The sequence below is a fragment of the Oncorhynchus tshawytscha genome, linkage group LG16 (assembly GCF_018296145.1).
Source record: "Oncorhynchus tshawytscha isolate Ot180627B linkage group LG16, Otsh_v2.0, whole genome shotgun sequence".
Taxonomy (NCBI): Eukaryota; Metazoa; Chordata; class Actinopteri; order Salmoniformes; family Salmonidae; genus Oncorhynchus; species Oncorhynchus tshawytscha.
This window is the reverse complement of record NC_056444.1, coordinates 82,127,022-82,198,825: the sequence shown is the minus strand read 5'-3', so window position 1 is coordinate 82,198,825 and position 71,804 is coordinate 82,127,022. Positions and strand designations below refer to the sequence as shown.

Here is a 71,804-nt window from a genome sequence, read left to right as displayed (position 1 = left end):
CTCTTCAGACACCCGTACATACCCCACAAGACATGCCACCAGGGGTCTCTCAGACACCCGTACATACCCCACAAGACATGCCACCAGGGGTCTCTTCAGACACCCGTACATACCCCACGAGACATGCCACCAGGGGTCTCTTCAGACACCCGTACATACCCCACGAGACATGCCACCAGGGGTCTCTTCAGACACCCGTACATACCCCACAAGACATGCCACCAGGGGTCTCTTCAGACACCCGTACATACCCCACAAGACATGCCACCAGGGGTCTCTTCAGACACCCGTACATACCCCACAAGACATGCCACCAGGGGTCTCTTCAGACACCCGTACATACCCCACAAGACATGCCACCGGGGTCTCTTCAGACACCCGTACATACCCCACAAGACATGCCACCGGGGGTCTCTTTAGACACCCGTACATACCCCACAAGACATGCCACCGGGGTCTCTTTAGACACCCGGACATACCCCACAAGACATGCCACCGGGGTCTCTTTAGACACCCAGACATACCCCACAAGACATGCCACCGGGGTCTCTTTAGACACCCAGACATACCCCACAAGACATGCCACCGGGGTCTCTTTAGACACCCAGACATACCCCACAAGACATGCCACCGGGGTCTCTTTAGACACCCAGACATACCCCACAAGACATGCCACCGGGGTCTCTTTAGACACCCAGACATACCCCACAAGACATGCCACCGGGGTCTCTTTAGACACCCAGACATACCCCACAAGACATGCCACCGGGGTCTCTTTAGACACCCAGACATACCCCACAAGACATGCCACCGGGGTCTCTTTAGACACCCAGACATACCCCACAAGACATGCCACCGGGGTCTCTTTAGACACCCAGACATACCCCACAAGACATGCCACCGGGGTCTCTTTAGACAACCAGACATACCCCACAAGACATGCCACCGGGGTCTCTTTAGACACCCAGACATACCCCACAAGACATGCCACCGGGGTCTCTTTAGACACCCAGACATACCCCACAAGACATGCCACCGGGGTCTCTTTAGACACCCAGACATACCCCACAAGACATGCCACCGGGGTCTCTTTAGACACCCAGACATACCCCACAAGACATGCCACCGGGGTCTCTTTAGACACCCAGACATACCCCACAAGACATGCCACCGGGGTCTCTTTAGACACCCAGACATACCCCACAAGACATGCCACCGGGGTCTCTTTAGACACCCAGACATACCCCACAAGACATGCCACCGGGGGTCTCTTTAGACACCCAGACATACCCCACAAGACATGCCACCAGGGGTCTCTTCAGACACCCAGACATACCCCACAAGACATGGCACCAGGGGTCTCTTCAGACACCTATACATACCCCACAAGACATGCCACCAGGGGTCTCTTCACAGTCAAAGTCCAGAATGAATTCACGGCAACGCATGGTATTATACAGAGCAGGGATCGCATCCCTTCCAATATCCAATTACTCAAACAAAACAGCAAAAATGACCTTATAAAAAAATGATGAAAACAACATCTCATGGAATGGTGAGGACTGTGAGGTGACACACAGATTGTTTGTTTACCGTTACATTAAAAAAAAGTGTGTGACTGTCCTTGAATATAAGTGTACCAGTGTTTTGTTACTTCCACAACATTGGAATAGCCTGCTGTCGTTTCACAACATAATCGTTCTGAAAAGCTTTCAAGCAGCTGTCCCCACAATCCATAACTATAATGCTTGTTATATCCAAAATAATGATTGTTGAAATAGCAGTATTCAGACAGAAACCAGGGGAGAATTCATAGATTCAAGCTGAAATAAACAGTTCAATCTCAAATATCTTTTTCACCGATAAACTTTGTTGTTGTTGTTGTTTACTATGTATACATTTCAGGGACTTTGGGACTTTAAATGGCTACTCTTTCTGTAGTGTTACTGACACGGTCATCCTCTTCCCCAAGAACCCTGATACTCTGACACGGACACCCCCTTCCCCAAGAACCCTGATACTCTGGGTCATCCTCTTCCCCAAGAACCCTGATACTCTGACACGGTCATCCTCTTCCCCAAGAACCCTGATACACACGGTCATCCTCTTCCCCAAGAACCCTGATACTCTGACACGGTCATCCTCTTCCCCAAGAACCCTGATACTCTGACACGGTCATCCTCTTCCCAAGAACCCTGATACTCTGACACGGTCATCCTCTTCCCCAAGAACCCTGATACTCTGACACGGTCATCCTCTTCCCCAAGAACCCTGATACTCTGACACGGTCATCCTCTTCCCCAAGAACCCTGATACTCTGACACGGTCATCCTCTTCCCCAAGAACCCTGATACTCTGACACGGTCATCCTCTTCCCCAAGAACCCTGATACTCTGACACAGTCAGTTTTAGAGGTGAGTGATTCCTCATAACACCAGGACAACAAAGAAATAAAATTCTCCATATATTTGACATCTGTATTTTATTTTTTTATTTGATTTTACCTTTATTTAACTAGGCAAGTCAGTTAAGAACAAATTCTTATTTTCAATGACGGCCTGGGAACAGTGGGTTAACTGCCTGTTCAGGGGTAGAACGACAGATTTGTACCTTGTCGGCTCGGGGGTTTGAACTTGCAACCTTCCGGTTACTAGTCCAACGCTCTAACCACTAGGCTACCCTGCCACTAGGCTACCCTGTATATTAAATTATTATTAACTGAACTCCATGGGTCTACCGGTGTACCGGCATATCGATGACCAGAACAAACCCATGGTGAATGCTGTGACAGCTCTGGGCTGTCACCACGTGTACCCGCCCACACGGAGAAAATGTCTGCATTGCTACAATACAAGACTAAAAGTCTCTCGACTCTGAGAAAAGTGCCTAACCTACTGAAATGTTCTGCAATAAAGAATATATGATGACAAATACTATTGTATTTTTTTCTTTCTTCCTCAGCTATAATTTTCTCCATTTCCATCTAAACACTATGAAAATGATGTAATACTAAGCGTAATATGTTAGTTCTGAGAGACAAATACTCAAGCATTTTCTGTGGTGCAACTACCAACATGCAGCCTGACAGCACAGTATGAATCTCATTTTAATCCTCCTCCCTGATGCCAATGTAGCCTATAGATCTCTAGCTCACCTAAGGAGACTGGGGGTCCACGGTCCTATTTGTAGATCACGGATTTTCCCTTTATAGAGCATTACTTTTGACCAGAGCCATATAGGTCCATAGGGCTCTGATCAAAAGTTGTGCAATATATAGGAACTAGGGTGCTATTTTGGGATGAACACTACATTGCTTCTGTTTCAGCAGCAATGCACCACTCAAGTCTACTCTGCAGGCAACTTGACAAATGAGTAGCAAAGGGATAGGAGCAGAGAAGAGGAGAGAATAGAGCAGGGGGAGAGGAGAGGAGAGAATAGAGGAGAGGATAGAGCAGGGGGAGAGGAGAGGAGAGAATAGAGGAGAGAATAGAGCAGGGGAGAGGAGAGGAGAGGAGGAGAGAATAGAGCAGGGGGAGAGGAGAGGAGAGAAATAGAGCAGGGGGAGAGGAGAGAATAGAGGAGAGAATAGAGCAGGGGAGAGGAGAGGAGAGAATAGAGAGAGGAGGAGGAGAGGAGGAGGAATAGAGCAGGGGAGAGGAGAGGAGAGAATAGAGGAGAGAATAGAGCAGGGGGAGGAGAGAGGAGAGAATAGAGCAGGGGGAGAGGAGAGGAGAGAATAGAGGAGAGAATAGAGCAGGGGGAGAGGAGAGAATAGAGGAGAGAATAGAGCAGGGGAGAGGAGAGAGGAGAGAATAGAGGAGAGGAGAGAGAGCAGGGTGAGAGGGAGAGGAGAGAGCAGGGTGAGAGGAGAGGAGAGAGAGCAGGGTGAGAGGGAGAGGAGAGAGCAGGGTGAGAGGAGAGGAGAGAGCAGGGTGAGAGGAGAGGAGGAGAGCAGGGTGAGAGGAGAGAGGAGAGAGAGGAGAGAGCAGGGTGAGAGGAGAGGAGAGAGCAGGGTGAGAGGAGAGGAGAGAGCAGGGTGAGAGGAGAGGAGAGAGCAGGGTGAGAGGAGAGGAGAGAGCAGGGTGAGAGGAGAGGAGAGAGCAGGGTGAGAGGAGAGGGTAGAGCAGGTGAGAGGAGAGGGTAGAGCAGGTGAGAGGAGAGGGTAGAGCAGGTGAGAGGAGAGGGTAGAGCAGGTGGAGAGGGAGAGGGTAGAGCAGGGGGAGAGGAGAGGGTAGGTAGAGCAGGGGAGAGGAGAGGGTAGAGCAGGGGGAGAGGAGAGGGGTAGAGCAGGGGTAGAGAGGAGAGGGGGTAGAGCAGGAGAGAGGAGAGGGTAGAGCAGGGGGGTAGAGGAGAGGGTAGAGCAGGGGGAGAGGAGAGAGAAAGCACAGGGTGAGAGGAGAGAATAGAGCAGGGTGAGAGGAGAGGGTAGAGCAGGGGAGAGGAGAGGGTAGAGCAGGAGAGAATAGAGCAGGGGAGAGGAGAGAATAGATCAGAGTGAGAGGAGAGGGTAGAGCAGGGGAGAGGAGAGGGTAGAGCAGGGGGAGGGAGAGGGTAGAGCAGGGGGAGAGAGAGGAGAGGGTAGAGCAGGGGGAGAGGAGAGGGTAGAGCAGGGGTAGAGGAGAGGGTAGAGCAGGGGTAGAGGAGAGGGTAGAGCAGGGGGAGGAGAGGAGAGGGTAGAGCAGGGGGAGAGGAGAGGGTAGAGCAGGGGGAGAGGAGAGGGTAGAGCAGGGGGAGAGGAGAGGGTAGAGCAGGGGGAGAGGAGAGGGTAGAGCAGGGGTAGAGGAGAGGGTAGAGCAGGGGTAGAGGAGAGGGTAGAGCAGGGGTAGAGGAGAGGGTAGAGCAGGGGAGGAGAGGAGAGGGTAGAGCAGGGGGAGAGAGGAGAGGGTAGAGCAGGGGGAGAGGAGAGGGTAGAGCAGGGGGAGAGGAGAGGGTAGAGCAGGGGGAGAGGAGAGAAAAGCACAGGGTGAGAGGAGAGAATAGAGCAGGGTGAGAGGAGAGGGTAGAGCAGGGGGAGAAGAGAGGGTAGAGCAGGAGAGAATAGAGCAGGGGAGAGGAGAGAATAGAGCAGGGGAGAGGAGAGGGTAGAGCAATGGGAGAGGAGAGAGTAGAGCAGGGTGAGAGGAGAGGGTAGAGCAGGGTAAGAGGAGAGGGTAGAGCAAGAGAGAATAGAGCTGGGGAGAGGAGAGAATAGAGCTGGGGAGAGGAGAGGGTAGAGCAATGGGAGGGAGAGAATAGAGCAGGGGAGATGAGAGAGTAGAGCAGGGGAGAGGAGAGAAAAGAACAGGGGAGAGGAGAGAAAAGAACAGGGGAGAGGAGAGGGTAGAGCAGGGGGAGAAGAGAGGGTAGAGCAATGGGAGGGAGAGAATAGAGCAGGGGAGATGAGAGGGTAGAGCAGGGGGAGAAGAGAGGGTAGAACAGGAGAGAATAGAGCAGGGGAGAGGAGAGAATAGATCAGAGTGAGAGGAGAGGGGAGAGCAGGGTGAGAGGAGAGGGGAGAGCAGGGGAGAGGAGAGGGTAGCGCAGGAGAGAATAGAGCAGGGGAGAGGAGAGAATAGATCAGAGTGAGAGGAGAGGGTAGAGCAGGGGTGGAGGAGAGGGTAGAGGGTAGAGCAATGGGAGGGAGAGAATAGAGCAGGGGAGAGGAGAGGGTAGAGCAATGGGAGAGGAGAGAGTAGAGCAGGGGAGAGGAGAGAGTAGAGCAGGGGGAGGAGAGGAGAGAGTAGAGCAGGGGAGAGGAGAGAGTAGAGCAGGGGAGAGGGGTAGAGAGTAGAGCAGGGGAGAGGAGAGAGAGAGTAGAGCAGGGGGAGAGGAGAGAGTAGAGCAGGGGAGAGAGGAGAGAGTAGAGCAGGGGAGAGGAGAGAGAGTAGAGCAGGGGAGAGGAGAGGGTAGAGCAATGGGAGAGGAGAGAGTAGAGCAGGGGAGAGGAGAGAGTAGAGCAGGGGAGAGGAGAGAGAGAATAGAGCAGGGGAGAGGAGAGAGAGCAGGGGAGAGCAGGGGGAGAGGAGAGAGAAAAGAGCAGGGGAGAGGAGAGAGTAGAGCAGGGGTGGAGAGGGTAGAGGGTAGAGCAATGGGAGGGAGAGAATAGAGCAGGGGAGAGGAGAGGGTAGAGCAATGGGAGAGGAGAGAGTAGAGCAGGGGAGAGGAGAGAGTAGAGCAGGGGGAGAGGAGAGAGTAGAGCAGGGGGAGAGGAGAGAGTAGAGCAGGGGAGAGGAGAGAATAGTAGAGCAGGGGGTGGAGAGGGTAGAGGGTAGAGCAATGGGAGGGAGAGAATAGAGCAGGGGAGAGGAGAGGGTAGAGCAATGGGAGAGGAGAGAGTAGAGCAGGGGAGAGGAGAGAGTAGAGCAGGGGAGAGGAGAGAGTAGAGCAGGGGGAGAGGAGAGAGTAGAGCAGGGGGAGAGGAGAGGGTAGAGCAATGGGAGAGGAGAGAGTAGAGCAGGGGAGAGGAGAGAGTAGAGCAGGGGAGAGGAGAGAGTAGCGCAGGAGAGAATAGAGCAGGGGAGAGGAGAGAATAGATCAGAGTGAGAGGAGAGGGTAGAGCAGGGGGTGGAGAGGGTAGAGGGTAGAGCAATGGGAGGGAGAGAATAGAGCAGGGGAGAGGAGAGGGTAGAGCAATGGGAGAGGAGAGAGTAGAGCAGGGGAGAGGAGAGAGTAGAGCAGGGGGAGAGGAGAGAGTAGAGCAGGGGGAGAGGAGTAGAGCAGAGCAGGGGGGGGAGAGGAGAGAGCAAAGCAGGGGGAGAGGAGAGAGGAGGGGAGAGGGGAGAGAATAGAGCAATGGGAGGGAGAGGATAGAGGAGGGGAGGGAGAGGATAGAGCAATGGGAGGGAGAGGATAGAGGAGGGGAGGGAGAGGATAGAGGAGGGGAGGGAGAGGATATAGAGGAGGGGAGGAGAGGATAGAGCAATGGGAGGGAGAGGATAGAGCAATGGGAGGGAGAGGATAGAGCAATGGGAGGGAGAGGATAGAGGAGGGGAGGGAGAGGATAGAGGAGGGGAGGGAGAGGATAGAGCAGGGGAGGGAGAGGATAGAGCAATGGGAGGGAGAGGATAGAGGAGGGGAGGGAGAGGATAGAGGAGGGGAGGGAGAGGATAGAGCAATGGGAGGGAGAGGATAGAGCAATGGGAGGGAGAGGATAGAGCAATGGGAGGGAGAGGATAGAGCAGGGGAGAGGATAGAGCAGGGGAGGGAGAGGGTAGAGGGGATAGAGCAATGGGAGGGAGAGGATAGAGCAGTGGAGAGGAGAGGGTAGAGCAGGGGAGAGGAGAGAATAGAGCAGGGGAGAGGAGAGGGTAGAGGGGATAGAGCAATGGGAGGGAGCAGGGATAGAGCAGGGGAGAGGAGAGGGTAGAGCAGGGGAGAGGAGAGGGTAGAGCAGGGAGGGAGAGGAGAGCAGGGGAGAGGAGAGGGTAGAGCAGGGGAGAGGAGAGGGTAGAGCAGGGGAGAGGAGAGGGTAGAGCAGGGGAGAGGGGAGAGGGTAGAGGGGATAGAGCAATGGGAGGGAGAGGATAGAGCAGGGGAGAGGAGAGGGTAGAGCAGGGGAGAGGAGAGGGTAGAGCAGGGGAGAGAATAGAGCAGGGGAGAGGAGAGAATAGAGCAGGGGAGAGGAGAGAATAGAGAATAGAGCAGGGGAGAGGATAGAGAAGGGGGAGAGGAGAGGGCAGGGGGAGAGGGGTGCTTGCACTATACCACTGTCCCATACCGCATTAGAACACCCAACTCAACTAATGTGTGATGTCCCCCACTTTTTAATTTATTTAACCAGGTAGGCCAGTTGAGAACAAGTTCTCATTTACATCTGCGACCTGGCCAAGATAAAGCAAAGCAGTGTGACACAAACAACAACACAGAGTTACACATGGAATAAACAAAGGTACAGTCAATAACACAAGAGAAAAGTCTATATACAGTGTGTGCAAATGAGGTAAGATTAGGGAGGTAGCAATAAATATGCTATAGTGGCAAAGTAATTACAATTTAGCAAATTAACACTGAAGTCATAGATGTGTAGAAGATGAATGTGCAAGTAGAGATACTGGGGTGCAAAGAAGCAAAAATAATAATAATAATAATAATAATAATAATAATAATAATAATAATAATAATATGGGGATGAGGTAGTTGGATGGGCTACGTACAGGTGCAATGATCTGGGAGCTGCTCTGATAGCTGATGCTTAAAGTTAGTGAGGGAGATATGAGTCTCCAGCTTCAGCAATTTTTGCAATTCGTTCCAGTCAGTGGCAGCAAGAATTGGAAGGAAAAGGAGGAATTGGCTTTGGGGGTGACCAGTGAAATATACTTGCTGGAGCATGCTACGGGTGGGTGCTGCTATGGTGACCAGTGAGCTGAGATAAGGCGGTGCTTTACCTAGCAAAGACTTATAGATGACCTGGAGCCAGTGGGTCTGGCGACGAATATAAAGCGAGGGCAAGCCAACGAGAGCATACAGGTCGCAGTAGTGGGTGGTAAACGGGGCTTTGGTGACAAAACGGATGGCACTGCGATAGACTACATCCAATTTGCTGAGTAGAGTGTTGGAGGCCATTTTGTAAATGACATCGCCGACCTCAAGGATCGGTAGGATAGTCAGTTTTACGAGGGTATGTTTGGCAGCATGAGTGAAGGATGCTTTGTTGCGAAATAGGAAGCCGATTCTAGATTTCATTTTGGATTGGAGATGCTTAATGTGATGCCTAGGTATTTGTAATTGTCCACATATATTCTAAGTCAGAACCGTCCAGAGTAGTGATGCTGGATGGATGGATGGGTGGGCAGGTGTGGGCAGCGATCGGTTGAAGAGCATGCATTTAGTTTTACTTGCATTTAAGAGCAGTTGGAGGCCACGGAAGGAGTGTTGTATGGCATTGTTAAGGGAATTTTTTATCAATGATGACTAATTATGTATACATTTCAATCAGGACTGACTAATCAGAATACTAGTGTGTTACTGTATATGTACTAATCTGAATACTATTATGTTACTGTATATGTACTAATCAGAATACTATTCTGTATGAGTTTTCTTTCTTTATCCCAGTACTGAAAATAATGTGTGTGTGAATGTGGTCAAGAGTTTAGAACAATGACGGTCTGTTCCTTGGTACAAATGAATGAACGAACTATATCTCCAGACTGACTAGAATGCTTATCTACACTAGCCGACCTTGGCTCTAGGCGAGGAGGGAAGGCTTGAGAGCTATAGAGCCTTTCTACCAGTGTCAAGAAGAGACGGAACATTTAGAAAACGCTGATGTCATTTTCAGTTTATAACCTGTGGTAAAATGTGTATGTACTCAGTACTCTCTTGAATAAAGGCTGCTATTTGACTTTAAGACCGGGCTCTGTCCATTCCTATAAAATAAGGGTCTTACAAATTCTTATGAAGTGACAGAGTGTTTCATTTGAATTGGGAATTAAAACAGAAGAATTAAATTCCTTCAATAGGCATTGAAGCTCATTTGGAGGTTAGTTAACACAGTGTCCAAAGAAGGGCCAGAAGTATGCAGAATGGTGTCATCTGCGTAGAGGTGGATCAGAGAATCACCAGCAGCAAGAGCGACGTCATTGATATATACAGAGAAAAGAGTCGGCCTGAGAATTGAACCCTGTGGCACCCCTATAGAGACAGCCAGAGGTCCGGACAACAGGCCCTCCGATTTGACACACTAAACTCTATCAGAGAAGTAGTTGGTGAATCAGGCGAAGCAGTCATTTGAGAACCAAGGCTGTTGAGTCTGCCGATAAGAATGTGGTGATTGACAGAGTCTAAAGCCTTGGCCAGGTCGATGAATACGGCTGCACAATATTGTTTCTTAATCGATGGTGGTTAAGATATTGTTTAGGAGCTTGAGCGTGGCTGAGGTGCACCCATGACCAGCTCTGAAGCCAGATTGCATAGCGGAGAAGGTACGGTGGGATTCGAAATGGTCGGTGATCTGTTTATTAACTTGGCTTTTGAAGACCTTAGAAAAGGCAGGGTAGGATAGATAGGTCTGTAACAGTTTGGGTCTAGAGTGTCTCCCCCTTTGAAGAGGGGGATGAACGTGGCAGCTTTCCAATCTTTGGGGATCTCAGATGATATGAAAGAGAAGTTGAACAGGCTAGTAATAGGGGTTGCAACAATATCTGCGGGTCCTTTTAGAAAGAGAGAGGGTCCAGATTGTCTAGGCCGGCTGATTTGTAGGGGTCCAGATTGTGCAGCTCTTTCAGAACATCAGCTATCTGGATTTGGGTGAAGGAGAAATGGAGGAGGCTTTGGAAAGTTGCTGTGGGGGGTGCAGGGCTGTTGACCGGGGTAAGGGTAGCCAGGTGGAAAGCATGGCCAGCCGTAGAAAAATGCTTATTGAAATTCGCAAATATCGTGGATTTATCGGTGGTGACAGTGTTTCCTAGCCTCAGTGCAGGGGTAGCTGGGAGGAGGTGCTCTTATTCTCCATGGACGGATTTGGGGTTGTACCTGGTAGGTTCATTGATAATTTGTGTAAGATTGAGGGCATCTACCTTAGATTGTAGGACGGCCGAGGTGTTAAGCAGTTCCTAGTTTTGGTCACCTAACAGTATGAGCTCTGAAGATAGATGGGAGGCAATCAATTCACAGATGGTGTCCAGGGCACAGCTGGAGGCAGAAGGTGGTCTATAACAAGCGGCAACGGTGAGAGACGAGTTTCTGGAAAGGTGGATTTTTAGAAGTAGAAGCTCGAATTGTTTGGGCACAGACCTGGATAGTATGACAGAACTCTGCAGGCTAACTCCACCCCCTTTGACAGTTCTGTCTTGTCAGAAAATGTTATAGTTAGGGATGGAAATTTCAGGCTTTTTGGTGGCCTTCCTGAGCCAGGATTCAGACATGGCTAGGACTTCCAGGTTGGCAGAGTGTGCTAAAGCAGTGAACAATACAAAAACTTAGGGAGGAGTTCTCTAATGTTAACATGCATGAAACCAAGGCTTTTACGGTTACAGAAGTCAACAAATGCGAGCGCCTGGGGAATGGGAGAAGAGCTAGGCACATCACCAGAGGAACAGAGGAGGAGTAGGATAAGGGTATGGCTAATGGCTATAAGAACTGGTCGTCTAGTGCATTCGGAACAGAGAGTAAAAGGAGCAGGTTTCTGGGCGCGGAAGAATAGATTCAAGGCATAATGTACAGACAAGGGTATGGTAGGATGTGAATACAGCGGAGGTAAACCTAGGCATTGAGTGACGATGGGAGAGGTTTTGTCTCTAGAGACATCATTTAGACCAGGTGAGGTCATCACATGTGTGGGAGGTGAAACAAAAGGGCTAGCTGAGGCATATTGAGCATGGCTGGAGGGTCTACAGTGAAAAATCACTAATCAAAACAGCAATGGACACGGCATATTGACATTAGGGAGAGGTATGCCTAGCCTAGTGATCATAGAGACCAGTGAGTAGCTAGGCGAGCTGGAGACACGGCGATTCAGACAGCTAGCGAGCCGGGGTTAGCAGAAGGGCCTTAGGGGAACGTTGCGATGGAAGAGTCCGTTGTAGCCTCCCTCGGATGGTTACGTCGGCAGACCAGTCGTGTTGGATCGGCAGGGCTCCGTGCAGTCAAAGGGTCCAGGCCAATTGGCAAAATAGGTATTGTAGCCCAAGAAATTGGCTGATGGTATTCTTCAGCAAACAGTCCGAGATCCTCTAGACAACTAGTGGGCTGCGGCTAGCAGATGGGCCTTCAGGGGATGTTGTGACGGAGGAGCCTGTTGAAACCCCTCAGGCGGATTACGTCAGTAGACCAGTCATGATGGATCGGCGGGGCTCCATATCGGCAGTAAAAGGGGTCCAGGCCAATTGGCAAAATAGGTATTGTAGCCCCAAGAGTGGCTGATGGACCTCTTCAGCTAGCCGGGAGATGGGCCTAGCACAAGGCTAGTTCCAGGCTCACTGGTGCTTGCTTCGGGACAGAGACGTTATCCAGGGAGTAGCCACTCAGATAGCAGCTAGCTAGCTACGATGATCCAGGTGAAAAGGTGCAGAGCTTGCGGTATGAAACCGGAGATGTGGAGAAAAAGCAGTCCGGTGAGTTCTAGGTTGAATCACGCTGTGCAGACTGGCAGGAGTTGACCAGGCTAAGGCTAGCTGATGACCGCTAGCAGTGGCTAACTGACTACTAGCTAGTAGCTAGTAAGCTGGCTAACTTCTGTTGGGGGTACCGGTTCTAAAGTATAGAAAATAGCAGATCCATACCACATTGGGTGAAAGCGGGTTGTAGGAGAGTATGTTGAAACTGAGGTTAAAAATATATACGAAGGGGAAAAAAAGATATATACACGGGACACGACAAGACAAAGACGTCTGAACTGCTACGCCATCTTGGAAATCTACCCCCTGCATCACACTGTTCCCCCTGCATAGTGAGGGATACAGAGTAATGCCCTCTATTATTCCCCCTGCATACTTATGGATACAGAATAACACACACACACACACACACACACACACACACACACACACCTAAAGACATAAATTGCAGACGCACAAGCACACAGACACGCATGTGGCACACACACATACACACACAACCTCAGCGGTCCAGTGTGCTCGGCCCTCACTGACCTGTTAAAGGTACCGGGTATCAGTTGACCCTTCACCCTTCACCCTGCAGACGAAAGCAGAGTCGTTTCTGTGTGGTTTTAAAGCAGTGTGGAATTGATTGATTTTGGCATCAAAATCGATTTAATTAAACACGTGGAATATAGTCTTGTAATGTTATTTATTTTACAGCCAACTGGAAACTATAGTCTTTATAGTCTCTATTTTTCCTCCACCTCTGCAGCAAAGGGGGGGGGGGGATGTGTCATCAGGTGTGTCATCAAATTCCATTCTCTCCTACTTGACGGTAGCTTAAACCCCACGAACATCATGGGTGTGTGGGTGCATCCAAGCTGCTCATATAAACCTAGACACTAACATTACACGTGTGCGTCGCGTGCACCACGTATGAGTCACTGATTTGTTTTTCTACATCAGTGGGAGTTTCGAAAACAGAGAAGTCTCATTTAGAACAAAAGGACGGGAACGCTGCCGCTACCTCGCTCTAAGGTGCTGGGAACACTGTCACTACCTCGCTCTCCAACCAAGGTACTGGGAACACTGTCACGACCTCGCTCTCCAACCAAGGTACTGGGAACACTGTCACTACCTCGCTCTCCAACCAAGGTGCTGGGAACACTGTCACTACCTCGCTCTCCAACCAAGGTGCTGGGAACACTGCCGCTACCTCGCTCTAAGGTGCTGGGAACACTGTCGCTACCTCGCTCTCCAACCAAGGTGCTGGGAACACTGCCGCTACCTCGCTCTAAGGTGCTGGGAACACTGTCACTACTTTGCTCTCTAACCAAGGTGCCGGGAACACTGTCGCTACCTCGCTTTCCAACCAAGGTGCCGGGAACACTGTCGCTACCTCGCTTTCCAACCAAGGTGCCGGGAAAACTACCACTACCTCGCTCTCTAACCAAGGTGCTGGGAACACTACCTCGCTCTCTAACCAAAGTGCTGGGAACACTACCTCGCTCTCTAACCAAGGTGCTGGGCACACTACCTCGCTCTCTAACCAAGGTGCTGGGAACACTACCTCACTCTCTAACCAAGGTGCTGGGAACACTACCTCACTCTCTAACCAAGGTGCTGGGAACACTACCTCTCTCTAACCAAGGTGCTGGGAACACCACTACCTCACTCTCTAACCAAGGAACACTACTTCACTCTCTAACCAAGGTACTGGGAACACTACCACTACCTCGCTCTCTAACCAAGGTACTGGGAACACTACCACTACCTCGCTCTCTAACCAAGGTGCTGGGAACCTTGCTGCTAGTACAGTCCTTGAGTTGATGTTACTCCAGTCTAGCCTTCCTCTTCCCACAGCCACTGTAAATTCGAGAAAATTAGTCTTACAATAACTAGCTACCTGTACAATTACTACTGTTTTGAGCTCTGGTCCAGGGTGTTAATGCAGCTTCCTCCAGGTTGAACAATGAGCACTAATGCCCTGGACCAGAGCTATCCTCTCCGTTGGTTGGGGGGGGGTGCTGTCCTGCAGCAAGTATAACCACAGCTTGCCTTGGGGCTGGTATCCACCCACTGGGTTTAACTTGAAACTGCACCTTGTAAAAGAGTCCTGTCCTATACAAGCTGTGAGCTGGCTCTCTGCCTGACGCAGCATGCCTTCATTCACCTTGGCAGTGTCCCAAATGGCACCCTATTTCCTATATAGTGCACTACCTTCGACCAGAGACCTATGGGCCATGGTCAAAAGGAGTGCACTACATAGGGAATATACGTGCCATTTGGGACGTAGATCTTCTTGGCTCTGTGGTCCTGACTGCGACTCTCTCGTCTCCTCTAGGTGATGCCATCATCATCATCCAGATATACATGCTCTCCTCTGAGTCAGGCCAATATAAAATCACTCGCTCCGTCTCTTTCAATTCAATAGGGCTTTATTGGCATGGGAAACATGTTTACATTGCCAAAGCAATTGAAATAGATAAACACAAGTGAAATAAATAAATCAGAAATTAACGGTATATATATATATATTACACTCACAAAAAGTTACTCTCTATCCGTCACTGCAATAGAATTCTCTCTCTCTCTCTCTCTCTCTCTCTCTCTCATCGCAATATGACACTACCTTTCACTCTCATCTCTCTCACTGCAATATAACACCCTCTACCTTTCAATTTAAGGGGCTTTATTGGCATGGGAAACATATGTTAACATTGCCAAAGCAAGAGAAGTAGATAATAAACAAAAGTGAAATTAACAACAAAAAAAAGGAACAGTTAACATTACACCCACAGAAGTTCCAAAATATGTTCTTATTCTGTTTTAACTAGGCAAGTCAATTAAGAACAAATTCTTATTTACAATGACGGCCTAGGAACAGTCTGTTCGGGGGCAGAACGGCAGAGTTTTATTTGACCTTGTTTGATCTACCAACCTTTTGGTTATTGGCCCAATGCTCTAACCACTAGGCTATCTGCCAACATTTCAAATGTCATATTATGGCTATACACAATGTGGCTATACACTGGTTGCCCTTTTTTTGTGGCTACAAGTCACAAATCTTGCTGCTGTGATGACACACTGGTATTTCACCCAGAAGATATGGGAGTTTATCAAAATTGGGTTTGTTTTCAATTTTTGGGGGGTCTGTGTAATCGGAGGGAAATATGTGTCTCTAATATGGTCATACATTTGGCAGGAGGTTAGGAAGGGCAGCTCAGTTTCCACCTCATTTTGTGGGCAGTGTGCACATAGGCAGACCTGGCTCTCAAGAGAAGACAGGCTAAGGCGTCCTTTCTCAATAGCAAGGCAATGCTCACTGGGTCTGTACATAGTCAAAGCTTTCCTTAAGTTTGGGTCAGTCACAGTGGTCAGGTATTCTGCCTCTGTGTACTCTCTGTGTAGGGCCAAATAGTATTCTAGTTTGCTCTGTTTTTTGTGAATTCTTTCTTATGTGTCAAGTAATTATATTTTTGTTTTCTCATGATTTGGTTGGGTCTAATTGTGCTGCTGTCCTGGGACTCTGTGGGGTGTGTTTGTGTTTGTGAACAGAGCCCCAGGACCAGCTTGCTTAGGGGACTCTTCTCCAGGTTCATCTCTCTGTAGGTGATGGCTTTGTTATGGAAGGTTTGAGCATCGCTTCCTTTTAGGTGGTTGTAGAATTTAACATCACCTTTCTGGATTTTGATAATTAGCAGGTATCGTCCTAATTCTACTCTGCATGCATTATTTGGCGTTTTATGTTGTACACGGAGGATATTTTTGCCGAATTCTGCATGCAGAGTCTCAATTTGGTGTTTGTCCCATTTTGTATAGTCTTGGTTGGTGAGCGGACACCAGACCTCACAACCATAAAGGGCAATGGGCTCTATAACTGATTCAAATATTTTTAGCCAGATCCTAATTGGTATGTCAAATTTGATGTTCCTTTTGATGGCATAGAAGGCCCTTCTTGCCTTGTCTCTCAGATCATTCACAGCTTTGTGGAAGTTACCTGTGGCGCTGATGTTTAGGCGAAGGTATGTATAGTTTTTTGTGTGCTCTACAGCAACGGTGTCTAGATGGAAATTGTATTTGTGGTCCTGGTGACTGGACCTTTTTTGGAACACCATTATTTTGGTCTTACCGAGATTTAGTGTCAGGGCCCAGGTCTGGCAGAATCTGAGCAGAAGATCTAGGTGCTGCTGTAGGCCCTCCTTGGTTTGTGACAGGAGCACCAGATCATCAGCAAAGAGTAGACATTTGACTTCAGATTCTAGTAGGGGGAGGCCAGGTGCTGCAGATTGTTATAGTGCCCTTGCCAATTTGTTGATATATATGTTGAAGAGGGTGGGGCTTAAGCTGCATCCTTGTCTCACCCCACGGCCCTGTGGAAATAAATGTGTGTTTCTCCCTCTCTATCGCTCTCTCCAATAGAAGCACAGTGTCTCTCTACCGCTCTCGCTCTCTCACACTGCAATATAACACTCTACCTTTCTCGCTCTCTCTTCCCCTCACTGCAATATAACACTTCCTCTCGGTCTCTCGCTCTCTTTCCAATAGAAACACAGTGTTTTTCTGTAAAACTGTAGAGCTGTAGACTGGGACGTTCTATCGATCCTGCTGCTGAAATGATGCTTTTTAAAAAGACAGACAGGCAGAAAATAAAAGAGGAGCACTGTAAGCACATCTCACACACACACACACACACACACACACACACATCTCAGCACACACACACACACACACACAGAGACACACAAACACAGAGACACACACACACACACACACACACACACACACACACACACACGAGACACACAAACACAGAGACACACACACACACACACAGACACACAAACACAGAGACACACACACAGATAGATACACACACACACACACACACACACACACACACACACACACACACACACACACACACACACACACAGACGATGAGTCCGGACTCGGTTTAGTGAGGCTATAGCCAGAGATATATCAGCATTCTCAGCATATTGCTCTATATCCAGCCACACCCACCCACACAGGGGGAAATAGGATTTGTGCTCCCGGACAGCTAAGTGGAGAGTAATTCTAGTCCGGAACATGGAACAAGAGCTGACAACACTTCATCACGTTGCACATTCATGGACAAATACAGTTATTTATTGACCTTGTCATAGGTCAAATTAAAATGCTATTATGATCAGGTGATAAGAATCAACATTAGCCGGATGAAAAGAAAGACGTAACTGAGTGAGCTATTGCAGAACAATAGGAGAACATTGGGATTTTATACTTTTATCAATCATGATCACATTAAGTGACTTTTCTGTGTCTGTCTCCTATTATTTGCACAGGATTCCAAGTCAGTCACTTTGAATAAAAAGTGTCTCTTAACACAAACTAAGGTATAATCTCAGAACTGTGTGCATTGAAGTCACTAGATGGCAGTAGAGTCCTTCTACCGGTGTATCATATCAACAAATACATACATTTTTACAGTGATGTCACCGGTGCAACACAGTACATCTGAATCAAATAGAAAGCTAGTATAATTTAAGTAGGAAGGAATACCTTGAAAGAAGGAATACCTTGAAACAGTTAGTGTGGTCTTTGTGAAGTGTCGTGTTCATATACCATATCAATAGGGTTATAACATGACTGGGACAGCACAGGACCCAGAATGACATGTAACAAGTCAGGGCTCCTTGCACATCTTATTTTCACAAACTAACACCACAGAGTTAATTACTCAGTCCAAACTAACACCGCAGGGAGTTAATTACTCAGTCCAAACTAACACCACAGGGAGTTAATTCCACAGTCCAAACTAACACCGCAGGGAGTTAATTACTCAGTCCAAACTAACACCACAGGGAGTTAATTACTCAGTCCAAACTAACACTACAGGGAGTTAATTACTCAGTCCAAACTAACACCACAGGGAGTTAATTACTCAGTCCAAACTAACACCGCAGGGCGTTAATTACTCAGTCCAAACTAACACTACAGGGAGTTAATTACTCAGTCCAAACTAACACCACAGGGAGTTAATTACTCAGTCCAAACTAACACCGCAGGGAGTTAATTCCACAGTGAGTTAATTACTCAGTCCAAACTAATTCCCCAGTGAGTTAATTCCACAGTCCAAACTAACTCAACTCCGATCCCTGCAGGCTCTGGGGCCTAAGAGGGAAGAGTATCTTTGGACAGTATTCCTTGCAATGTTTCGGGCCGTGAAGTCCTGGGGAGAATCTCTATTGCATCCTCACTCGCGTCCTTCTCAAAACACATTGGATGATAAAGTCAGATGTCCCTCCCCTCTGACCTTCTCTTCCAATGGGTTTTGAGTAGGAGGAGAGGGGAAGAGGACATGAGGAGTATACGATCGAGATTCTTTCCTGTAGACCCATGAACTTTTCAATGGCGAGTTGCTCAGTAGGGCGACTCAAGCAGCGGTGTCCAACTCCTTCTATAGAGGGCCAAGTGTCTGCTGGTTTTGTGTTGTTTTCCCTTTCAATTAAGACCTAGACAACCAGGTGAGGGTAGTTATTTACTAATTAGTGACCTTAACCCGTCAATCAAGTACAAGGGATGAGCGGAAGCCTGCAGACACTCAGTGCTCAGTGGAATGAGCTTGACGCTGGAGAATGATAGAGGCCTCTTGTTGGCCAATAGGCCATATTAGCATGGGTAGCACCATAGAGTACCGCTGTATGAGTCATGAGCAGCACCACTGTATGAGTCATAATGCCCCTAAAACCTAATGGTCAAACAGGGAAATGGTTATCGTTTTTCCACCATACATTTTTCCCATAGGGGATTTTAGAAACCCTTAAAATAAGGTCTGTGTTTTCGTGTAGGCTTTACCCTGACGTGACGTTTTGATAACGGCGTAACTCTCTCTCGGACAAGGTGACTTCTATCAATATAAATCGGCTCTATTTACTCTCAGATTCAAAATGGTTAATTAGCATCAAAGTAGACATCATGCAAGATTACAAATCCCTGCAATATCCTGCACCCAATCTCCAGCTGGCACCTCTGCTAAAGAAATGTTGTCAATTTATTAATTACTAGATTTAGCTAACATTAGATAGTTATTCCAGAGATTCTTACCTTTTCCTCGATTTGTCAGTCTTGTTCAGATCATCCTGGCATTTCTAGTTCTTTATGATAGCCACATTAGCAGCATATTAACATTTCATTTGTTGGGGGTAAATATAGGCAAATATATTGACAAGACACCTTGTCTGAGAGAGATTTACATGGTTATAAAAACGTCACGAAACACAGCCCTTATTTTAAGTGTTTCTAAAATCCCCCATGGGAAAAATGAATGGTGGAAAAACGATTGGAATCTCCCTGTTTGACCACTAGGTTTTATGGGTATTATGACACCTCCACTGTGGGGCTCTATTGAGGGCATCCACCATTTTAATGTCGTAAACTGGGTGGGATTTCCAATTTAATTGGCTGATTCCCTCCAAACCGTAAGAAAACGTTTTGCTGGGAAAGCGAGCGTTTGTTGTGAGACAAATCCGGGTAGTTCCTCCCCGTTTGGTTCCTAATGAATTTACCCCAGCAAGGCATCTGGGCGCTATTGGACCACGTGACCGGTTTAGGACAGCCATCGTTTTACCTAATTCATGTCCAACCCAAAATGGGAAAGGGGTGCGAGGACTGCAGAGGATAAAACGAACAGCAATGGTATCGTTTAGGAGTTTTGTTTCAATCTCAAAACCTCGTTTTTCAAATCCTCTGTAGGTTCTATTGGTTGAACAAAAAAAAAAGTAACCAAGCAAAGGTGAGTTTTATTTAGTTCGTTTTTTTTTTAGAGGTTTTGTTTTCGGTTTTACTTATGCAATGTTTTCATGTCTAGATCGCTAATTGACATTCAATGTTTTTAGTCGCAAACAACAAAACATGTCATGAGAGCAGTTGATAACTTAACAAGTATCAAATGCCATGAAGTCAATTGTATTAATTTATTTTCAACAATGAATCTACTCTCTCTTTTTTTGTTTGTTTGTTGTTGACACACTTCTTCCTCTGTTAGAGCTACAAAGTCACTGTGAAGTACCTTCACCTTGCTTGGTGTTAGAGAGACGTTCTTGCATGGAACTCAAGTGGCGCAGTGTCAAAGTTTACTTCCAGTTTTGAGTGAATGTTGCGGAATAACTACTAGCTAGGAGCAGACGGACATCACCGGAATCTCACTAGACGTTCATTATTCTCAAATCAGGACAGCGTTCTGCCGGTGTGAGATATGGCTTGGAAAACGTATCTCAATCCTGGGATGGCAGTATACTCTAATTATCCCAAATGACAAATTGAAAAGATTGAAATACTGCTAGTTTTGTCCTCTACATACTAGGTTAGCTAATGGTATAACAGCCCATTGAATTCCATGAAAATGTGACGCTTAGTGTTGAGGTGAGACGCTACCGGAAGTGTTGTCGAATCCCAATGGGCTGCAATAACATTAGATAGTTTGTCAGTATGCTAGGCTATCAGTCATTTGAAAACTAGGAGTATTTTAAATCTTCTCGATTTGCTAGTTGGGTTAATGGGATAATTCGGATTACACTGCCATACCCCATTCCTGGATTGAGGTACGTTTTCAGAGCCATATCTCTCGCCGGCTCAGAGCTCAGTGATTTATCCTTGTTCCAACTACAGAATGTGATGAACATCTAGTCGGATTCTGGCTACTGCCGCACTAAGAATTTAACTCGTGTTTGAATGTAATGAACTTCGATTTGTAAAACGTAATCTCTTTTTTTTTTAAATCATAGTTATAAACCACACTGTAAAACACATGTGTTTACGGTAATTTACAGGCAGCCAATTACCTGGAGATTACTGTAATAATTAGTACAGTATGTTACCAGGAATTCCAAAGAAACGTTGGTTTAACAGTACATTACTGTAAAGTTTATGGTATTGTTCTGTTAAATCAAAGTTTATTTAGAATTTATGGTAGCATGCTGAATTTTTTTTTTTTTACAGAAAATTACAATTTAAAACTTCTTTTTTTTTAACAGTGCATGTTTCCATCCAGTTCTTATGCGAGTAAAGTTATTTTGTACAAAATTAAAAAGCAACAATTTTATAAATGTTGACAATTTGTTTGACAGTGGCACCACCATTTTTGAGTTAAATTTGCAGTCATGCATTGCTATGTTGTGTGGTCCTCCCACTGTGAACTTGAAAAAGCATGCACAGTTTAGGCTACAGGGTGGTGAAAGTGCACAGTGATGAGCTTGATGCTCTTTTCCAATAAAGTCAAGGGTCTTCATTTGTATGCTAGTGACATGATTGGTGCTTAGCTGCCAATTAACACATAAACATGTTCTTGCTCTAATCCATCTCATCATGAAATGTAGACTGGACAGGTAGACTAGACTGGACAGGTAGACTAGACTGGACAGGTAGACTAGACTGGACAGGTAGACTAGACTGGACAGGTTGACTAGACTGGACAGGTAGACTGGACAGGTAGACTGGACAGGTTGACTAGACTGGACAGGTTGACTAGACAGGTAACTTTATCAGCAAACTATTGTCTAGAGTGCATGCGTGAACCAGATTGGGCAAGTTTTACTTTTATTGCCAAAAGTTGGTGTGACAAAACTATTGATAGATTGGAAAATGCATGAAACTCATGTTTTTATTTTATTTTAAATTTGGGACATAGCTTAAGTGTTTTGGTGTACAGTATGTCATCACACACAGTCTTTTACCTGCTTCAAAGCAATTCTGGTGTGGAAATGCACATATTTCTTCCAGATTATTTTATAATATTCATATAAAAATCTGTAGCAAAGATATTGCTCCACGTTGAATAAAGCTTTCTACACCCATGTATCTATCTATATCTGGGACTTTCCCAGCAGGTTCAACCTGCTTATTGGCGTTAATAGCAACCCAGGATTCAGAAATGGGATGATGGGAGCGTAAAAGTGCGACGACATCTACAGTGTCTTGGCCTAAATGTGGACTTGATCAACGCGAGAGATGAGATGTGGACTCGGTCAATGCGAGGGACTAGTGTTCCTTTGGGCTCAGCTAAATCCTTTGGTCCCCTCCACATCTCAATCGGCTCCTTACTAACCCAGGGGTCCACCAAGGCACTCACCCTCCACATCCCCTCACATTTATTTATGGATGGTATGAATAGGTACGAACACGTTGAATAAACAATCAAATGGGTCATTTTCAACATCCGTATTTATTCAATTTAAGACTAAAAATGGAGGAATTTACAAAAGTTTCTGCTATTGGTGGACCACCATCGAAGGGTCGTACAAAACCAACTGTCACTAATCCTCATTTAAAATGTGTGTTCTATAATGACAAAAAATATATATATTTTAGTTCAGTGTAGTTCTACTTTAATCCCACGAATTAAGCGTTTTGTTTTGAAATTCAGTACTTCAGCACAGTGGTGTTGGTTCATTCTGAGGAAGAAGAATGAATGGTTTAAGTTTGCATCCCAAATTTCCTATATCGTGCACTACTTTTTATAGGGCTCTGGTCAAAAGTAGTGCACTACGAAGGGGAGGGGGGTGTGTGTGACATTAAGTCTCCAGCACGGAGTCTGCAAATTTAACATGTTTCATACTCCCTATACTGAGGCCCTGAAGGCTGGACGGGCATTGAGGGACGATTGATTAAACCAGGCTGTGATGATTGTAAACGCCTCTCTATTTAGTGCCCTACTTTTGACCAGGACTTGTTAGAGTGCTCTATTGGTCTCTATGTAAGGAAAAGGCTACCGTTTGAGCCATGTGGCCACCCGCTGCAGGGCTATTCTCCCTCTGTTTTGGCCATCCACTGAGGAGACATGACCCACTTAAAATAGTTGTTTACTTGCATTAGAAAAAGAGCCAAAACACTTCTCAATGAACTCTTGTCTACAATTAAATTAGTCTGGCCTTTCCCTTCTCAGCAGCAGCTTGCACAGTTCAGTTTCTGATGCTCCCTGGTCGTCTGTAGCTCCCTGGCTATGTGGTGATGCCACAGCTCCCTGGCCGTCTATAGCTCCCTGGCTGTGTGGTGATGCCACAGCTTCCTGGCCGTCTATAGCTCCCTGGCCGTGTGGTGATGCCACAGCTCCCTGGCCGTCTATAGCTCCCTGGTCGTGTGGTGATGCCACAGCTCCCTGGCCGTCTATAGCTCCCTGGTCGTGTGGTGATGCCACAGCTCCCTGGCCGTCTATAGCTTCCTGGCTGTGTGGTGATGCCACAGCTCCCTGGCCGTCTATAGCTCCCTGGCTGTGTGGTGATGCCACAGCTCCCTGGCCGTCTATAGCTCCCTGGCTGTGTGGTGATGCCACAGCTCCCTGGCCGTCTATAGCTCCCCGGCTGTGTGGTGATGCCACAGCTCCCTGGCCGTCTATAGCTCCCCGGCTGTGTGGTGATGCCACAGCTCCCTGGCCGTCTATAGCTCCCCGGCTGTGTGGTGATGCCACAGCTCCCTGGCCGTCTATAGCTCCCTGGCTGTGTGGTGATGCCACAGCTCCCTGGCCGTGTGGTGATGCCACAGCTCCCTGGCCGTGTGGTGATGCCACAGCTCCCTGGCCGTGTGGTGATGCCACAGCTCCTGGCCGTGTGGTGATGCCACAGCTCCCTGGCCGTCTATAGCTCCCTGGCTGTGTGGTGATGCCACAGCTCCTGGCCGTCTATAGCTCCCTGGCTGTGTGGTGATGCCACAGCTCCTGGCCGTGTGGTGATGCCACAGCTCCCTGGCCGTGTGGTGATGCCACAGCTCCCTGGCCGTGTGGTGATGCCACAGCTCCCTGGCCGTGTGGTGATGCCACAGCTCCTGGCCGTGTGGTGATGCCACAGCTCCCTGGCCGTGTGGTGATGCCACAGCTCCCTGGCCGTGTGGTGATGCCACAGCTCCCTGGCCGTGTGGTGATGCCACAGCTCCTGGCCGTGTGGTGATGCCACAGCTCCCTGGCCGTCTATAGCTCCCTGGCCGTGTGGTGATGCCACAGCTCCCTGGCCGTGTGGTGATGCCACAGCTCCCTGGCCGTGTGGTGATGCCACAGCTCCCTGGCCGTGTGGTGATGCCACAGCTCCCTGGCCGTGTGGTGATGCCACAGCTCCCTGGCCGTGTGGTGATGCCACAGCTCCCTGGCCGTGTGGTGATGCCACAGCTCCCTGGCCGTGTGGTGATGCCACAGCTCCCTGGCCGTGTGGTGATGCCACAGCTCCCTGCATGAGCTGTTCTTGTCTAATGATCTGTATTATGTCATTCTGTTTTGTGTGGACCCCAGGAAGAGTAGCTGCTGCTTTTGCAACAGCTAATGGGGATCCTAATAAAATACAAAATGTCTATAGTTCCCTGGCTGTGTGATGATGCCACAGTTCCCTGGCTGTGTGATGATGCCACAGTTCCCTGGCTGTGTGATGATGCCACAGTTCCCTGGCTGTGTGATGATGCCACAGTTCCCTGGCTGTGTGATGATGCCACAGTTCCCTGGCTGTGTGATGATGCCACAGTTCCCTGTGTGTAATTAGTTTCCTGTGTGTCTTCATAACCTCCTAGCAACATGGACAGAAATAGATTAAATCAAACCTGTCGAGGGGGAAATGACATCTGAGGTGTTCCAGTAAAGTGAGTCATCAGGACTTCCTGTGAGATGTTCTGAACTCACGGGCAAACAAAACAGATGTTTGGTTGAAAATAAATGGATTTGAGTTGGCAGTTATGGATGCGTTTGTGTTCCAAGCTATGCCAACTGTTATTGCATACAATTACAGAATTTGAGTTAGTCAAGAAATTCTCCTATTCATTGATTTTTATAAAGTAAGGGCTTATGTGAGTTACATGTATCTGAACATGGTGTCCATCTAGTCCTAAACACTGCATTTCTCAAAGTGCAGTGCGTCAAGCTTTCACTTAGGACTTGGTGACAAGTCTGTAGGGTTGTAGCGCTGTCCAGTAGTAGCCGGTCAGTGTAGCCAGACCAGTAGCCTTGTGTTATCCTGCCCTTGAAAACAACAATATTTTAAAGTTTTGATTGCTTTTCCTGTTAACTGTATAATAGTGAACAGCTAGCCCCGACCAGACGACTGTGAACGGCCGGCCCCGACCAGACGACTGTGAACGGCCGGCCCCGACCAGACGACTGTGAACGGCCGGCCCCGACCAGACGACTGTGAACGGCCGGCCCCGACCAGACGACTGTGAACGGCCGGCCCCGACCAGACGACTGTGAACGGCCGGCCCCGACCAGAACGCGACTGTGAACGGCCGGCCCCCCGACCAGACGACTGTGAACGGCCGGCCCCCAGACCAGACGACTGTGAACGGCCGGCCCCGACCAGACGACTGTGAACGGCCGGCCCCGACCAGACGACTGTGAACGGCCGGCCCCGACCAGACGACTGTGAACGGCCGGCCCCGACCAGACGACTGTGAACGGCCGGCCCCGACCAGACGACTGTGAACGGCCGGCCCCGACCAGACGACTGTGAACGGCCGGCCCCGACCAGACGACTGTGAACGGCCGGCCCCGACCAGACGACTGTGAACGGCCGGCCCCGACCAGACGACTGTGAACGGCCGGCCCCGACCAGACGACTGTGAACGGCCTTAGCAGCTGTCTTGCCCTCTGTCTGTTTACACTAGCAGGGCCTCAGTTGCAAATATTGAGGTTATGTTTTTCCCACTTGCTGTATATGAAACCACAAATATTAGTTGGTTTACACACCCAGTCTTCCCAAGTCTTGAAGGCTGTGTCAGTAGTTTTGTCATTTCTGATAATTTAAGGACCTACATTTAGCTGGGGCAAAAACAACATTAAATCCGGTTCAGCTAATCAATTCTCTTTGCATCTCAAATTGCTGACCGTTGAGCTCAGTTGTACTTTTATGCACCATTATTGAGTTAGTTAGGCCTACTATGTCTTTCCAGGAGGGGAATTTCTTTCAGCAATGAGCTATGATGTTGCCCTCAACCTTTCTTCAAGCATTTCTTGGAATAATTGTCATGGAATTTTTTCCCCCCCAAAAAGTTTCTGAAGACCTGATTTCATAAAGTCTTTGTGTTCCGTGGACACCAGTACCCCATGAGTTGACGACACCTGGTCCCTTATCCACTGAAGCTTCTCAGAGTAGGAGTGCAGATCTAGGGTCTGACCACACAATCTTACTCATTATGAACTAAAAAGGCAAAACGGGATCCTAGAACAGCACTCCTACTCAGAGAAGCTTTTATGGATACATACGGGTCCTGATTTAGGATCCATTTTAGCCTTTTTGTTTTAATGATTATAATTATATGGATGAGGGGGGAGACCTGATCCTGGATCAGTAATCTTGCTTTGTGAATATGTCCCTGAAGTCGTTTCAAGGCTTGCTCTGATTAAGCAGCATGATCATTACACAGGTGCACCTTGTGCTGGGGGTAATATTAGACCACTAAAATGTGCAGTTTTTTCACACAACGCCACGAATGTCTCAAGTTGAGGGAGCATGACTAAAGGAATGTCCAGGCTCTTACCAACCGAGTCACACAGGACCATATTATAGTGATTAGGAAGCAGGGTACTGTGGTGTAATGATTCATGTTCTACCTCTCTTCTCTTTTCCCATCTCTTCGCAGGTGGGCTTGAACCAGCAGCTGGCCTGAACCTGTTAACTGGCAACCAGGAGCAGGGACACCAATCCAGCCTCCTGATTGGCTGTGACAAATAGGCTGTGGGGAGGAGGGGGAAACTAACAATCAACTGATTTTGATTTGCTCCCTTTTTTTTTTTTTTTTTTTTGAGGACTCAGCAGGAGGACTCAGCAGGAGGACTCAGCAGGAGGACTCAGCAGGAGGACTTTGGCTCTGTGTTCTAACTTCCCAGACGAGCATGGGGCAGAGCATCCCTGGAGGCATAAAGACTATTGACATGAGAGACCCGGCGTTCAGGCCTCTGAAGCTGGAGTTGGCAGCCCTGGACCACGCCAAGCCCTCCAGGCTGGATCTGCTGCTGGACATGCCCCCTGCTGGACAGGAGGTCCAGATGCAGCACTCGTGGAACAACAACGACCGATCGCTCAACATCTTCGTCAAGGACGACAACAAACTGGTCTTTCATCGGCACCCCGTGGCTCAGAGCACGGACGCCATCCGGGCCTGTATCGGCTACACCCGGGGGCTCCACGTCTGGGAGATCAGCTGGGCCATGAGACAGCGGGGAACGCACGCCATTGTCGGCGTGGCGACAGGAGACGCGCCGTTACATTCTGTAGGCTACACGACCCTGGTGGGTAATAACCATGAGTCCTGGGGCTGGGACCTGGGACGTAATAAACTGCACCACGATGGGAAGAACCAGCCCAGTAAGACGTACCCAGCGTTCCTGGAACCAGATGACACGTTTCTAGTCCCCGACTCATTCCTGGTAGTGTTGGACATGGACGAGGGGACTCTGAGCTATATAGTGGACGGACAATACCTTGGGGTGGCTTTCAGAGGACTCAAGGGGAGGAAACTGTACCCTGTCGTCAGTGCTGTGTGGGGGCACTGTGAAATACGAATCCGCTACATCAATGGACTAGATCGTAAGTATATTTTAAGGGGTTCAGGGTTGGCTTTTCGTCTTTTTCTCTGAGACTAGGGCTGCACCTTTTTGGACAAAGTATCTAATTACAAAATTCGTTGGCCAGATATTGCGATTATGAATTAAGGACCCAATTTTAGAAATCTGTGCGAGATGTAATCTTGTATTTCCTTTCCAGCTTGTTTATGATCTTCTAGAAACTGACTGTCACGTGCTGAATACAACAGGTGTAGACCTGACCTGTGAAATGCTTACTTAAAAATAGATAGGTACCATTTAAAATGATAATTTCCCCACCTTTTATTTAACCCGGTAGACCAGTTGAGAACAAGTTCTCATTTACAACTGCGACCTGGCCAAGATAAAGCAAAGCAGTGTGACAAAAACAACACAGAGTTACACATAAACAAACATACAGTCAATAACACAATATAAAAATCTATGTACGGTGTGTGCAAATGGAGAAGATTCGGGAGGTAAAGGCAATAAATAGGCCACATCGGTGGCTGGAGCGCGATTGGCCGACATGCCATGCAGAGTTAGAGAGCCCGCTTGTGATTGGTCAACATCTTCTTGTGCATATAGAAAGTGAATGAGTCTAGCGCGTCTCATTGGAGGAGGTACCGTAGTCTAGTTTGTTGTTGTGTCTCAGGAAGGAGGAAATGGCAGCCTCTTGCTATATGGATATTACATGGCATTATCACAACTTGGATCTGAATTGGATTATTTGTGCAGCCCTACCAGAGACATTGGTTTAGACTTCCTAAAACGCCATAGACGTCACGTCTCACGGGCCTGTAGGGCGCTTTCAGCACAACATTTTTGGAACGTTCAGATAGAAACCTGCTATGTAGATGAAACATACTTCTCTGACATGCAGTAGGATAAGGAATAATGTTGGCTCAATTAATTTGATCTGTAAGGTCAGGGCTATACTGAGGTAATATACTATGTTAGGGCTATACTGAGGTAATATACTATGTTAGGGCTATACTGAGGTAATATACTATGTTAGGGCTATACTGAGGTAATATACTATGTTAGGGCTATACTGAGGTAATATACTATGTTAGGGCTATACTGAGGTAATATACTATGTTAGGGCTATACTGAGGTAATATACTATGTTAGGGCTATACTGAGGTAATATACTATGTTAGGGCTATACTGAGGTAATATACTATGTTAGGGCTATACTGAGGTAATATACTATGTTAGGGCTATACTGAGGTAATATACTATGTTAGGGCTATACTGAGGTAATATACTATGTTAGGGCTATACTGAGGTAATATACTATGTTAGGGCTATACTGAGGTAATATACTATGTTAGGGCTATACTGAGGTAATATACTATGTTAGGGCTATACTGAGGTAATATACTATGTTAGGGCTATACTGAGGTAATATACTATGTTAGGGCTATACTGAGGTAATATACTATGTTAGGGCTATACTCCTCGTGTTCCTAGCTATCCCATGAACACTTTCTCCTAGGGATAATAATAATAATTTTTTTAATCCCTTTTTCTCCCCAATTTCGTGGTATCCAATTGTTAGTAGTTACTCTCTTGTCTCATCGCTACAACTCCCATACTGACTCAGGTGAGGTGACGGTCGAGAGCCATGCGTCCCCCGAAACACAACCCAACCAAGCCGCACTGCTTCTTAACACAGCGTGCTTCCAACCCGGAAGCCAGCCGCACCAATGTGTCGGAGGAAACACCGCTGACCTGGTTAGCGTGCACTGCGCCCGGCCCGCCACAGGAGTCGCTAGTGCGCGATGAGACGAGGACATCCCTACCGGCCAAACCCTCCCTAACCCGGATGATGCTGGGTCAATTGTGCGTCGACCCATAGACCTCCCGGTTGCGGCCGGCTGCGACGAACCCAGAGTCTCTGGTGGCACAGCTAGCGCTGTGATGCAGTGCCTTAGATCTCTGCGCCACCCGGGAGGCCTCACCTAGGGAACTTTAGCAGCTCGGTCTGGTCTTTCATTGTACAGGCATGAATCACGTCATAACTTCATAATAGACACAATTTTATTTTTTGGTCTGCGTCCCTAATGACTCCCTTATGTAGTGCACTACTTTTGATAGGGCTCTGGTCTCTGGTATATAGGGTGTCATTTGTTTGGGCCGTACACACGTGTTTTATTGATGTAATGAACTTGAGCGTAACGGTACATTCAAAGGTTGGGCCTTTATTACTGCACACCAAGGTCACAGCGGAGCACTGAGGCTTTCTTGCCTGGTCCCAGATCAGTTTGTGCTTTCTTGCCTGGTCCCAGATCAGTTTGTGCTTTCTTGCCTGGTCCCAGATCAGTTTGTGCTTTCTTGCCTGGTCCCAGATCAGTTTGTGCTTTCTTGCCTGGTCCCAGATCAGTTTGTGCTTTCTTGCCTGGTCCCAGATCAGTTTGTGCTTTCTTGCCTGGTCCCAGATCAGTTTGTGCTTTCTTGCCTGGTCCCAGATCCGTTTGTGCTTTCTTGCCTGGTCCCAGATCAGTTTGTGCTTTCTTGCCTGGTCCCAGATCAGTTTGTGCTTTCTTGCCTGGTCCCAGATCAGTTTGTGCTTTCTTGCCTGGTCCCAGATCAGTTTGTGCTTTCTTGCCTGGTCCCAGATCAGTTTGTGCTTTCTTGCCATTTTCCATGGTTACTGTTTTTAATGTGTATATGTTGGTTTGTGTTGCCTTGCCAACACTAATCTGGGACCAGCCTAGAACAGACTACATTTAGGCTTGCCTGGTCCCAGATCAGTTTGTTCTCTCTCGCTTATTTATATTTGATCATTTTCGCGCATTTTGTCTTGCTGGCCGTGACTATTTACAGAGGAGTTAACAAACAAACCCGGCACAAACAGATATGGGATCAGATTAGAGGCTTACAGACTGCAGTTAGGCTAGCATGGTCCCAGATCTGTTTGTGCTGTTCTCTCAAACTGGAGCTTGCCAATTCAGCAAGACCGCCTGGTCCCAGATCTGTTTAGGCTAACAGAGCCATTGATCCTAACTATTATCCCAGACAGTTGGGCACTACGTGATAAGGTGCCACTGGCATCGTGATGACATCACTTGATCACTCTGACCTATGCCCCAGAGAACAACAGTAAATGAATAACTGAACAAGCCTGTTGATCATGTTTTTTTTTTTCTTCTCTTCTACCATCTTGACTGCGACCTCGTCTGTCTCGGGCTTGACTGTGCTGCCTCGTCTGTCTCGGGCTTGACTGTGCTGCCTCGTCTGTCTCGGGCTTGACTGTGCTGCCTCGTCTGTCTCGGGCTTGACTGTGCTGCCTCGTCTGTCTCGGGCTTGACTGTGCTGCCTCGTCTGTCTCGGGCTTGACTGTGCTGCCTCGTCTGTCTCGGGCTTGACTGTGCTGCCTCGTCTGTCTCGGGCTTGACTGTGCTGCCTCGTCTGTCTCGGGCTTGACTGTGCTGCCTCGTCTGTCTCGGGCTTGACTGTGCTGCCTCGTCTGTCTCGGGCTTGACTGTGCTGCCTCGTCTGTCTCGGGCTTGACTGTGCTGCCTCGTCTGTCTCGGGCTTGACTGTGCTGCCTCGTCTGTCTCGGGCTTGACTGTGCTGCCTCGTCTGTCTCGGGCTTGACTGTGCTGCCTCGTCTGTCTCGGGCTTGACTGTGCTGCCTCGTCTGTCTCGGGCTTGACTGTGCTGCCTCGTGTCGTCCTGTCGTCCGGGCTTGACTGTGCTGCCTCGACTGCTGTCTCGGGCTTGACTGTGCTGCCTCGTCTGTCTCGGGCTTGACTGTGCTGCCTCGTCTGTCTCGGGCTTGACTGTGCTGCCTCGTCTGTCTCGGGCTTGACTGTGCTGCCTCGTCTGTCTCGGGCTTGACTGTGCTGCCTCGTCTGTCTCGGGCTTGACTGTGCTGCCTCGTCTGTCTCGGGCTTGACTGTGCTGCCTCGTCTGTCTCGGGCTTGACTGTGCTGCCTCGTCTGTCTCGGGCTTGACTGTGCTGCCTCGTCTGTCTCGGGCTTGACTGTGCTGCCTAACGTCTGTCTCGGGCTTGACTGTGCTGCCTCGTCTGTCTCGGGCTTGACTGTGCTGCCTCGTCTGTCTCGGGCTTGACTGTGCTGCCTCGTCTGTCTCGGGCTTGACTGTGCTGCCTCGTCTGTCTCGGGCTTGACTGTGCTGCCTCGTCTGTCTCGGGCTTGACTGTGCTGCCTCGTCTGTCTCGGGCTTGACTGTGCTGCCTCGTCTGTCTCGGGCTTGACTGTGCTGCCTCGTCTGTCTCGGGCTTGACTGTGCTGCCTCGTCTGTCTCGGGCTTGACTGTGCTGCCTCGTCTGTCTCGGGCTTGACTGTGCTGCCTCGTCTGTCTCGGGCTTGACTGTGCTGCCTCGTCTGTCTCGGGCTTGACTGTGCTGCCTCGTCTGTCTCGGGCTTGACTGTGCTGCCTCGTCTGTCTCGGGCTTGACTGTGCTGCCTCGTCTGTCTCGGGCTTGACTGTGCTGCCTCGTCTGTCTCGGGCTTGACTGTGCTGCCTCGTCTGTCTCGGGCTTTGGGTAGCATTGTCTGCAGTAAGGTGTCACGAGAATGATCCCTTAAAATAATCACTGATCTGACATGAGTAGAAGGGTGTACTACTGGAAGCTTTTCATTGCTTTCACAATTATGTCATGTCAGAAGCGTGGAAGGAAGCATTTCAAGAGTATTCAAATAGTTTTCACCATGCAAATCTCTGGCTCCTAGATTCTCTCTAGTTTAGATGTCAACACGTCTCTGGCTCCTAGATTCTCTCTAGTTTCGATGTCAACGCGTCTCTGGCTCCTAGATTCTCTCTAGTTTCGATGTCAACGCGTCACTGGCTCCTAGATTCTCTCTAGTTTCGATGTCAACGCGTCTCTGGCTCCTAGATTCTAGTTTCGATGTCAACGCGTCTCTGGCTCCTAGATTCTCTCTAGTTTCGATGTCAACGCGTCTCTGGCTCCTAGATTCTCTCTAGTTTCGATGTCAACGCGTCTCTGATTCTCTCTAGTTTCGATGTCAACTAGATTCTCTCTAGTTTCGATGTCAACGCGTCTCTGGCTCCTAGATTCTCTCTAGTTTCGATGTCAACGCGTCTCTGGCTCCTAGATTCTCTCTAGTTTCGATGTCAACGCGTCTCTGGCTCCTAGATTCTCTCTAGTTTCGATGTCAACGCGTCTCTGGCTCCTAGATTCTCTCTAGTTTCGATGTCAACGCGTCTCTGGCTCCTAGATTCTCTCTAGTCAACGCGTCTCTGGCTCCTAGATTCTCTCTAGTTTCGATGTCAACGCGTCTCTGGCTCCTAGATTCTCTCTAGTTTCGATGTCAACGCGTCTCTGGCTCCTAGATTCTCTCTAGTTTTGATGTCAACGCGTCTCTGGCTCCTAGATTCTCTCTAGTTTCGATGTCAACGCGTCTCTGGCTCCTAGATTCTCTCTAGTTTCGATGTCAACGCGTCTCTGGCTCCTAGATTCTCTCTAGTTTCGATGTCAACGCGTCTCTGGCTCCTAGATTCTCTCTAGTTTCGATGTCAACGCGTCTCTGGCTCCTAGATTCTCTCTGTTTCGATGTCAACGCGTCTCTGGCTCCTAGATTCTCTCTGTTTCGATGTCAACGCGTCTCTGGCTCCTAGATTCTCTCTAGTTTCGATGTCAACGCGTCTCTGGCTCCTAGATTCTCTCTAGTTTCGATGTCAACGCGTCTCTGGCTCCTAGATTCTCTCTGAACGCGTTTCGATGTCAACGCGTCTCTGGCTCCTAGATTCTCTCTAGTTTCGATGTCAACGCGTCACTGGCTCCTAGATTCTCTCTAGATGTCAACGCGTCTCTGGCTCCTAGATTCTCTCTAGTTTCGATGTCAACGTCTCTGGCTCCTGATTCTCTCTAGTTTCTGTCAACGCGTCAGGCTCCTAGATTCTCTCTCTAGTTTCGATGTCAACGCGTCACTGGCTCCTAGATTCTCTCTAGTTTCGATGTCAACGCGTCTCTGGCTCCTTTTCGCAACGCGTCCTGGCTCCTAGATTCTCTCTAGTTTCGATGTCAACGCGTCTCTGGCTCCTAGATTCTCTCTAGTTTCGATGTCAACGCGTCTCTGGCTCCTAGATTCTCTCAGCCTCCGATGTCAACGCGTCTTCCTAGATTCTCTCTAGTTTCGATGTCAACGCGTAGGCTCCTAGATTCTCTCTAGTTTCGATGTCAACGCGTCTCTGGCTCCTAGATTCTCTCTGTTTCGATGTCAACGCGTCTCTGGCTCCTAGATTCTCTCTAGTTTGATGTCAACGGTCTCTGGCTCCTAGATTCTCTCTAGTTTCGATGTCAACGCGTCTCTGGCTCCTAGATTCTCTCTAGTTTCGATGTCAACGCGTCTCTGGCTCCTAGATTCTCTCTAGTTTCGATGTCAACGCGTCTCTGGCTCCTAGATTCTCTCTAGTTTCGATGTCAACGCGTCTCTGGCTCCTAGATTCTCCTAGATGTCTCTCTGGCTCCTAGATTCTCTCTAGTTTTGATGTCAACGCGTGGCTCCTAGACGCGTCTCTGGCTCCTAGATTCTCTCTAGTTTCGATGTCAACGCGTCTCTGGCTCCTAGATTCTCTCTAGTTTCGATGTCAACGCGTCTCTGGCTCCTAGATTCTCTCTAGTTTCGATGTCAACGCGTCTCTGGCTCCTAGATTCTCTCTAGTTTCGATGTCAACGCGTCAGGCTCCTAGATTCTCTCTAGTTTCGATGTCAACGGTCTCTGGCTCCTAGATTCTCTCTAGTTTCGATGTCAACGCGTCTCTGGCTCCTAGATTCTCTCTAGTTTCGATGTCAACGCGTCTCTGGCTCCTAGATTCTCTCTAGTTTCGATGTCAACGCGTCTCTGGCTCCTAGATTCTCTCTAGTTTCGATGTCAACGCGTCTCTGGCTCCTAGATTCTCTCTAGTTTCGATGTCAACGCGTCTCTGGCTCCTAGATTCTCTCTAGTTTCGATGTCAACGCGTCACTGGCTCCTAGATTCTCTCTAGTTTCGATGTCAACGCGTCTCTGGCTCCTAGATTCTCTCTAGTTTCGATGTCAACGCGTCACTGGCTCCTAGATTCTCTCTAGTTTCGATGTCAACGCGTCTCTGGCTCCTAGATTCTCTCTAGTTTCGATGTCAACGCGTCTCTGGCTCCTAGATTCTCTCTAGTTTCGATGTCAACGCGTCTCTGGCTCCTAGATTCTCTCTAGTTTCGATGTCAACGCGTCTCTGGCTCCTAGATTCTCTCTAGTTTCGATGTCAACGCGTCTCTGGCTCCTAGATTCTCTCTAGTTTCGATGTCAACGCGTCTCTGGCTCCTAGATTCTCTCTAGTTTCGATGATTCTCATGTCAACGCGTCTCTGGCTCCTAGATTCTCTCTAGTTTCGATGTCAACGCGTCTCTGGCTCCTAGATTCTCTCTAGTTTCGATGTCAACGCGTCTCTGGCTCCTAGATTCTCTCTAGTTTCATGTCAACGCGTCTCTGGCTCCTAGATTCTCTCTAGTTTCGATGTCAACGCGTGTCAACGCGTCTGGCTCCTAGATTCTCTCTAGTTTCGATGTCAACGCGTCACTGGCTCCTAGATTCTCTCTAGTTTCGATGTCAACGCGTCTCTGGCTCCTAGATTCTCTCTAGTTTCGATGTCAACGCGTCTCTGGCTCCTAGATTCTCTCTAGTTTCGATGTCAACGCGTCTCTGGCTCCTAGATTCTCTCTAGTTTCGATGTCAACGCGTCTCTGGCTCCTAGATTCAACGCTCTGGCTCCTAGATTCTCTCTAGTTTCGATGTCAACGCGTCTCTGGCTCCTAGATTCTCTCTAGTTTCGATGTCAACGCGTCTCTGGCTCCTAGATTCTCTCTAGTTTCGATGTCAACTCTCTAGTTTCGATGTCAACTGGCTCCTAGATTCTCTCTAGTTTCGATGTCAACGCGTCTCTGGCTCCTAGATTCTCTCTAGTTTCGATGTCAACGCGTCTCTGGCTCCTAGATTCTCTCTAGTTTCGATGTCAACGCGTCTCTGGCTCCTAGATTCTCTCTCGTTTCGATGTCAACGCGTCTCTGGCTCCTAGATTCTCTCTAGTTTCGATGTCAACGCGTCTCTGGCTCCTAGATTCTCTCTAGTTTCGATGTCAACGCGTCTCTGGCTCCTAGATTCTCTCTAGTTTCGATGTCAACGCGTCTCTGGCTCCTAGATTCTCTCTAGTTTCGATGTCAACGCGTCTCTGGCTCCTAGATTCTCTCTAGTTTCGATGTCAACGCGTCTCTGGCTCCTAGATTCTCTCTAGTTTCGATGTCAACGCGTCTCTGGCTCCTAGATTCTCTCTAGTTTCGATGTCAACGCGTCTCTGGCTCCTAGATTCTCTCTAGTTTCGATGTCAACGCGTCTCTGGCTCCTAGATTCTCTCTAGTTTCGATTCAACGCGTCTCTGGCTCCTAGTTCTCTCTAGTTTCTGTCAACGCGTCTCTGGCTCCTAGATTCTCTCTCTCTGTTTCGATGTCAACGCGTCTCTGGCTCCTAGATTCTCTCTAGTTTCGATGTCAACGCGTCTCTGGCTCCTAGATTCTCTCTAGTTTCGATGTCAACGCGTCTCTGGCTCCTAGATTCTCTCTAGTTTCGATGTCAACGCGTCTCTGGCTCCTAGATTCTCTCTGTTTCGATGTCAACGCGTCTCTGGCTCCTAGATTCTCTCTCGTTTCGATGTCAACGCGTCTCTGGCTCCTAGATTCTCTCTCGTTTCGATGTCAACGCGTCTCTGGCTCCTAGATTCTCTCTAGTTTCAATGTCAAGCATCGTGTTTTTAAGTGTGGAAATGACTGCCACTGGACTGACTGACTCCTCATGACTGCTCCTCTCGGGGTAATGTGGTTTCTAATGAGAATGTTTATCAAAACATGTTGTTGTACTGCAACAATTCACTCTGTGTACACTAGTGAATGTTCATCAACTTGTTGTACAGCAAGACAGTTCTGATTGGACATGTGGGGGGGTGGGTGATTATGTGCTGTCTCTGTCTCTCTCTCTCTGTCTCTCTCTCTCTCTGATATTTAAGGTAAACTAAATGTGAAAGTATTGCTGTACTCTAAATCTCTCTCTCTCTCTCCCCAGCTGAGCCTCTCCCTCTGCTGGAGCTGTGTCGGCGCTCTGTGAGGGTAGCTTTAGGCAGAGAACGACTAAGTGAGATCCATGGTCTGCCTCTACCGGCCTCTCTCAAGAATTACCTTCTCTACCAATGACCTCGGGACCCTCAGCACAACAGAACATGCCTCCGATCCGTCGGCTGCCCCTGCCGGCCTCAATAAAGAACTACCAAGGGGCTGCCCTGTGCCCTCTCATAATATACACTGAGTGTCACTGTCAGCCTCTGTCCATAGGGCTGTCCCTAATCAACTACTACCAATTACAACTCAAGGGACGGTCCTGTCCCCTCACTAGGGACTGCCTTGTCCCTTCACAACCCTCATGTTGTACACTGAGCACAGGCTCAGAACCACAGCCCACCTCTACTGGCCTCGATCAAGAACTACCAATGACCAATGGAGGGACTGGGTCTGGGACTCACTCACAACATCTCTCTCCCCTGACTGCCCCGTCTGTGCCCACCAATAGATACACAGAGCACGCCTCACCCTCGCTCACCGTCTTTGGGATTGTTCCCACTGAGGGTAAACGAACCAGTTTAACAACCCAACATAACTCCAGCTTCTGTGTTTCATCTCCATGACTACTCCTCTCAACCCAGCCCTCAGGGCTCATTTCTACTAATCACATTACACCACAGAGTGAGAAGAACACTGATGCTTGGCGTGTTCAAGAAGCTATAGAGACAGTGGTTGGTGTTGGGTCAGTTTTTAATATATATATTTTATTTTTTAAATAATCGGCGCATACAATGAACACCCGCCAACTGCGGGAAGATTTCGGTTTTGGCTCCACAGTGCCAGCGTTACATTCACCAATAAAATAAATAGTCTGAAGAAGAATTCTGCAGTAGCTGTTCAAAGTATTTCTGTTTTGTTTTGTAGCTGCTAATTACACTAATCCTATATCCCACCTGGTGCAGCAACACAGCCTGACAGGGGAGCTGAGCTGACATTCTATATCCCACCTGGAGCAGCAACACAGCCTGACAGGGGAGCTGAGCTGACATCCTATATCCCACCTGGTGCAGCAACACAGCCTGACAGGGGAGCTGAGCTGACATTCTATATCCCACCTGGTGCAGCAACACAGCCTGACAGGGGAGCTGAGCTCACATTCTATATCCCACCTGGTACTGACAGGGAGCTGAGCTCTCCTATATCCCACCTGGAACAGCAACACAGCCTGACAGGGGAGCTGAGCTGACATTCTATATCCCACCTGGTGCAGCAACACAGCCTGACAGGGGAGCTGAGCTGGTAGCTGACATTCTATATCCCACCTGGTGCAGCAACACAGCCTGACAGGGAGCTGAGCTCATATTCTATATCCCACCTGGAGCAGCAACACAGTCTGCTGAGCTCATATTCTATATCCCACCTGGTGCAGCAACACAGCCTGACAGGGGAGCTGAGCTCACATCCTATATCCCACCTGGAGCAGCAACACAGCCTGACAGGGGAGCTGAGCTCATATTCTATATCCCACCTGGTGCAGCAACACAGCCTGACAGGGGAGCTGAGCTCATATTCTATATCCCACCTGGTGCAGCAACACAGTCTGACAGGGGAGCTGAGCTCATATTCTATATCCCACCTGGAGCAGCAACACAGTCTGACAGGGGAGCTGAGCTCATATTCTATATCCCACCTGGAGCAGCAACACAGTCTGACAGGGGAGCTGAGCTCACTGAGTGAAGTGCTGATAGATTCATGCTCATGAACGTTGGTCTAATTTACTCAAGTCTACAAAGTGAGACTTTGTCCCTGTGTTTCTTGGCTCTTTCAATTGTTTTGTTCACAAGCTTGGTTGTTTTTCAATGTTCGTTTTGAGTCTGCTGCTTCAATGGATAGCAAAAACTCCCTAGTCAGAGCCCAAATATATCTCTCTCTCACACACACACACACACACACACAGACACACGACAGAATGCGAGTGGCCCCGTTACCACGGTAACTTCCCTCTCTTAAAGGGGCAACTGAGCATTTTGTCTCAGATATTTTGATTTAAAAGACTGAGGTCACAATTTTAAATGTATTAAATTGTACTTCTTACTAACACATTTCTTGTTTTAGAAATATTACAAAGCATGATTGTCAGTTTTTGTTGTAATTATGGCCAAAATATTTCAGCTGGTTAATGAATTTGAGTGGCTGGTTGATTTTTGTTTCTACCTTCAACAATGACTGCTGGACCAAAAACAACATTTTAGGCCCTGTTTTATAATCCAGTTTTTATGGCTTACTTTAATCATATACTGGGACATCCATGGCTGTGACGGACATGACATGCAGACAGGACTTTTATCCAGATCTCTGCTGTTCCCGAGGACTACCATGTAAAGACATAAGTTGGTGTCCGTGTTAAAGTGTAATGAGTTTGATGCTATGTCAGACTGCAACACCTTGTGATTTTACTTTTCTCTCCTTTTTGTTTGCAGTTTGGCTTTGATAAATAAATAAAAAAATCAATCACTTGATGGTTGTATGACATGTCCTGTTGGGGGGAAAAAGTTGGAATATTGTGTTGGAATCAAACTTAAGTTCGTTGGCGGGGGGGGCGGTTGTGTTGTAGAATAGATTTGTTTTTTATTTTTATGATCACCATTTGAAGTGCTGAGATTCTTTAAATAATAATTTTACTAACGCTTTCTGACCACAAGGTGTCGCCATTTCTCATCTTTACAATTCCCCTTGTCGACGGCCCATAATAATATGCTGTTTAGCACTCTTTTATCCAAAGGGACTTAGTCATGCGTGAATACATTTTACGTATGGGTGTATTCGGGAATTGAACCCATTACCCTGTCGTTACAAGCACCGTGCTATACCAATGGCGCTACAGAGGACCACCGTGAGATGGTGCTCCTTTATATACTTAGGGGATTTAGCCCTGTGTGTGTGTCTGTGACCTCTACAGTGAAGGGGGGATTTAGCCCTGTGTAATCTGTGACATCTACAGTAGTGGGGGGGGATTTAGCCCTGTGTGTCTGTGACCTCTACAGTGGGAGGGGGGATTTAGCCCTGTGTGTCTGACCTCTACAGGGGGGGTGTCTGTGATTTAGCCCTGTGTGTCTGTGACCTCTACAGTGGGGGGGATTTAGCCCTGTGTGTCTGTGACCTCTACAGTGGGGGAGGGGGATTTAGCCCTGTGTGTCTGTGACCTCTACAGTGGGGGGGGGGGGATTTAGCCCTGTGTGTCTGTGACCTCTACAGTGGGGGGAGGGGGATTTAGCCCTGTGTGTCTGTGACCTCTACAGTGGGGGGGGGGATTTAGCCCTGTGTGTCTGTGACCTCTACAGTGGGGGAGGGGGATTTAGCCCTGTGTGTCTGTGACCTCTACAGTGGGGGGGGGGGGATTTAGCCCTGTGTGTCTGTGACCTCTACAGTGGGGGGAGGGGAGATTTAGCCCTGTGTGTCTGTGACCTCTACAGTGGGGGGATTTAGCCCTGTGTGCCTGTGACCTCTACAGTGGGGGGATTTAGCCCTGTGTGTTAGACCTCTACAGTGGGGGGGGAGATTTAGCCCTGTGTGTGTGATCTCTACAGTGGCGGGGGGGGGGATTTAGCCGCGTGTGTGACCTCTACAGAGGGGGGAATTTAGCCCCGTTTGTGTGTGTGTGTGACTTCTGCAGTGGGGGTGGAGGGGGATTTGGCCCAGTGTGTTTTATACTGCAGTACTATCTGCTAGGCCCGGTGGGCTGGACAGACCAGGACTGACCTCTAATGTTGAGGTGATAAGATGCAGTTTCTCCTGGAAGCACCACCATTACTACCACTGTTTTATATCTCAAGGTGACCATTACCCCTCCCCTGTACCCTTACCCCGCCCCTGTACCCTTACCCCGCCCCCTGTACCCTTACCCCGCCCCCTGTACCCTTACCCCGCCCCCTACCCCGATCTTTTAAAAGGGATAGTTCAACCAAATTCCGTGTTTAGTTCACAATCATTCTAGTGCAATCCACGCTTTGGGTTAGTTCACCTAGCCTCCCCTGTCCATAGAATACGTACAGGGTAAGGAAACCAAGATGCGTGAAGTATTTTCTATGAACAGTCCCTTTAACTCAACCTGAGAGCAGCAGATTATTCTTTCTGTAGTATTTGAAGTGCCTAGCTGTTTTATGTTGGGGGGTGACCAGATTTAAGACTTTTATTTCATTGGAGAGCTCTTTATATAAACTGAAGGATGACATCGCTGTGATCGTTTGTAGCATGTACCAGCAACTGATGTTTTCTCATTGCCCACTAAGCCAATCACTGTCCATGTTCATGAATTTTTCTTCCTGCTTTGGGATCCATACATATTGTTTTATTTGGAACATCATAGGTTCAAATGGCACCCTATTCCCTACACGGTGAACTACTTTTGACAAGGGTCCATAGGGCTCTGGTCAATAGTACACTGATTTGGGATGTAATAATGGAGACAAGCCAATCCACACGTGCTGCTGCAACGTGATGCCAAGAGGGTACAAATTGACAGCATATTGTCAAATTATGAGATTATTTTTTCTTCATTTTGAGTAATTTTCAGATGTGGTCCGAGTTCGGCATTGTGTCCAGTCTTTTGCCCATGCGGCGCCGATTGGTTTTTATTTCCATCTCACTTGCAACCGCTCGTTCTGTTTTATGTTCCTTGATGAAATTATTTGTAACTATATATATATATATATATATATATATATAATAAGTTTATTTCAAATGTATATATTTTGTGCTGTTAAGTGACTATATTTTTGTTTATTTGTATGATTTAATTGGTGCTCAAAGTATCAACAAGGTAGCAGAAGCAAGTGGAACTAGAACTGAATTGTGTGACGATATGTCAACCTCTGTCGGTTTTGCTGTGATCATAGGTTTGATTCCCGCTGTGGCCATCCAAATGAAAAATATCCACTTTACTAAAATCAGAAGCTTTTAGATAGGAAATGGAGCTCCACTGGAATTTTCCTTATCTAGCCTGCAGGGGGCGCCAAAGAACAGGTACTGGCCTTACTGCACCAACTACCTTATGACCGTTTTTAGTTAAAAAGTCAAAGAACCTCTTGTTATTTAACATTAAACCCCAAAGTGAAAGGTTTACTGTAGCGGCTTTGTGTGTGTGTGTGTGTGTGTGTGTGTGTGTGAGATCATAATGAAGACCTTTGTATCGATACAGATCCACTCAAAATAACTTCTGCAGTGTTGCTTATTGCAAACAAAAACGTCTACTACGTCTATGGAAATGTCAACAAACAAGTTGTATTTGTGCCCAGAGTAAACTTTTTTAAATTTTTTATTAGATTTTTTTTTAAACTGATCAATCAGCAGATTTCCACTGCCAAATATCCCAATTTACCATGTGGTTGAATGAATGACTTCTGTCTGTACTCCATAGGATATGAACCTTGATACCTTGTAAAGTAGTACTTTTAGGAAATAGTTTAATCAATCCGTATCATCAATTAAATCACTATGGATAAAACATGTAACCATGACAAGAAAAACACACCCACATGAATCCTCCTGCACCTTTTGTAGCCATGTAGGAAGAGTCCCAATTATTATTATTTTTTATATTTTTTTATTAAAGGCGTTAAATGCTGTTGGCGATCTCACTCATAGAGAATGATCGAGGCCTCCAATAGCCAAAAGACTGTATTCGTATGGGCAGCACCATTTTAGGGCTTCCACCATATTTTTTTTTTTTAGTGTAGTCAACTGAGTGAGTGGGACTTTTAACTTCATTGGCTGATCCCTCCTGGTGACCTTGTTGGAGTCATGTCCAACCGGGGTCATCATGAGGAATCGGCCAATCAGGAAATGTACTATTTCAAAATAGAGAGAGAATGGGTTGAGGCTGTCGCAGGTAGTTGACCTTGCATCATTTCACAAAGGACTCCTCCGTTGTATCCCTGCGATGAGCTTCGTCCCCTCTGACACAGATTACTATAGCAGAGTCATCAGAGAAGTTCTGTGTGTGCGTGTGAAGTCATGTGTTAACAGGAAAGGTTTATTTTCCCTTAGTAAGAATGTGAGTTATCCAGTGACATATTCCATTTTCTCTTTACACCTCCAGAACTGGGTCCAAACGCAGCTCAAATACGTCAAACATTTGCTTTAGTCTGTCTGGAGTGTCTGTCTGCCTGGAGTGTCTGCCTGGAGTGTCTGATGGCTTTTTCCTGTTGGTTCCAGTTAAACAGACAAGCTCAATCAAGCAGAACTAAAGTATTTCAAAATGATTTCCAATAGTGCTTGGGTTCCCGTCAGGGAAATGGACCAGAGTTCTTCCGGGTCACGTTACACGGACCTCTCACAACAACAAACGGAACACAGGCGATACATCTGCCGAGACGCTCCCAGTCACACCAAGACAAGGAGAGGATACATGGACGTGTGGTTTACAAAATTAGCACTTTATAGTAAGAAAAATAAACTATGCAATGTTTTTTGTTGTTGCAACTATTGTATTTCAATTACACTCATTGCAGTTTTGTTTGTTTGCCATTCTGAGTCCAGCCGTTTTACAAAGGACAAAGCGAATAGCTGTCACCCATGTGTACCCTCATGGCCTCTGCTGTGGGTTAGTTATAATAATTCTAGGCCATTTAGCGTCTGTTTTTCAAGGTGACCTACAGTAATGCATGCACACATTCTCTAATGGGTGGCCCCAGCAGGAACTGAACATACGCTCCTGGAGTTGCAAGTGCAATGGTCTACCAACTGTGCCACACAGGACAGCATGCTAGGGGTTGTTTGACTGGTTTTTAAATTCTGATGTTCTACCAGGCTAAACGTCCTTTCAATTCTTAGAGTGCCTGAAGGGTAAGGGACTTGGATTGGAATTTTGAATTGGGCACTTGCCATATGATTTCTCTGAAGTGTGGTCACCAGGTTTAGTGACCAGGTGTAGACATACAGCTCTATGGATTTAAAGCTAGCCTTGTGTGGTCTGTCCACTCGTTGAATCACTGTATCAAGATCTCCTTTTGCTAACCCCTCTGGGTCGTTCCATTTCATTTCAATCCCTTTTTGACCTCACCCCCCCTTTTGATTTGATTTGAATGAAACACTCTATACATATTTGCCCTTGGTAGAAGTAGTTAGAAAATAACTGTTTGGACCTGAATTGCAAAATATTTTGGAGAGGTGCTCACTCAGAGTTGACCTTTTCTTCATCACTGGAAGAGCTAACGGTTGAGTTTGATTTAATTTAAACGTTTTCAAACAGGGTTGTCAAACTATTTGATAATTTCTTGATTATTATAATTTTTAATAAAAAATGTATTTTTACCTTTAACATCAATTATCTAAAAACGCATAAAATCTTGATGTACTCACTTAGTACACTGGCTAAGTGAAAGTAGCATGTTAAGGTTTTATCACCCTTATTTCCACCTACCCAGTTCTTTCTTATCAGTAACCTGGACTAATAAAAGGGCAGGATAGGACATCAGATCCACTCCTTTGGGTATGTTGTTTAATTGGATAAATTATTTATCTCTCTCCGTGGTCAACTGTTCTGTCAATCTTCTTCCCATAAATAAATAGAGGCCCCACTTGTATCGTTGCCAGACCTCTCCACGTCACCGTCAACTCCCCCGACCAGCCCCTATGACGTCGATTCTTCCGAATTTGATTACTGTTCTCCTAGCAGCAGGATATTATCTTTTGCTGGCATGATCGCGGATATTTTTTCAATACAAGAGTCCCCTTGCAAAGAAACACTAAACTGGGAATATCATTTTTTTTTTTTGCATTGCATTTACAGTGCAATTACAACTGTTTTTCACAGCACTGAAACCACCTTTGAAAATATAAATGGATAATTTGACATATCTTAATTTTAATAGTGTATTTATGTCAGCATTTCTTTAGAAAGTTTACACAAATACTGTTCTGTTGAAAACATTTGTGTAGGCTATATTTAAAGAAATACACTTAATGAAATACAAATGTGTTATTGGACATACTCAATAGAGTCTGCAAAACTTAAATGGGTCTCTTGTGCTGAGCAAAGAGTTTAATACAGAGTGCTGGTGAGTCCTTAAAGGCTCTGCATGGTCTTGTGCTTAGCGGAGCAGAGCAATTGTGAAGGAAGTTGTCATGGAAGTAAGTTTGTGTTTATACAGGATGTACTGCCACCACCTACCGTCAACCAATCATGTCAATGCAGAGCTATACAGAGCCCTCCAAGCTGTCCAAGCCCTCCGCATTGTTAAAAAATTTGAGAGGCACACGGCGATGCAGTACGAAGCTTGATTTGGCTGTTGCATGCCTCTGGAGGCTCCACAATCGTGTCACACCTTCCATACGAAGCCTCCAACCACCTTTTCAGATCAAGCATAAATTGGCTTTAACTCCACCCTCTCTATTCACTGCAATGCAATACACGGTATATGGTATACTTATTGACTCCAGTCCCCCTCCCAAACTAACCACATTCAGTTAGTAGAGACTCTACTGGGTATTTTCCAACCCACTTTAACTCAGATAGGTAGAAAAGTTTTCCCTCTACAGCCCAATATTCTAAACATACCAATGTCAATTTTTTTTTCATTATTTGTCTTTAAAAAATGTTTTCAAAAACATATTTTATATTTGTTTTCAGAAATGACTTAATTAAATGTTTTATATTGGCACAATAAAAGTGGCCATTGATTTTTTTTTTTAATGAGGTATCCAGATTGCAATGTTTTCAAATGCAGGCTATTATTTTGAAGGTTTCTTCGTTACGAAACGAAAAAAAAACTGACATGATCGTTTGTGCTGCTGGCAGAATTAGTAGTCAGAGTTTGGAAACGCTTCAGAGACCGCCGGCTGGACGACTGGCTGGTGACAGCAGCTGACAAGCAAGATAAACCACATTTTCGCCTCTGACTTGTAGAGATTACATTTACGAGAAGACAAAGAAGATTATGGTTAGATTTTTTTAAACATGGCACATAATAATAATACGCTATTACATCTCTTCGCAGGCGGGTAAGTGTTCCTTTTACGACATTTAATTGTTTAATTTTTATCTAGCTAGCATTAGCATAGCTGAATATATATATATATATATATATATTTTTTTTAATAGTCTACCGGCTTCTGCTTTTGTCCTGGTAAATTTGTTAGCTATTCTGTTAGATTGATGGGTTACTTGGCACCTTGCGTTGTCGTTTTAAGATATTTGTGTCACATCTTGACCAAACGAGTCTTATTCTCACTAAACCGAAATGTGTTTTAACAAGTTAACGTTACTCTCCCCCTCCATCCACCCAAAGGAGTGAGAAGGCCTCGCTACAGCATGAGGTTGCGACCTAACTCTAATGGTGAACAGTGTGATTTTTTTTTTAAAACAATTTTGCCAAAGATTTCAGAACAGTATTTTTAAACTGGCTAACAAGTGTTTATTGTATCATTCGTCTAGTTATTCAATGTCAGGTGGCCCAACTATTGTCCTTCTCACTGCTAGCATGCTAGCTAGGCTAATCAAACCGGATATTAATTTTTATGAATCGTCTATCCCGACTGGCGTTAATAAACAGTTAGCTAACTTTAAACAAAAATAATAATAATTTATAGTGAAAATCCTAGCCATTTGCAATGACCTCTATTTCTACGAAGGTCCGTAAACACTTGAGCTATGAACTCGAATACAACATTGAAGAGTAATATTAATGCTTTATATTTGATGCGGCATTAGTTCACTGGCAAGTGTCGCAGTCTATTCTGACCTTAGAATATGTCCTCGAGTTACAGTCAATCAGTCATCCATGTGACCATGTAAAGTGCTGCAGCTAGCAAGCTATCTCGTTTTAGCTACTGCAGCTTAGCATAGAGGACTCTACTATATTTATAGCTAGCGATATATTTATTATATTATATATTCTAAAAAAAAAAAAGATCAAAAGTAAACCTAAAATTTTATTTGAGCTAATTATGTAGCTAGCAATTCATGAGAGAAATTATTATCCGGCTTAAACTTGGAAGTTTTATAAAGATTTTTTCTTTTGGAAGCTAGCAGGACTATTTGACACTCAAGGTCACCCATTGACAGCTCTTGACATTTGGGAAAGCACTATTCAAAACCTAGAACTGATAATCCATTTAGTTGGGGATATATGATCCTGTATTGGACCCATAGAGGAATAGAAATGCAAGTCATATAGTTATGTCTATATAGGCCCTATATTTCATAGAACAGCCAATGTTAAGAAGTGCCATAGTGGTGAGGATAATGGTAATAACGCTTACTTTATTTATAAAATCAGAACATAATAATAATAGCCCATCTGTATACAGCCCATCTATCTACCTCATCCCCATACTGTATTTATTTATTTAGTTCTTTTTGCACCACAGTATCTCTATTTGCGCATCCATCTTTTGCACATCTACCATTCCAGTGTTTAATTGCCATATTGTAATTACTTCGCCACCATGGCCTATTTATTGCCTTAACTCCCTTATTTGACCTAATTTGCACTCACTGTATATAGACTTTGTTTTCTATTTCTATTGTGTTATTGACTGATTGTTTTGTTCATTCCATGTGTAACTCTGTGTTGTTGTATGTGTCGAACTGCTTTGCTTTATCTTGGCCAGGTTGCAGTTGTAAATGAGATCTTGTTCTCAACTAGCCTACCTGGTTAAATAAAGGTGAAATAAATTTTAAAAAATGACAGTTGAAAAAAATAATATTAGTCGCTATAGTAGAATAGAGCAAATATCATAAGTGACAAGCTCACACTGAATCCCATTTATTTTGGGATTGAGATTCAAGAGTCTAGCCTGCCTTTCCAAACTGCACACTGACTGCAGACATAACATCAATAACTGTATTTACAGAGGCTGTTACATGCCACGGTCTCTTCTGAGCTAGTAAATGTTTTTAATGGTGGCTTCTGGTTTCACATTTGAACTGATTCAAAAAGTTAACTTTGGTTGTCTGGAGGAAACCATGATATGGCCTTTTGCCATACTGTGTTTAGTATGCATATCACTGTCACACGTAGGGTTATGCAACTCCGTCTCGTCCACAGTATGTTTTTCTCATTGCGTCCCAGACGGCTAGGAGAGATGCTTATGATAAGCCGAGTGAATGGATAGCTATTTGTTTGTTATTGGAAGCAGTTGCATTTGGCACAATGTGCCCTTTAGACATCTAGTCACTCTGACTTGAGCTCCAGAGTTCCTCTGTGGAGATACGAGAGAACCTTCCAGAAGGACAACCATCTCTGTAGCACTCCACCAATCAGATGTGATATATCAGAAATTGTCTAATATAATTGTCAATCTAAAATATTATCATATAATTTATACCAGTTTGATCCGTCTAAATAGCCTCTTAAAAAATAGGTAACATACTATAAATGTCTCTGAGCACAGTTACATGCACACAGTAATGCGATGCATTTTGGATAGTCAGATTAATGTAAGTTTGATTTAAACTTTTACATGCTTTGTAAGAGGAACGATTCCCCCTAATACTCCTGTTTTTACATGGACATATCTGAAATCAGGCTACCTTATGTCACTTTGATAGATGAAGAAAAAATAAATCTAAATAAATGTTCTTCCACAGCCTTGCATGTTATTTTTGGGAAGTGTTTTTTTGGTTATTTTTTTTTTGAGTTTGGACATATAAAGTTTGTGAAAACGACTTCTAGTTCAGTTGTTCCGAACTCACTTCAGTCACGCTAAAGGAGGAGGCTGGTGCTAACACGTGCGCAGTACAAATTAAACGCCAATAAAAAAAAATGTGTTTTGCATGTTCTAATCATTTGAAAGATTGCTCAGAAAACCAGGTGTTTTTAATCGGGGTATGTTTACTTAGATTTTTTTGGACCTTACGCCGGTTTTAAGATATGGCACCGAGTAAGGTGTCTTCAGCCGATGTTAGTTTATGGGTGAGGATTTAATGGAATTGTTTGAATGGAATGTTGGCATATTGGCGGTTCATTTGAAAATTTGAATCATTAACGGTATCGTTCCTAAAACTGGCAGTCTAGCTTTGGTAACACATATACAGTGCAGATTAATTCCTCAAATTCATTATTTTACACTATTTTATCACAGCGCTGGCAAACCATGGTTGACGAGTTCCCTGACCAAAACGGCCAACCTAAATTTGTGTCAAACATATCCGGCCTGCAGGTGGTTTGAGTAAAAAAATCTATAATATTAAACTGAACAAAAATATGAATGCAAATTAAAAAATATTTTTGAGTTATAGTTCATATAAGGAAATCAGTCAATTGGAAAAATGATTTAAGCCCTAATCTATGGATTTCAACACGACTGGGCAGGGGTGCAGCCATGAGTGGTCTTGGGAGGGCATTGGCCCACCCACTTGGCAGCCAGGCCCAGCCAATCAGAATAGGTTTTTCCCCACAAAAGGGCTGTATTACAGACAGAAACACTCCTCAGCATGTCTTGCGCCTCCCGTAGTCTTGTCTGTGTGGCGTTGTTACACGTGGTCTGCGGTTGTAAGGCTGGTTGGACGTACTGCCAAGTTCTCTAAAACGACGTAGGAGGCAGCTTATGGTAGAGAAATTAACATAAAATTATCTGGCAACAACTCTGGTGGACATTCCTGCAGTCAGCATGCCAATTGTCCGCTCCCTCATCTTGAGACGTGGCATTCTTGTGTGACAAAACGGCACATTTTAGAGTAACCCTTTATTGTCCCCAGCATAAGCTGCACCTGTGTAATGATCATGCTGTTTAATCAGCTTCTTGATATGCCACACCTGTCAGGTGGATGGATTATCTTGGGAAAGGAGAAATGCTCACTAACAAGGATGTAAACAAATTTGTACACAATTTAAGAGGTTCTTATGCGTATGGAACATTTCTAGGTCTTTATTTATTTCATCTCATGAAACATGGGACCAACAATTTACATGTTGCGTTTTATATTTTTGTTCAGTGTATGAAAACGTGTGTGTGTGTGTGTGTGTAGATACACATTGTATTCGGAAAGTATTCAGACCCCTTCAGTTTCCACATTTTGTAACGTTACAGGCTCATAATGTTTTTTTACTAATCTACACACAATACCCCATAATGACAAAGCAAAAACATGTTTTTTTTTCAATGGAAATATCACATTTACATAAGTATTCAGACCATTTTACTCAGTACATTGAAGTACCTTCGGCAGCGACTACAGCCTCGAGTCTTCTTGGGTATGACGCTACAAGCTTGGCACGCCTGTATTTGGGGGAGATCCTCTCATTCTTCTCAGCAGATCCTCTCAAGCTCTGTCAGTTTGGATCGGGAGCGTCGCTGCACAGCTGTTTTTAAGTCTTTCCAGAGATGTTTCGATCGGGTTTAAGCCCTGGCTCTGGGACGTTCAGAAATTTGTCCCAAAACCACACCTGTGTTGTCTTGGCTGTGTGCTTCGGGTCGTTGTCCTGTTGGAAGGTGAACCTTCGCCCCAGTCTCAGGTCCTGAGCGCTCTGGAGCAGATTTTCATCAAGGATCTCTCTGTGCTTTGCTCCATTCAACTTTCCTTTGATCCTGACTAGTCTTCCAGTCTCTGCCTCTGAAAAACATCCCCACAGCATGATGATGCTGCCACCGCCATGCTTCACCGTAGGGATGGTGCCAGGTTTCCTCCAGACGCTTGGCATTCAGGCCAAATAGTTCAATCTTCGTTTCATCAGACCAGAGAATCTTGTTTCTCATTGTCAGTCCTTTTGGCAAACTGAGGCCTGATTGGTGGAGTGCTGCAGAGATGGTTGTCCTACTGGAAGGTTCTCCCATCTCCACAGAGGAGCTCTGTCAGAGTGACCATCGAGTTCTTGGTCACGTCCAAGAGCAGGCCCTTCTCCGCCGATTGCTCAGTTTGGCCGGGCGGCCAGCTCTAGGGGAGAGTCTTGGTGGTTCCAAAATTCTTCCATTTAAGAATGATGGGGGCCACTGTGTTCTTGGGGACCTTCTTTGCTGCAGACATTTTTTGATACCCTTCCCCAGATCTGTGTCTCAACAATCTTTTCTCAGAGCTGTACGGACAATTCCTTCGACCTCATGGCTTGGTTTTTGCTCTGACATGCACTGTCAACTGTGAGACCATATGTAGACAGGTGTGTGCCTTTCCAAATCATGTCCAATAAATTGAATTTAACACAGGTGGACTTCAATCAAGTTGTAGAAACATCTCAAGGATGATCAATGGAAGCACAATGCACCTGAGCTCAATTTTGAGTTTCATAGCAAAGGGTCTGAATACTTATGTAATTAAGGTTTTCTGTTTTATTGTTAATATATTTGTAAAAAATGTCTAAACCGGTTTTTGCTTTGTCATTATGGGGTGTTGTGTGTAGATTGATTGGAGGATTTAAAATAAAAATAAAAATAAAGTTTTTTTTTTTTTAGAATCAGTCTTTAATGTATCCAAAACCTCATGTCAGTGGAATAATGTTTACAAATCAATTAAAAATTAAAAATAAGGTGGTAAAAATGTCCTCAAGAATCACAAAAAATGACGTTAAGTAGCACACAGTGGGTGTACATGATTTTTGAATGTCTTCCTCATCTCTGTTCCCCACTCATGAAATTATATTCAAGGTCCCTCAGTCTAGCAGTGAATTTCAAACGGATTCAACCAAAAAGGCCAGGGAGGTTTTCCAAAGCCTTGCAAAGAAGGACACCGATGGGTAAAAATGTAAAAAATACATTGAATATCCCTTTAGAGCATGGTGAAGTCATTAATTACACTTGGTGTATCAATACACCCAGTCACTACAAAGATACAGGCGACCTTCCTAACTCAGTTGCCGGAGAAGAAGGAAACCGCTTAGGGATTTCACCAGAGGACCAATGGTGGACTTTAAAACAGTTACATAGTTTAATGGCTGTGATGGTAGAGCTGAGGATGGATCCTCTTGAAATTCTGTGATAAGACTTGAAAATGGCTGTCTTGCAATGATCAACAGCCAACTTGGCAGAGCTTGAAGACTTTTAAAAAATCCAGGTGTGCAAAGCTCTTAGACTTACCCAAAAAGACTCGCAAGCTGTAATTGTTGCCAAAGGTGATTCTAGCATGTGTTTTACTCGGGGTTGTCAATACTTATGTAAATTAGATTTTCAATACATTTGAAGAAATTTCCATAAACATGTTTTCACTTTGTCATTATGGGATGTTGTGTGTAGATGGCCAAGGGATTTTTTGTTGAATTTTTTTTTTAGATATTCAATTTATTTAACACAACAAAATGTGGAAAAAGTCAAGGGATATGAATACTTTCTGAAGGCACTGTATGTTTTTATTATATATATATTTTTTAAATCACTAAAACCAAATCTGAACTGTGTCTAGCTCGCTAATAATCACCAAAACGGCAAGAAAATAACCTCTGGACCTCGTTGAAGACTGAATGCTTGCCCCCTTGGGGCAAAACGAATCTAATTCCTTCTGTCACACCTTGTCTTAGATGGACAGAGGTTAATATCTTCTGTGACGCAAGACTATTCCTCACTTCTTTTTTTTAGGTCATAATTTAGGTCAAATGAAGTGCGTGATTTGGACATTTTTAAACGGCTATGTAGGCTTAGGCTGTAAGACCTCTTCTCTCTAGCTTTTAGTCAAATTAGAGCCTCTTGGTTCAATGACCTTTTGTGCCAGATGTGTATAGAGTCAATGCGAGAGCCTGTTCATGACACTGTCTCTTTTAGTAATGCCATAAAAGTACTGCGTGGCTGCTACTGTTATGTAAATTGATGGTGAATTACATTCCCTGAGAGAGGGAGAAATAAAATAAATTCTCACTGATAACACTGCAACAGACTACTTCACCCGGTATAATCATAGCACACTACAAATTGGACAAATGTAAATATGTGTTTTTGTATTTTTATAGTCTACCATGCCCTGACAAAAGGCTGGTTCAGGTACGTAAGGGCAACAACTAAGGCTCTCCACTTCCTGAAACCTCTTTGGTAATCCTTTCCACCATCATTGGAGTTCAATCTCCATTGTCATTCGCCGTGTTAATTCATTAATGCCATATTAATGTTTTGCTAATCTCTGTGTAGATGTTGTAAACCTGACTTTTAAATGACCTGAGATTAGTGTATACATTATTACTGTATTATAAATGTTACTGTATTTTCCCATCTTTCTCTCTGCAGATGTAGTGGCACTGTGGGAGCCATCGTGACTTGTCCTCTGGAGGTGCTGAAGACCAGGCTGCAGTCGTCAGGCCTCGCGCTCCGGCCCGTGTTCCAGGTCCAACTGGGCACGCTCAATGGTACTGGGGTCATCAGACCAGGCTCGGGCACCGTTACGCCACCTGGCCTGCTGCAGGTCTTACGGTAAGGGTTTGTCCCTCTTCTTATTCCTAGCGTGTGGCTAGTCTACTATGGTTCTTATAGTAAGGGATTGTCCCTCCTTCATATTGGAGTGGGGCTAGTCTACTATGGGTCTTATGGTAAGGGGTTGTCCCTCCTTATTAGCTTGGGGCTAGTCTACTATGGGTCTTAGGGTAAGGGGTTGTCCCTCCTCATTAGCTTGGGTCTAGTCTACTATGGGTCTTATGGTAAGGGGTTGTCCCTCCTCATTAGCTTGGGGCTAGTCTACTATGGGTCTTATGGTAAGGGGTTGTCCCTCCTTATTAGCTTGGGGCTAGTCTACTATGGGTCTTACGGTAAGGGGTTGTCCCTCCTTATTATCTTGGGGCTAGTCTACTATGGGTCTTACGGTAAGGGCTTGTCCCTCCTTATTAGCTTGGGGCTAGTCTACTATGGGTCTTACGGTAAGGGGCTCTTATAAGTGTGGGGCTGCTACTACAGGTCTTGTGGTAATGGTTTCACCATGTTGTGTACAGTGCTGTGAAAAAGTATTTGTCCCCTTTCTGATTTTCTATAATTTTGATATGGAATGTTATCAGATCTTCAGCCAACCGCTAATATTAGATAAAGAACTTGAGTTTTTCAAATAACAATATCAAATAACAAAAACAAGTATACTTAATTAAATTAAATAAAGTTATTCAACACCCAACTCCTCAGTTTGTATTTTTTATGGATCCCCATTAGTTCCTTCCAAGGCAGCAGCTACTCTTCCTGGGGTTTATTATGGATCCCCATTAGTTCCTGCCAAGGCAGCAGCTACTCTTCCTGGGGTTTATTATGGATCCCCATTAGTTCCTGCCGAGGCAGCAGCTACTCTTCCTGGGGTTTATTATGGATCCCCATTAATTCCTGCCAAGACAGCAGCTACTCTTCCTGGGGTTTATTATGGATCCCCATTAATTCCTGCCGAGGCAGCAGCTACTCTTCCTGGGGTTTATTATGGATCCCCATTAATTCCTGCCGAGGCAGCAGCTACTCTTCCTGGGGTTTATTATGGATCCCCATTAGTTCCTGCCGAGGCAGCAGCTACTCTTCCTGGGGTTTATTATGGATCCCCATTAATTCCTGCCGAGGCAGCAGCTACTCTTCCTGGGGTTTATTATGGATCCCCATTAGTTCCTGCCGAGGCAGCAGCTACTCTTCCTGGGGTTTATTATGGATCCCCATTAGTTCCTGCCAAGGCAGCACCTACTCTTCCTGGGGTCCGGCAGAATTAAAGCAGTTATACAGTTAAAAACAACATTGCAATACAAGCATTACAGAATTCACAACACACTGAGTCCCCTTGGACCCTGCTCTACTACCTACAACACAAAATCCATGTGTGTATGTGTATGTGTTTGTTCCTATGTTTGTGTTGCTTCACACTCCCCACTGTACAATAAGGTGAATTTTTTTTATCTGATTCTACTGCTTGCATCAGTTACCTGATGTGGAATAGAGTTCCATGTAGTCATGTCTTTATGTAGTTTCTGTGCGCCTCCCATAGTCTGTTCTGGACTTGGGGACTGTGAAGAGACCTCTGGTGGCATGTCTTGTGTGGTATGCACAGGTGTCTGAGCTGTGTGCTAGTCGTGTAAACAGACAGCACTGTACTTTCAACATGTCAATACCTTTCACACATATAAGTAGTGATGAAGTCAATCTCTCCTCTACTTTCAGCCAGGAGAGATTGACATGCATATGATTCATTTTTAGCTCTCTGTGTACATCCAAGGCCCAGACGTGCTGCCCTGTTCTGAGCCAATTACAATTTTCCTAAGTCCCTCTTTGTGGCACCTGACCACACGACTGAACAGTAACCCAGGTGTGATAACTAGGGCCTGTAGGACCTGCCTTAGGTTGAGGTTTAGGGTTTAGTAAATGATTTGTCCCAAATACTATGCTTTTAATTTTTAAATATTTAGGACTAACTTATTCCTTGCCACCCATTCTGAAACTATCTGCATCTCTTTAAGTATTGCAGTCATTTCAGTTGCTGTAGTGGCTGACGTGTATAATGAGTCATGCCAGTGGCATGTCGTTAAAGATTGAAAAAAGGAAGGGGCCTAGACAGCTGCCCTGGGGAATTGCTGATTCTACCTGGATTATGTTTGAAGCTTCCATTAAAAAACACCCTCTGTGTTCTGTTAGACAGGCAATGCTTTATCCACAGTATAGCAGGGGATGTAAAGCCATAACACATCAGTTTTACCAGCAGCAGATTATAATCAATAATGTCAAAAGCTGCACAACAAATCTGATCGATAATGTCGAAAAAAAGACTGAAGTCTAACAAAACAGCCTCCCACAATCTTTTTATCAGCAACTTATTTCAGCCAATCATCAGTTATAGATGTAAGTGCTGTGTTTGTTTAATGTCCTTCCCTTATAAGCATGCTGAAAGTTTGTCAATTTGTTTACTGTAAAATAATGTTGTATCTGGTCAAACACCCAAAACATTTTTGGGCTGTTTGAGCCAGTAAAGGGGCTTTACTATTCTTAGGTAGTGACTTTTGCTTCCCCCCCACGACACTTTCTAGTAGGCTAGGATTGAAAAGCAGGCTAACGGGAGTGGCAATATCATCCCCAATATCATCCTCAGTCATTTTCCATCCAAGTTGTCAGACCCCGATGGCTTGTCATTGTTGATAGACAATACTTTTTTCACCTCTTCCACACTCACTTTACAGAATTTGAAATGACAATTCTTGTTTTTAATAATTTAGTGAGATATACTTGGATGTGTAGTGTCAGCATTTGTTGCTTGCATGTCATGACTACGTTTGCTAATCTTGCCAACTACTTTAAGGAATATTTAAATATCTGTCAATCCTTTTTCCTTATCAATCCACTCGGATTTAAGTTTTCAGTAATTTTCTTAATGGGTGCATGCTTATTAGTAACTGGAATAAGCAATTTCATAATGTGTTAACACATTGATCTTAACTTCTTATGGCTGCAATCCCGTTAACGGGATAATTTTCATCAACAACCGCTTAATTGCATAGCGCCACATTCAAATAATATTACTAAAAATATTTATATTCATGAAATCACAAGTGCAATATAGTAAAACACAGTTTAGCCTTTTGTTAATCCACCTGTCTTGTCAGATTTTGAAAATATGCTTTACAGCGAAAGCAATCCAAGCGTTTGTAAGTTTATCGATCGACAAAACATTATGTACACCTAGCATCAAGTAGTTTGGTCACAAATCAGAAAAGCAATTAGTAAATTAGCATTAGTAAAGATGTGATCAATCCATGTTGATGATTTCATTCCTCGGCTGTTTTTTGCTACTCTGGTAGGTTGACTGATAACCTGAACCAGGTTGCAGGCACTGGTTACAGTTTGAAGCTTTGTCTTGAGTGGGCAGCCTGATGAAAGCTAGTTAATATTTAAATCCCCTAGATAATATACCTCCTCTATTGGTATCACATACATTATCAAGCATTTCATACACATTATCCAGATACTGACTGTTATCACTTGGTCTATAGCAGCTTCCCACCAGAATGGTCTTTAGGTGAGGCACATGAACCTGTAGCCATATTACTTCAACAGTATTTAACATGAGATCCTCTCTAATCTTTACAGGAATGTGGATCTGAATATAAACAGCAACTTGTTGTGACATCTTTAGCTGCAATGACTCCAACTAAACGCTTCCTGTAGTTGTTGATCAGTCTCTCACATCACTGTGGAGGAAGTTTGGCCCACTCTTCCATACACAACTGATTTAACTCAGAGACATTTGTGGATTTTCAATCATGAGCTGCTCCTTTCAAGTCCTGCCACAACATCTCAATTGGAATTAGGTCTGGACTTTGACTGGGCCATTCCAAAACGTAAAAATGTGTTGCTTTTTAACCATTTCCATGTAGACTTGATTTGTGTGTTTTTGGATCATTGTCTTGCTGCAGAATGTAGCCATCGGGATCTGTGGTTGTGCCAGGCCACCCACGGGGCTGCCAGGCCACAAGGAATTACTAGGCTAAGAATGTTTTGTCCTATGGTCCCTGGTCAGAAGTAGTGTACTGTAGGGCATAGGGTGCAATTTGGGATGCTGCTCTAGTTGTGTGAATAGGCCTGTGTCTTTACTCTACCACTCCGTCTAAAGAGGAGGAAACGAGCCCGCCTCTCTGACGAGGGCCCGCTTCCCGCCTCTCTGACGAGGGCCCGCCTCCACCCTGTCTGACGAGGGCCCGCCTCCACCCTGTCTGACGAGGGCCATTACTGTTATCCTGTTTTATACACAAAAACTAGAGACTAAAGATAGAGCTATCTTGTTCTAATCTAAGAGCTGTTTGCCAGCTGTGGGGAACGCACGCACTGACGCACAGTGCAGCGAGGACACTTATGTAAGTGCTGATGCCACCTGTGGAAATGTCCCTCACCCCCGAGGCCCAGGGAGGGTTGCCTCCGACCACAGACTGGGTGAGAGTGATGGCGTGACTGTGCCTCTGCCAAATTGAACACGAGGAGGAAGCCGTGCCGACTGACATCCCAAAATGTGGTCTGTGGTTTCTCATGTTTCTCGCCTCAAGGGTTTAGTGCCGGAGGCCTTTTGCTGAATGTGACTGAACCATTCTGGACTGGACTCAGCTGAATGGTTCAGAGGGGAATGGCTCAAATAGTATTGTCAACCTGTTCACCCAGTGCAGTTTTAAAAATGTTTACCATTGAAACTGACCAACAATGGCATTTTGGAGGTGAGCCATTGTAGTTCTAAGTGACTCTACAACCTTCAAGCATCCATTTTAGTTAATTTCACCAATAATTGTTGTGAATGAAACTCTTCTCTCCAAAATCCTTGTTTATCCAGTGTTGTCTGTTATGACAGAAGGTTGCTGGAAGGTTGTGGCTCACTGGCTCACTTCCAAACGCCGTTGTTGGTCAGTTTAAAGGTAAAATGTTAACTATTTAAACTCTGTAAATCCATAACATGTTATGACTAAACAGGATAACTTTTAAAATCCTTTATTTACTTGGCCTGAAGGGTGTTTTATCTATTTGAACAAAATGACGTCGTTACAGTATGGGAAAACAAGCGGTGGGATTAACCGTGCCCTTTTTAAATAAATAAATAATAAATAAATAAAAAATCTGCCTTTACAGCAGAGTGCAGGACGAATGCATCAGTCCTGTTGTGTCCCTGTGTGTCTACTCACCTGGCCTATTTGTCTGCTACGGGACTAAGTGTGTGTGTGTGTGTGTGTGTGTAAAGTCAATCCCACCCCACAGAGGTGATGGAGTTCACAGTGCATCTCCAGTTTCAAAGGGTATACTGGGTTGAGAGTAGGGTCTTGGCCAAAACCATAGTCCTGTGATATGGAGGAGGAGGGGGGGGGGAATTTAATATCACGATTAATTAACTGAATTATCACTAACGATTCAATTTAACAATATACCCATGGCAGTACATGCTGTGTTGCCAATGCAGACGTCAGATTACGACTTGCGGAGTGACCATACAGCATCCTGAACTCTACCACAGTTGTCCCTACTACTGAATCCACGTCCGAAATGGATGTTCTTGTCATTCAAACAATTTTTTTTTTTTTAAGTGTATATTCAATTAACTGGTTTGTTTTTCTTCCCATTTTCTAGGTCAATTCTAGAAAAAGAGGGACCAAGGTCGCTTTTCCGGGGACTGGGTCCCAATCTTGTTGGGGTGGCCCCTTCAAGGTAAGCCTGCTAAATGAAACACGGACTGCATTTGAAAGGGTGGATTCGTTTTGGTGTAAGTAATGTTTGGGTGTGGATGTGTTTTTGTATGTCCACACCCTTAACAGCCTACAGACTTACCCTTTTATCATGTCATTACCAAGGACCGGCTTTTAGACTGCAACATGTTATGACTGCTGTGTTGTTGAATTAAGACATACGAGGACGGACCGGCGGGGTGGGTGAGGGAGGGAGGGAGGACGGACCGGCGGGGTGGGTGGGGGGAGGGAGGGAGGACGGACCGGCGGGGTGGGTGGGGGAGGGAGGGAGGACGGACCGGCGGGGTGGGTGGGTGAGGGAGGACGGACCGGCGGGGTGGGTGGGTGAGGGAGGACGGACCGGCGGGGTGGGTGGGTGGGTGAGGAGGGAGGGAGGACGGACCGGCGGGGCGGGTGAGGGAGGGAGGGAGGGAGGGACGGACCGGCGGGGCGGGTGAGGGAGGACTGACGGACCGGCGGGGTGGGTGAGGGAGGACTGACGGACCGGCGGGGCGGGGTGGTGTGGGGTGAGGGAGGGAGGGAGGACGGACGGACCGGCGGGGTGGTGTGGAGGGAGGGAGGGAGGGAGGGAGGGAGGGAGGGAGGACGGACGGACCGGCGGGGTGGTGGGGGTGAGGGAGGGAGGACGGACGGACCGGCGGGGGTGGTGTGGGGTGAGGGAGGGAGGACGGACGGACCGACCGGCTGTGTGGTGAGGGAGGGAGGGAGGGAGGACGGACGGACCGACCGGCTGTGTGGTGAGGGGAGGGGGGGAGGACGGACGGACCGACCGGCTGTGTGGTGAGGGAGGGAGGGAGGACGGACCGACCGGCGGGGTGGTGTGTGGTGAGGGAGGGAGGGAGGGACGGACGGACCGGCGGGGTGGTGTGTGGTGAGGGAGGGAGGGAGGGAGGACGGACCGACCGGCGGGGTGGTGTGTGGTGAGGGAGGGAGGGAGGACGGACCGACCGGCGGGGTGGTGTGTGGTGAGGGAGGGAGGGAGGACGGACCGACCGGCGGGGTGGTGTGTGGTGAGGGAGGGAGGGAGGACGGACCGACCGGCGGGGTGGTGTGTGGTGAGGAGGGAGGGAGGGAGGACGGACCGACCGGCGGGGTGGTGTGTGGTGAGGGGAGGGAGGGAGGGAGGGAGGACGGACCGACCGGCGGGGTGGTGTGTGGTGAGGGAGGGAGGGAGGACGGACCGACCGGCGGGGTGGGGTGAGGGGAGGGAGGGAGGACGGACCGACCGGCGGGGTGGGGTGAGGGAGGGAGGGAGGGAGGACGGACGGACCGGCGGGGTGGTGTGGGGTGAGGGAGGGAGGGAGGACGGACGGACGGACCGGGCGGGGTGGTGTGGGGTGAGGGAGGGAGGGAGGGAGGACGGACGGACGGACCGGCGGGGTGGTGTGGGGTGAGGGAGGGAGGGAGGACGGACGGACCGGCGGGGTGGTGTGGGGTGAGGGAGGGAGGGAGGACGGACGGACGGACCGGCGGGGTGGTGAGGGAGGGAGGGAGGGAGGACGGACGGACGGACCGGCGGGGTGGTGGTGGGGTGAGGGAGGGAGGGAGGACGGACGGACGGACCGGCGGGGTGGTGAGGGAGGGAGGACGGACGGACCGGCGGGGTGGTGTGGGGTGAGGGAGGGAGGGAGGACGGACGGACCGGGCGGGGTGGTGTGGAGGGAGGGAGGGAGGGAGGACGGACGGACCGGCGGGGTGGTGTGGGGTGAGGGAGGGAGGACGGACGGACGGACCGGCGGGGTGGTGTGGGGTGAGGGAGGGAGGGAGGACGGACGGACCGGCGGGGTGGTGTGGGGTGAGGGAGGGAGGGAGGACGGACGGACGGACCGGCGGGGTGGTGTGGGGTGAGGGAGGGAGGGAGGACGGACGGACCGGCGGGGTGGTGTGGGGTGAGGGAGGGAGGGAGGGAGGACGGACAGACCTTTTGCTCTGTGCTTTGCTGAAGCACCTTTGCCAGCGATTACAGCCGCTAGTCTACAGAATGTGGTGAAGGTGAAGGGGTCTGAATACTTGCCGAATGCACGGTATACAGTCCTCACTAAGGGGTTTGTCTGTCCCTCTCTCTCTCTCTACATTATACCATCGCCCAACTTACAGGCGCTGCCATTCAGATAGATAAGTGATGTTTACACTCCTTGGGTTTGTACAGTAATGTAGTATCCATCCTCAGTAAGCAGGGTGGGAATGGGGGGGGTCACTCTGGAAACTCACCAACGTACCGCCGAACGATTTCACTCCCAGAAATAGTTAGCATGGTGGCGGGCCAGCTGACCCACGCTGTCAGCCAGCTGACCCACGCTGTCAGCCAGCTGACCCACGCTGTCAGCCAGCTGACCCGCCCCCATGCTATCAGCCAGCTGACCCGCCCCCATGCTATCAGCCAGCTGACCCGCCCCCATGCTATCAGCCAGCTGACCCGCCCTGTCAGCCAGCTGACCCGCCCTGTCAGCCAGCTGACCCACGCTGTCAGCCAGCTGACCCGCCCCCATGCTGTCAGCCAGCTGACCCGCCCCCATGCTGTCAGCCAGCTGACCCGCCCCCATGCTATCAGCCAGCTGACCCGCCCCCATGCTATCAGCCAGCTGACCCGCCCCATGCTGTCAGCCAGCTGACCCGCCCCCATGCTGTCAGCCAGCTGACCCGCCCCCATGCTGTCAGCCAGCTGACCCGCCCCCATGCTGTCAGCCAGCTGACCCATGCTGTCAGCCAGCTGACCCATGCTGTCAGCCAGCTGACCCATGCTGTCAGCCAGCTGACCCATGCTGTCAGCCAGCTGACCCGCCCCCATGCTATCAGCCAGCTGACCCGCCCCCATGCTATCAGCCAGCTGACCCGCCCCCATGCTATCAGCCAGCTGACCCGCCCCCATGCTGTCAGCCAGCTTCCAAACCCTGCCTAGCATTCAGAATGAGAATAGCACTAGTCCAGACCCATCTCTCTCTCTCGACCACCCCCATGGCCTGCCTCGGTGCTTATTCAACCCATTCTGCTGCTGCCTGTGACACACACTGTATGGGACGGACTGTTCCAGAAGCATAGCAGACTGCTCTGGACAGGACACACGTGGCACGCTTTGCTGGCTCTGTCAAAGGCTGCTGCTACTGCTTCACAGGTTTCGGGCAGCTCCTGGCCATGTGATGTTACATAAAGGCACGCTGATGTTTTATAAAACACAGTGAAAGATGGACACCCACTTACTGAGAAAGATACATTTGTTTAAACATTTTAAAGAGGGAATCTGATTTTTCACCCTTATCTTTTTTTTTTTGTCTTCTGTCTTTTTCTTGTAGAGCTATTTATTTTGCTGCCTACAAGAAGTCTAAGGAGATGTTCAATGGCTTCTTCGTCCCCAACAGTGGAGTGGTGCACATGTCCTCAGCTGGCTGTGCAGGTGAGACCGTCTGAAGCAAACCACGGCGACCCCAGCGCCTGTGGGAGCACTCTACCCTCATTCTATATGAAACACAAAGCAATAGAGCCAAAGCAATGAGCTCCTGAGTTGGGGAAAATCTTGTGCAATACACTGATGCATGTCTTGTATTCAAGATCCTAAATGGCCTGGCTCCTCCCCCTCCAATCAGTACTTTTGTTAAAAAATTTTAAAAAACCTATGGCAGTAGATCCACTAGGTCTGCCATGAGAGGTGACTGTATAGTTCCCTTAAGGAAAAGCACCTTTAGTTCTCTGTGAGAGCTTCCCATGTCTGGAATACACTGCCTTCAGACACATATAACTGCACCACCTATCACACTTTCACAAAATGCATGAAGACCTGGCTAAATGTCAATCAGATTTGTGAACATAATCCCTAGCTGTGTGTTGCCGCTTTCCATCTTGTCTGTGGTCTGTAGCTTGTGAGGTGTGGAAACACTTTGTTGCTTTTATGAATTTTGTCTTGTTGCTTTTTGTTCTATGTTGCTCTGTCTGTATGCTACGTCTTGCTTGTTCTATGTTGCTCTGTCTGTATGCTACGTCTTGCTTGTCCCATGTTGCTCTGTCTGTATGCTACGTCTTGCTTGTCCCATGTTGCTCTGCGTGTGCTCACTGCTCAATGATTGTCTGTATTGTAATTGTTTTTAATAACCTGCTCAGGGACTGTGGTTGAAAATTAGCCGGCTGGCTAAAACCGGCACTTTTACTGAAACGTTGATTTAATGTACACTGTTCCTGTAAAAAAATTAACTAAATAAACATGTAGGTTCTATGCCTGCTGGGTAAACCATGTAGGTTCTATGCCTGCTGGGTAAACCATGTAGGTTCTAAGCCTGCTGGGTAAACCATGTAGGTTCTAAGCCTGCTGGGTAAACCATGTAGGTTCTAAGCCTGCTGGGTAAACCATGTAGGTTCTAAGCCTGCTGGGTAAACCATGTAGGTTCTATGCCTGCTGGGTAAACCATGTAGGTTCTAAGCCTGCTGGGTAAACCATGTAGGTTCTAAGCCTGCTGGGTAAACCATGTAGGTTCTAAGCCTGCTGGGTAAACCATGTAGGTTCTATGCCTGCTGGGTAAACCATGTAGGTTCTATGCCTGCTGGGTAAACCATGTAGGTTCTAAGCCTGCTGGGTAAACCATGTAGGTTCTATGCCTGCTGGGTAAACCATGTAGGTTCTATGCCTGCTGGGTAAACCATGTAGGTTCTAAGCCTGCTGGGTAAACCATGTAGGTTCTAAGCCTGCTGGGTAAACCATGTAGGTTCTAAGCCTGCTGGGTAAACCATGTAGGTTCTATGCCTGCTGGGTAAACCATGTAGGTTCTAAGCCTGCTGGGTAAACCATGTAGGTTCTAAGCCTGCTGGGTAAACCATGTAGGTTCTAAGCCTGCTGGGTAAACCATGTAGGTTCTAAGCCTGCTGGGTAAACCATGTAGGTTCTAAGCCTGCTGGGTAAACCATGTAGGTTCTAAGCCTGCTGGGTAAACCATGTAGGTTCTAAGCCTGCTGGGTAAACCATGTAGGTTCTAAGCCTGCTGGGTAAACCATGTAGGTTCTAAGCCTGCTGGGTAAACCATGTAGGTTCTAAGCCTGCTGGGTAAACCATGTAGGTTCTAAGCCTGCTGGGTAAACCATGTAGGTTCTATGCCTGCTGGGTAAACCATGTAGGTTCTAAGCCTGCTGGGTAAACCATGTAGGTTCTAAGCCTGCTGGGTAAACCATGTAGGTTCTAAGCCTGCTGGGTAAACCATGTAGGTTCTATGCCTGCTGGGTAAACAGCAGTAAAGTTTTTGTTGCGCCCAAATGTGGCGAATTATTTTTTTGCCATTTTGTCCACTAAAATGTATGTATATATGTATATTTTTATTTATTTATTTATTATATAACTCTATAACTATGTGTTGTATAATGATTGAATTTCTGCTCTGTCAGGAATCCTGGAGGATTTGTCCTTCCTGACCTTCTGTTCTTTCCCTGAACTCTCATCCAGAGATATAAAATGAACTCTGTCCTTTCTCTTGCTCCATCCAGTGATACGACACAACTCTCTGTTTCTACTTCCTGTTTCAGCCTTTGTTACAAACTCCCTCATGAACCCCGTCTGGATGGTTAAGACCAGGATGCAGCTGGAGAGGAAGTATGTACATTTATATTATTCAACAGTTCTTACTTCCTTGTTTAATTTACTTTTATTAAGTCTCTTTTTAAAAGCTTTTTACAGGCTTTAAATGCAGACATATTTTAGATACTAGTTTTGTACTAATGGAGTCAGAACATTAATTAAAAGGGTTACTGTAGGTAGTGTGTAATTACAGTTCTGTCACCACCACCATTTGAATGTGATCTTTGACGGGCCCCCATCTTGGCTGCTGTCCTGTCCTTGGGTTACGCAGTTTGCGTGGTGTAATGTGACCGGGCAGATCCATAAATACCCTAGCTGCTGACGCATTAGGCTGCGTTGGAGGAAGAGGCTATATTTACACAGAAATCTGTATCCCAAATGGCGCCCTATATAGGGGCACTACTTTTGACCAGAAACATGTTCCAAAGTAGTGACCCTACGTAGGAAATGAGGTGGCGTTTGGAACGCATGGAGCAATAGAACTATGTGACACGCATGTCTGGTGACCTATTTACCCTGCAGACTTGTTCATATAGGTAGTCACTCAAACTATAGTTAACTAGTGGGGAGGAGAGGGAGGGGTAATTTGGTAGATGGAAAAATAGGAATATATATTTAAATTGTATCATGCTAAATGCACATTTCATAAAGTTAAAAAAATTTAAAAATTTTTAAGTAACAGTGGACATTACAATACAGGATGTCTCTTGATTTTTTTTGACACGACTGGAGTGTGAGGTATGACACTTGTTCTGCTTGAGGTTGTGTTGTTTACTGGCTATGGTGCCCCTGACACCTCTGTTCTTGGTCATCTGCATTAGGGCACACCTTCACGAAAAAATATAGCAAAACCATTCTTATAGAACAAGTTCAAATAGTAGGTTACCACCCACAAAATGACGTTCCTGCAGGAAAATGTTTTTCTGATCCAATTTAACTTCTCTAAATCTTCTGCCAAAAACATACTTTTTTGACACCTGCTGATGTAGTTTTTTTTTAGATCAATACTGACCGTCTTTTCCTCCAGGGTACGAGGGGAGAAGAAGACGAATGCGCTGCAGTGTGCCCGTTACGTTTACAAGACCGAGGGCATGAGAGGTTTCTACCGAGGCCTGACGGCGTCCTACGCTGGCATCTCCGAGACCATGATCTGTTTCCTCATCTACGAGACGTTGAAGAAACGCCTGAACGAAGCGCGCTTCACGTCGCCGAACAGCGAAACGGAAAAAGGGGCGTCGGATTTCCTAGGCCTGATGATGGCGGCTGCTTTCGCTAAGGGTTGTGCTTCCTGCATAGCCTACCCACACGGTAAGCATGGGGATTAATGGGTATGGATGAAATAAATGCTACGGTATTAACTTGTCATACCACACCTCAAACTACAACATCACACATTGACATAAGAGGCAAAACAGCTTTTAATTGACGACGGCCCAATCTACAACTGTCTACTGTACAGTAGCACAGCATACACCCATGACTCAATGTTAACTTGAGTGAGAAGCCTTTAGTAAAACTCAACATCTGGGATTATGTTGAGTTCGTATCTGGGATTCCGTCTTTAGTCAAAATACTCTGTAAACTGCATTCAAAATCACCTTTTTAATTCTAATTCATCTTCATTTCTCCCCTTCTCTCTCTCTCTGCGTCTCTTCCATTCGTCAGAGGTGATTCGGACAAGGCTGCGAGAAGAGGGCAGCAAATATCAGTACTTCTTCCAGACAGCACGGTTGGTGGCAGTGGAGGAGGGCTACGCTGCGTTTTACAGAGGACTCATTCCTCAGCTTATCAGACAGATCCCCAACACAGCCATCGTCCTCTCCACCTACGAACTCATTGTCCACCTGATGGGAGACTCCTCGCAGTAATCGACAACAACAACAATGACGACGACAATAACATGGTAGCTAAGGAAAAGACCAGTTTTGGTCGGCCCATCCTAGATGGAAGGACAACACAATGTAGTTATATCCCAAGGCACGTTGGGCAAGAAAGAGACAATTGTGAAATTGCAGAATTTCTGTTTTGTTGGAAAGACTGGTTTAGAGACTGTTGGTTTCTCTTGAGGGAATTTGAAGGCAGGTTTTACTGTTATCCAATGAACTGTAACTGATTTTTAGGTTACATCCTAAATAGCAAACTATCCCCTATTTAGTGCACTACTTTTGACCAGGGTCCATAGGGCTCTGGTCAAACGTAGTACACTTTATAAAGGGGCCATTTTGGACTCTATAATAAAACCTTTTTTTTTCTTTTCATTGAAGCATGTTATTTAGAAGTTGTTCAGAAGAATTTAAACTCCTCAAGAATTGTGGTACTACTGACAGGACAACTCTAGCCTGAGTCCCAGATCTGTTTGTGTTGTATCGCCAACTCCATTGCTGTCATGAGTTGAGTTGGCAAGACGGCACAAACGTATCTGGGATTCAGGCTAGGACCATATGAGAATAACTGTAGTTGTTTTCATACAAGATAAAGGGGTCATCTGAATAGAAGATTGTTATTGTTTTAAATTGGAACTAAATTATTTTGTATTTTTTTGTTATGTTGTCTGACTTTCTCTGATGCTTATAAATGTTGAATGTCCAAGGTCTTGGGCTACAGGTTATATAATTTTATGCTAATTAAGGAAGATCAAGGCATAGCTAGAATTGTTCCTTGCGAGCCACCACACAATATCCATCATGATAGTTCCTGCTTATTCATTTACTACCATAGTGATTTTTGAAGTGTACTTTTTAATTATTTTCCATGACAAATACAGGTTAATTTATATATTGTGTTAGAGAACATAATCGTCTTTTTTCTTTTTACACTATAATGACAACGTGAAAGCTTATTTGACCAGTGGCTCAATAAAATTCGGCTTAAGTGTTCGGTTCATTGTTTTTGAATGGTGTAAAACTACAGTAATCTGGTTGAGAAAGATGGACTGAACTAGTGGTGTTAAGATTTCACTTGGTGGTTTACTGTAAAGGTGCTGACTATGTTAACTGGGTTTCCTCACAGCTTCACAAATCAAACCACACTTACATAAATTATTTTCACTTGATTGAACCACTATGCCTGATTGAGATTATTACATTACTGTACTTTGAAGGGTACATATTAGCGATTGTCTATTCATCTTTATCTAGTAAAATACTGTAAAGTAGTACATTTAGTGGATTTGGAATGCAATCCCATGGGTTTGTATCCCAGTCTTAACATTTTAATTGTGATTATAATTTACTGTATCAGTACTTATCACTATTCATGCAGTGAATGAATGAAAAATGTTTTCATGTCAAATTGCCAATTGGCAACCCATCATTTATGGGATGAATTGACACAAACAAACTTTACAATTCACTGAGGTAATTTGGTTGATAATTCTTCTTCCGGGTTTTCTCTGCAGGGTGCATTGCATAAAGAGTGAACAAATTCCATACATAATAGTAAATAAGGTTATCAAAACTAATTATATCACCTAGAGCAGTAAAATAATATAACCTCTGCAAAAATGGAAATGTCCTCTGTTTATTTTCAGGAAACTTAACGTGTGTAAATATTTGTATCAACAACAGACAAACTGAATCAGTTCCACAGACATGTGACCAACAGAAATTGAATAATGTGTCCCTGAACGAAGGGGGGGGGGGTCAAGATCAAAAGTAACAGTCAGTATCTGGTGTGGCCACCAGCTGCATTAAGTGTTGCAGTGCATCTCCTCATGGACTGTACCAGATTTTCCAGTTCTTGCTGTGAGATGTTACCCCACTCTTCCACCAAGGCACCTGCAAGTTCTCAGACATTTCTGTGGGGAATGGCCCTACCTCTCACCCTCCAATCCAACAGGTCCCAGATGTCCTCAATGGGATTGAGATCCGGGCTCTTCGCTGGCCATGGCAGAACTCTGACATTCCTGTGTTGCAGGAAATCACACACAGAACGAGCAGTATGGCTGGTGGCATTGTCATGTTGGAGGGTCATGTCAGGATGAGCCTGCAGGAAGGGTACCACATGAGGGAGGAGGATGTCTTCCCTATAACGCACAGCGTTGAGATTGCCTGCAATGACAACACGCTCAGTCCGATGATGCTGTGACACACCACCCCAGACCATGACGGACCCTCCACCTCCAAATCGATCCCGCTCCAGAGTACAGGCCTCTGTGTAACACTCATTCCTTCGACGATAAATGTGAATCCGACCATCACCCCTGGTGAGACAAAACTGACTCGTCAGTGAAGAGCACTTTTTGACAATCCTGTCTGGTCCAGCGACGGTGGGTTTGTGCCCATAGTAATGTCTGGTGAGGACCTGCCTTACAACAGGTGTTTTTCAGAGTCAGTAGAAAGGCCTCTTTGGTGTCCTCTAAGTTTTCATAACTGTGACCTTAATTGCTTACCGTATGTAAGCTGTTAGTGTCTTAACAACCGTTCCACAGGTGCATGTTCATTAATTGTTTATGGTTCATTGAACAAGCATGGGAAACAGTGTTTAAACCCTTTACAATGAAAATCTGTGAAGTTATTTGGATTTTTACAAATTATCTTTGAAAGACAGGGTCCTGAAAAAGGGATGTTTCTTTTTTTGCTGAGTTTACATCTGTACAAATACAGAAAAATTAAACAAGGCATTTGAACCCAGTCTGGCACAAAAAGAAGATTCAAATGAGAGACAAGCCTATTTACACCTCTGGTTAAAAGCTTCTCATTCAAGGATTTATCTTTATTTTTTTACTATTTTCTACTTTGTAGAATAATAGTGTAGACATCAAAACTATGAAATAACACATATGGAATCATGTAGTAACCAAAAAAGTGTCAAACAAATGCAAATATATTTTTCATTTTAGATTCTTCAAAGTAGCCACCCTTTGCCTTGGTAACTGCTTTGCACACTCTTGGCATTCTCTCAACCAAAAAAAGAAGGAAAAGAAAGAAAAACCCTTGAATGAGTAGGTGTGTCCAAACTTTTGACTGGTACTGTATATGGCTACATGTACACCCGCTTGCACACAGATAGCTTCTCTTTTTGGCACAGAAGATAGACTATTTTCCTCTACAATTTGTGCTTGGTTAGTCCCACTGAGGTATATACACTTGCTCAAAAGAATAAAGGGAACACTTAAACAACACAATGTAACTCCAAGTCAATCACACTTCTGTGAAATCAAACTATCCACTTAGGAAGCAACACTGATTGACAATAAATTTCACATGCTGTTGTGCAAATGGAATAGACAACAGGTGGAAATTATAGGCAATTAGCAAGACACCCCCAATAAAGGAGTGGTTCTGCAGGTGGTGACCACAGACCACTTCTCAGTTCCTATGCTTCCTGGCTGATGTTTTGGTCACTTCTGAATGCTGGCGGTGCTTTCACTCTAGTGGTAGCATGAGACGGAGTCTACAACCCACACAAGTGGCTCAGGTAGTGCAGCTCATCCAGGATGGCACATCAATGCGAGCTGTGGCAAGAAGGTTTGCTGTGTCTGTCAGCGTAGTGTCCAGAGCATGGAGGCGCTACCAGGAGACAGGCTAGTACATCAGGAGACGTGGAGGAGGCCGTAGGAGGGCAACAACCCAGCAGCAGGACCGCTATCTCCGCCTTTGTGCAAGGAGGAGCAGGAGGAGCACTGCCAGAGCCCTGCAAAATGACCTCCAGCAGGCCACAAATGTGCATGTGTCTGCTCAAACGGTCAGAAACAGACTCCATGAGGGTGGTATGAGGGCCCGACGTCCACAGGTGGGGGTTGTGCTTATAGCCCAACACCGTGCAGGACGTTTGGCATTTGCCAGAGAACACCAAGATTGGCAAATTTGCCACTGGCGCCCTGTGCTCTTCACAGATGAAAGCAGGTTCACACTGAGCACATGTAACAGACGTGACAGAGTCTGGAGACGCCGTGGAGAACGTTCTGCTGCCTGCAACATCCTCCAGCATGACCGGTTTGGTGGTAGGTCAGTTATGGTGTGGGGTGGCATTTCTTTGGGGGGCGCACAGCCCTCCATGTGCTCGCCAGAGGTAGCCTGACTGCCATTAGGTACCGAGATGAAATCCTCATCCACTGACATACAGTATGATATGGATACATTGTAGCAGAGTAGCTAGTGGTGAAAGAGTGACCCTGTCTGTAGGATGATGGTCACGCATAGAGAATCCTAATTCCTAATTCTGTAGTCACATGTCATTGACGTCAGAGAAAACAACCTCTGATCAAATAAAATACCCTTTTATTTGATCCAACACTTTGTAGACTACCAGTGAAATGCTTACTTACAGGCCCAACCATGAGGAGAGAGGAAAAATACAGACAGAAATAGAAAAAGAATAACACGAGGAATAAATATACAATCAGTAATGGTAACTTGGCTATACACACTGGGTACCAGTACCGAGTCGAGGTGCAGTGGTACGAGGTAATTGAGGTAGATATGTACATAAAAATCTAATAAAATTGTATTTGTCACATGCACATTCACCTTACAGTGAAATGCTTACTTACAAGCCCTTAACCAACAATGCAATTTTAAGAAGAAAAAAAAAAAAGTAAGAGATAAGAATAACAAATCATTAAAGAGCAGCAGTAAAAAAAACAATAGCAGGGTACCGGTGTCGAGGTAATTGAGGTAATATGTACATGTTGGTAGTTATTAAAGTGACGATGTATGTAACAGAAAGTAGCAGCAGTGTAGAAGGGGGGCATTGCAAATAGTCTAGGTAGCCAAGTCTCATGGCTTGGAGGGTAGAAGCTGTTTTAGAAGCCTCTTGGACCTAGACTTTGTGCTCCGGTACTACTTTCCGTGCAGTAGCAGGGGGAACAGTCTATAACTAGGGTGGCTGGAGTCTTTGACAATTTTTAGGGCGTTTCTCTGACACCGCCTGGTATAGAGGTCCTGGATGGCAGGAAGCTTGGTCCTGGTGATGTACTGGGCCGTTCTCACTACCCTCTGTAGTGCCTTGCGGTCAGAGGCCTAGCAGTTGCCATACCAGGCAGTGATGCAACCCGTCAGGATGCTCTCGATGATGCAGCTGTAGAACCTTTTGAGGATCTGAGGACCCATGCCAAATCTTTTCAGTCTCCTGAGGGGGAATAGATTTTGTTGTGCCCTCTTCCCAACGGCCTTGGTGTGCTTGGACCATGTTAGTTTGTTGGTGATGTGGACACCAAGGAACTTGAAGCTCTCAACATGCTCCACTACAGCCACGTCGATGAGAATGGGGGCGTGCTAGGTCCTCCTTTTCCTGTAGTCCCCAATCATCTCATTTGTCTTAATCATGTTGAGGGAGAGGTTGTTGTCCTTGCACCACACGGTCAGGTCTCTGACCTCCTCCGTATAGGCTGTCTCATCGTTGTCGGTGATCAGGCCTACCACTGTTGTGTCATCAGCAAACTTAATGATGGTTTTGGAGTCATGCCGGTCTGTGCAGTCATGAGTGAACAGGGAGTACAGGAAGGGACTGAGCACGCACCCCTGAGGGGCCCCCAATTTGAGGATCAGCGTGGCGGATGTGTTGTTACCTACCCTTACCACCTGGGGGCCGCC

General features: G+C 46.4%; 2 protein-coding genes across 3 annotated transcripts; both read left to right on the top strand.

Annotated features, from left to right (window-relative positions):
* Positions 1–19,509: 19,509 nt before the first annotated feature.
* Positions 19,510–37,815, top strand: spsb1 (splA/ryanodine receptor domain and SOCS box containing 1). 2 transcript variants are annotated; one of them, XM_042299784.1, is made up of 3 exons: positions 19,510–19,812; positions 26,625–27,571; positions 36,653–37,815. In XM_042299784.1, exons 2-3 carry the CDS (start codon positions 26,878–26,880, stop codon positions 36,778–36,780), a joined length of 822 nt encoding a protein of 273 aa, XP_042155718.1. In that variant the 5' UTR covers positions 19,510–19,812; positions 26,625–26,877; the 3' UTR covers positions 36,781–37,815. The 2 variants fall into 2 exon arrangements, with proteins under 2 accessions (XP_042155718.1, XP_024232169.2); XM_024376401.2 differs by lacking the exon at positions 19,510–19,812 and having other exon boundaries at positions 25,316–27,571; positions 36,653–37,814.
* A 7,633-nt stretch (positions 37,816–45,448) lies between these two features.
* On the top strand, positions 45,449–67,145 carry LOC112216430 (solute carrier family 25 member 33). Its single transcript, XM_024376400.2, has 7 exons — positions 45,449–45,645; positions 52,789–52,971; positions 58,603–58,680; positions 62,009–62,109; positions 64,218–64,284; positions 65,297–65,577; positions 65,935–67,145. Exons 1-7 carry the CDS (start codon positions 45,602–45,604, stop codon positions 66,135–66,137), a joined length of 957 nt encoding a protein of 318 aa, XP_024232168.1. The 5' UTR covers positions 45,449–45,601; the 3' UTR covers positions 66,138–67,145.
* Positions 67,146–71,804: the final 4,659 nt, after the last annotated feature.

Coding starts and splice junctions, on each gene's coding strand:
- LOC112216430 (XM_024376400.2), top strand. CDS start 45,602: ATGGCACATAATAATAATACGCTATTACATCTCTTCGCAGGCGG. Junction 52,972..58,602: donor GGCCTGCTGCAGGTCTTACG/GTAAGGGTTTGT, acceptor CCCATTTTCTAG/GTCAATTCTAGAAAAAGAGG. Junction 58,681..62,008: donor GTTGGGGTGGCCCCTTCAAG/GTAAGCCTGCTA, acceptor TTTTTCTTGTAG/AGCTATTTATTTTGCTGCCT.
- spsb1 (XM_042299784.1), top strand. CDS start 26,878: ATGGGGCAGAGCATCCCTGGAGGCATAAAGACTATTGACATGAGAGAC. Junction 27,572..36,652: donor CTACATCAATGGACTAGATC/GTAAGTATATTT, acceptor CTCTCTCCCCAG/CTGAGCCTCTCCCTCTGCTG.